Source organism: Protopterus annectens, chromosome 1.part0, assembly GCF_019279795.1.
Source record: "Protopterus annectens isolate FY-2018-M chromosome 1.part0, PAN1.0, whole genome shotgun sequence".
Taxonomy (NCBI): domain Eukaryota; kingdom Metazoa; phylum Chordata; order Ceratodontiformes; family Protopteridae; genus Protopterus; species Protopterus annectens.
This window is the reverse complement of record NC_056725.1, coordinates 418,275,286-418,347,374: the sequence shown is the minus strand read 5'-3', so window position 1 is coordinate 418,347,374 and position 72,089 is coordinate 418,275,286. Positions and strand designations below refer to the sequence as shown.

Here is a 72,089-nt window from a genome sequence, read left to right as displayed (position 1 = left end):
GGACTCCGACAGCAGACGGAGTCTTTCTGTCTTGTTCACTCCTGGTAAGCGTTTCTTTCACTTTGGGTCCAAAAAGAGATGAGCCATCGAAAGTGGTGTTGATAAAGGAGGACTTAAAGGGCTCCGCAGATGGACATAAGCCCATCCAGGAATGTCTCCTAAGAGTAATGCCTGAAGCCACTGCTCTATTCCCTCCATCAGCTGTGCATGAGATCAGATGCATGGAAGAGTTTACTGTGGAAATAAGGGTAGAGATATGGGAAGATACTTTATCTGAGACCCCCGCAGCTACTGAACCCTGAAGAGTGTCTCCTAGCTCTTTAATGAGATCTCTTAGTAGCCTAGTGAAGTACATAAGATAACTCAGTGACCTAATGGCAAAAGTCGCTGAAGTAAACATGCATTTCCCATATCTGTCCATGACCCTAGAATCTTTATTCAAGGGGTGGACAGATGTCAAAGTTTCAGATAACTCCTTCTTGGTGGCCACTGCCACCACCATGGCATCAACAGGAACTCCTTTAGTAAGAAATTCTTTGTCCTGTGGAGAAGTAATAAACTTGTTGGGCCTCCTAGGGACATGTTCCACTGTAACTGGAGACTCACACGCCTTTCGACAAACTAGGTGCATAAGTTCATCGAAAGGTGGTGTCACCCAAGTGGCAGAGGGCTGAAACCCAAAAGCCTTCAGGTAGACTGATTCATCATCAGTAGGGGTGATGGGCTGCCAGCCACCTCTCTGTTTACGGATCTCCAAGATATCTGCAAAAGAGATATCTTCAAAGGGTGACTGTGCAGACCCTTCGGACTCATGTAAATCAGTGTCTGAAGTGAAGGATTCCTGAGGGGGGGGGGTCCAGATGCTTCCTCTTACATAATTTCTTCCTAGGTACCTCCTCAGTGGGAACTTCTGGTGAGGTCTCGGAAGAGCAGGGCTCACCCAATGGGGCTTCCTGAGGCTCTGGGTCTCTACACTTCAGTGGAATCTGTGACGCAGAAGTAAACACTGTTGCTTTAGGGGAGGAAGTTGCCAGATCTAATGAACTGGATGTCTGCAGGGACAATACTCTCCTCATGGCATCAAAGGCACCACAGTCCCGATGCAAAGAAACCCCTGGATCTGAAGACACAGTGGATTCCCTTGGCACCAAAACTGTAGGCTCCTAGCCAGAGGTAGGCACCAAACTCACCTGTGCCAAAGCTCCAAGAGGTAAAGTCAGACCCGAAATATCAGTTCGACTATCCTTCCGGGACCCGACTGTAAAGTGTCAGCTCCTAATCTCCTCAGTCAGCACCGAAGTAGTCCAAGATATCAGATCCAAAAGTCCTGGAGCAGGCATCAGTACCAATGACTCCACTCTCATCAGCTCTGAGCACTCCAGCTCTGAAACTTCAAGTCAGATCGGAAGAAGAACAGAAGTAGCAGGGGGATTTTAAGTCAGTTCCGAGGTTCGAGGGGTCAGAACTGACAAAAGTTTGGCTAACCCCGGTGTCTGAAGTAGCTTCTGCACCACAAAATCCACATCCATGTCAGACAAGCTCCTTGAGGACCGAGAGGATGGGGCTGATGAAGCTACAGATTGTAGCATTGGTGATTTCAATATTGGAGTTACCGGTTCCAGTACTGGGGACCAGCTCCTTACAATGACAACTGTCGGATCCGAAGTCAGTGGCACCAAAGTTGTTTGTTTGTCAGGTTTAGATGAACTGGTAGATTTTGCTGACTCTGAAGATCCAGTAGTAGAAGACTTTTTTGAGGACTTGGAATGACTGGACTGATCTTCATCCAATTGTTCCTGAAAGAAAGACTTTATTAAACCTCTAACCACTAGTTTGTTCCTCCTCTCATGCAAAACACATGAACTAAATGAGTGGCAGATGTAACAAGTCTCCTGAAGGTGTAATGCACCCACATAATACACACACTCCACGTGCCCATCTGTAATGGACATTTGCTGTCCACATTTAGGACAGTTCTTAAATCCTGACTTGGATTGCTTAGCCTCTGTCACACACATTTTAGTAAAGTAAGAATTTTCACACGAGGTTATCACACTAACTAGCTAAGGAATAGGGAGATTTACAAGGCCTAAATAGAAAAATGGCCACAAGGAAGACAGAAGAAAGATAGCTAAGAATATATATATATACTAACGGTAGCACTAATTTACAATAACAAGAAAACAAAAACCTTAATATAGTATATATAAGCTAAATACTAGAAAAATTCAAATTCACTGGCCCAAGCTGGTGAATCACTCCCGATTGGTTGCAGCAGCAAATGAGATCTGAGGGAAGCACCAGTGCATCATGGGATAGGGAATAGGCCTTGAGCTTTTGCATTAGACTGAGTCAGAGCCAAGGACTGGCTCCGAACCCATCAGTAAGAATGAAAGGTGAGACAGAACAACTTCACATCTCATGTTTCGCACTTATTATTTGTATTTTCATATTTATGTTCATAGTTTCATAACTGAGAAACCTATATGCTATTGATGTGTATGATGAGAAATACCGTGGTGCTAGACAAGAAAATTCATTGTTAATGCACATTTATATCACACTATTCTGGAGCCACTGCTATTTGTTTTTTGTAATCATGAAAATAAGCAGTATTTCCATAAGTACGGTGGTGGTGCTGCGGTAGCGTTGTCGCCTCACAGTTAGACGTTGCCCATTCGATTCTCAGTTAGAGCGTCTTCTGTGTGGTGACATGCATGAATGGGCATTCCTTCATTGAAGGTTGTGCGTTAGGCCCAGCAAGCCAGTACGTAAAAATCTACTGCCAATCATTAGCGGACTGGAGTTCCACTGTGGTGACCCCTAACCAGGAAAAGCCGAAAGACACAAACAAACCTAATACTTCAAAATCAAGTGACTTAAAACTATCACATGGCATCAGGTGAAACCTTAAGTGTTGTTAAAGAAAACCATCTTTGATATTTGTATTGTAATCTGCATATCTTATTTATTTGTTTGTTTGTTTGTTGATCTTGTGAGCTATTCAGTTCTATTTATACTGCTAATTATACAGTGAAGCAAAAGATTTCATATTTCTGTAATATCTCTATAAACATGTATTCAGGCAGTAACTACTCGCGGTTATGTGAAAGATTATGTCTGGTTAACAAAAGTTTTCTAACGATATATGTCTAGGTTGTACAGTTTCCTAGATATAACAATTTGAAAGTTTAGCAAAAATACAATTCTGTGTTTGTGTGAATTAGTAATATATTACAGTATTTATGGAAAGACTATGAATGGCTATTATCACTATAAATATTAGTTCTTAATGATAACATTGCTATATGTACAGTTTTAATATATTTTATTGTTCACAAATGTTTTACATTTCTTTACTTTCATAGATTCATAGAATGTTACTAGGCTAATGACCCAAGGGTCTTTTCTAAGCCTAGCCAAGTTTTCCCAAAATAATAATGATAGCCTGCATCCAAATAGGACATTGAGGGCCAGGCTAGCTACCTCTGTTCATAAGGGACATAGGTGCCAGGTTGGTGTAAATTTTTTATTCCCCATCCACTTGTCTAGGTTGTGCTTAAACTGGGTAATAGATGACTGCAGCTTCACATGGATGGGAAGCCTGTTCTATAGGAGGGGCAATCTCTGGGCTACATATCTATCTCTCCAGCATGCTCTGTTTATGTCACTGGCAAAATCCAGGTCCTAGATTTTGTATTTCTGGTACCCTTTGACTTACAAACATGTAGGAGATTCATAAGTGTGGAGTCTGAAGATGCCTTGTAAGCCAGACATAGATCAGCCCTCAGCAATCTATAGGAGACTGAGTAGACAGAAAGAGCTTTAAAGTGCTCTGCATAACGCAGGTTTGTTACGTCTTGTATTCTTTTTGTAAGGAATCTTTGAGGTTGCTCTAGTTGCTGCATATGCCTGGCTAGGTACATACCAAAGGGAGCATTGTCCTCTACCATACCCTTACTTATAAGTTGCACAACATAAAAAGATTTCATCAGCACTGTGGCAACATGGTTGATGAAGGTAAGACTACTGTCTACGTGAGTACCCATATCCCTGACCAATGAGTTAACTCTTAGGTGTGTATTATCAACATTTGACATGCATGTTTCACTCTTTTTATAACCTTATCAGCAGAGCATAAGTGGACTGTATGACTTACTTTAGAAACACGGGGTCTTTACATCCAGCTGATTTCCATAACCATTAAGGTGTCTGCAAAATATCCCAACTAACACCCAAACTAAAGAGTAAAAAGGTCACACAGACAAACCAATTAGTAAAAACTACAAGAAAAACTTAGCCAAGCTAGAGTTTTCACTGTATGATACCTTAAACCTCTTGCAAGAGAGGCCCATGGGTTATATGCAAATGACTCATTAAGGATATCAAGTATTTCAGCTATATGGCTTCTGAATGTCCATGACTTTTACTTTTTTAAGTTTTTGTGGATACATTTAGGACAATAAAGCCACACCCCACTTTGTGCCTTTTAAGTATAGTTTTCAGAAAATGCTCAGAAATGCAAGGATGTGTGTAGGCTGCCAGAAGTGTGACATTCCACACCACGGAAGTTTTAATGAATTGGAAAACAATTGTTGTTTTAAAGTATTATACTTTACTGCTGGCACAATTCACAAACCAGTGCATACTCATGAATTCCAGAAGCTTGTGTGTGTGTGTGTGTGTGTGTGTATATATATATATATATATATATATATATATATATATATATATAAATATGTAGGGGAACATATACCACAGCCAGCATCACATGCAGTCTAACAGATAGAGGAGTAATGGGAAGAGCTGTTTCAGAGACTAACAGGTGCCTATAGTCAGAAATGCAGTTTGAAGTATGAGAACACAATTTACAAAGTATATATGCTGCTAAGACATGCATATCTCAATCACTGGTAATGCGCTAAGTAAATGAATATCTGTTTCATACAGGAAAAGTCCTCCAGACTACTACTGATTACCTTATACATTATGGCTCACTTAATGCTGCAGTGGTACCGCTTACTCCTTTCTCCTTCTGTTTTTTTTTTCTGCTTCAGTTTAGGTTCAGGTAATTGTAAAACTCCTTGTTTTATGGTGAGAATCAACTTATTCCACTTAAATCTTGTCTTCTTCCACTCACAAATGAATTTCTAAAATTCTTTATTATTTATTTATTTATCCGGTTGCCTTTGTTTACTTGGAAAGTTCAACTGAGCACTGAGTTTCTTTTCAGGAAGGCCAATGGAGAGAAGTCCCAGAGTTAGACTAAAACCTGAAACAAAATCATAAAAACAAAAACATAAAATAATACATGAAACAGAATCATAAAACAAGTACATAAATCTGTGGCATAGGATCATAGGAGGTTTCTAGGCTATTGGCCTTGAGGCCCTTATAAGCCTAGCCAAGTTTTTAGCCCATGTTTAGACAAACCAGGACCCAATGCCCCTGTCCAGCAGGGACACAGGTGGAATCCCAGGGCTATAATTTCTGTTTCCCATCCAGTTATCCAGGTTGCACTTAAAAAGGGGTAAAGAGGCACTCTGCTTGATGTGGAGGGGGAGTCTATTCCATAGATGGGGGAGTCTCTGGGACACAAATCTGTCCCGTCAGCAAGTCTTGTGGATATCACAGACTAGGTTGAGGCCGAGTGTGCGGGTTACTCTAGTGGAGCTTGACTTGCGGATATGCAGCAGTCAAGGTGAGGTCCGTGATCACCTTGTATGCCAGACAGAGGTCACCTCTGAGGAGTCTCTATGAAACTGAATAGAAGGATAGGGCTTTTAGCCTATCTGTGTATGGTAGATGTTTGAGGACCTGGATTCTCCTGGTGAGGAACCTCTGTGGTCTCTCTAGCTGCTGCATGTGCTTTGCAAGGTACATGCCAAAATGGGCTTTGTACTCAATAATGGGCCTTGTAAGGGAAGAATACAGGGATGTTATGACCTCCTTGTCCCTGGATGAGATACCTTTACTTATGAGGTGGGCCACATAGAAGGCTTTCCATACAACGGAAGCAGCATGGTGTTCAAAAGTCAGGTTGCTATCAACCTGGGTGCCCAAATCCCTCACGACTGATTGATGGCTTAGGAGATTGTTATTAATGTGATAATTTGTGGGGATGTCACTCTCTCGAAAGGAGATGACGATGCATTTTTTGGTATTCAGCTTGAGGCCAAGTTTCTGGCACCAGTCATTTGTCTGAGTGAGACCCTCTTGGAGGATGTTCACATCACTAGAAGAACTGATGACAGTACCAGCTTGCAGTCAACTACAATCTTGGCCAGCCATAGCCGACTTGTTTTGGCCTGCACCTCAGAAAACTATATCCCAAAGAGCAGAGGCCCCAAGACCGAACCCTGGGGTACACGACTTGTTACGGGTCTCTACTGCTTGAGGTGGTTTCCCCTATTTTGACAACGTGGGTTCTATCAGTGACCCAGTTTGCTACCCATCTGGTAACATGTGGATTAAGGCCTAGTTGAGAGAGTTTATCTATTATGCCCGAGTGGGGAATAGTGTCAAAGGCTTTGGCCAGGTCTAGGTAGGCAGTGTGCAGTGTCTTCCTCTCGTCCATGGCTTTGGTGAGTGTCTCAAAGAAGTCGACCAACTTTAGCAGACATGACCTCCCCTTGATGAAGGGAAACTGTGTGGGATCAAGTGTTGGGAGTTTGCTAATGTCCTTGTTAATAAGCTCCGTGATAGTCCATTCCATGGCCTTGCAAATCAGACTAGTTAGGCTGATGGGTCTATAATTTCCCAGATCGGTGGATGCTCCACCTTTGCGTAAAGGGATGACAGTGGTTTGGTTGAATATGGTTCAAGATAATTTCTTCACTATTTGTTTATCTACAACCTCTCTTCTGGATGATAAAAATATGCCTGGCCTGTATATAAAACTAAAGGGACAGAAAACATGTTCACTGGTTGTATTGTATCCATAACTGCTTCCAGCTTTCTTTTGTTAAGTCTTTTCCATCATATCCTTAACTGTCATTAAAGAATCCTTTTTAATCCATAAACTACATTTTTTAACATATGTTCCCATAAATATGGGTACTGCAGATCAAATCTGTGTATGGTTACATAGTATGATCATCAATCATCACATTGATCACTGCTGCAGTAGCCTTAGCTATATGGTTTATATCCTGACAAGGATATAACAGCTAGTCAGCTTTCAAAGCTTCAGGGCACCTTGCACATGCCCAACCTGTCAAGCAGCTCAAGCTGAGCTAACTAAAAGACAAGTCTGGGTGCAAAGCTCTTCAGAGTTTTAATGCCACCGAAGTGTAAATATTCCACACAGCATAGATGTTAATGAGTTAAGTATTCAAGATATAAGGCATATATATATATATATATATATATATATATATATATATATATATATATATATATATATATATATATATATATATAAGGGATTAGACATGGTGAACAGTGTACCTGAAGAACTATGAACAGAAGTGTGAGATATTATCCAGGAAGTAGAAAATATAATTCCAAACAGAAAGAATATTAAGAAGGCAACTGACTATCTGTGAAGGTTTTAGAAGTGGCAGAGGAAAAGTAAGAGCTCCAAAGACAATGGAGACGAGGTACAATAGGTAAACCTTAATGCAGAGTTTCACAGATAATAGCAAGAGTAGATGAGGAGGATATATAAATAAGTAGTGCAAAGTAGTGGAAGCAATCAATAGACTTTGAAAGACAAGACATCTGTTCAAGAAGATGAGTGACATTACAGGAAACTTCCAGGTAAAAATGGACATAACAAAAATAAAAAAACGGGAACACCTGACAGAAACAGAAGATAGAAAGAAAAGAATCAGAGAAGTCAGTCAAAGTAGTACCATGACTGAAGTCAGCTGCTCCACAAACAGCATATAAAGTTGAAAAGAAGGGCATCAATACCACTCACAGGTACAATTACGTGTTCTCTGAAATATAGCCAAACATCTTCAAACATGAAGTTGAATGGATCCTTGCTAATAAGGATGTAACACCACCTGAATTCTTTAAAATCCTGCTAAATGATGATGTAACACTGCTGCATAGAATTTGCCAACAACTGTAGAAAGCAGAACTAGTAGCCATTGGATTTTAAAATAGTTTGGATTTTATTTTAATACCAAAAAGGCAAAGTGCTAGAGATCACTGCAATTATGAAGCAATTGCATTTGTAGAAAGTAGCTTATTCCCAAAATCAGAAAAAACATTTCCCCATAGCTGAAGCTGGGGTGACTGCAAATCAAGCTGAGTGCAAGTTAGGCATGGTAGACATTCACTGTCAAGGAAGCTATGTATTGAGTGAGAAAAGTATTCCAAATCTAAATAAGTATGAACTGGACAACACTGAAGTTACAGAAAAGTAACTTCTCAATGGACTTTGACTTGAGAAAGAAGGCACCCAACCAACACTGGCATTTATAATCTGCTGGACACACACATATACAAACACACACACACACAATGACATGTTGAAAGGAAAGAAAAGGTATAGTATGACTTTTTTGTTATTAAAAGTTTTCTAACAGAAAGTGAATTGTGATTAAAATCAGTGAAAGAACAGTGAACTGTCCAAAAAACATTTTGGTCTGTTGAGAAGCTTTTTGAGTTCAGTAATTTGGTACATCAATTAAATTAAGTATTTGCTGATTTATCCAAACCTGCATACCTGTGGTTTATGTCTGATGTTTCATAACAATAAAGTAGATTTTGGCTTACAGCCCTATCTAAAATGCTACGGTGGTTACAATAGTTTTTATACATTGCACATGATTAAACTGAATATTTGCTTTTGGGGATTGTTTCATAGCTTATACTTCCTTAATTGTTGCTTTACTTAATTGAACTTCACTGTTTCTATATAAATTATTATTTACTTACAAAAAAATACTTAAATTTACTACTGTACTTGTTGTGGCTAATTAACACCTTCAGTAGGACATTTTGCTAAGCTCTAACAACACATATGCCAGCTATGCCATGGAAGGGACTTTGGCATGGCCAAACTATCTTCTCTTCCAGGCATGCCTTTGAAAAACTGGTACTGTCTGTAAATTTGATGTGCGCTGGACAGGAATTACCTGCTTCCATTACCACAGCCACAGCACAATCATGTGCAACTGAATATACATTTCTGTCTTTTCAGACATGATGTGTGAGCATTTTAAGGGGATCTTTCCACATCCTTAAAAACAGTGTTCCACTTTCCCACCCCACCCCCGCCCCAGTAGTCAGCTTACCAGACTGCACTCCTACATCTTTGCAGATTCCTGAATCTACCACTGAGTGTATAAGTAAGCAGTAACAAAAGCCAGTCACGTTTTGAACAGTAGTCTGCATACAAAAACTATCATGATGCACTGCCTGTCTTTTAAGTGTAGGTATAATATAATAGTTTTCAGAGCAGAGCTTCATATAATAAGCATGATTTTTTGTTGTGCAGTCATTTATGTGTGTGTGTGTGTGTGTGTGTGTGTGTGTGTGTGTGTGTGTGTGTGTGTGTGTGTGTGTGTGTGTGTGTGTGTGTGTGTGTGTGAGGTGGGGACTTCAAGCATGCATTAAGCATATTTACATCCCCTGTTAGCCAAACAGCTTGCTTGGTTTTCTACTGTTATACTTGCATGCAGACATCTGAATACTAGGGAGGATGAATCCAGCATTCAATGACAGTGCGTGTTGATGAAGTGAGTGGCAATCTTGTATGAATCTAGCTCAGTTTCAGGAATCAGCATAATATATGTTTGAACATGTTTCTTTTTGGCTATATCATTATTTCATAATAAACATTTTTTCAGTATTACATCTGAATGTTTAAATCTTATTTTTATGATGTTCATTTTGCATGCACTGGCAGCTGTTTGGTACCTAAGGACTTGGGTGTGTTTCTCATGTATGTACATTACTTGGGTGTGTTTTTATGTGTATGTACATATGTATGTTCCTGTCTGCATGTCTTATAGGTTCATAGGTGTTCATATATGTATATTAGGCTAATTGACCATAGTGATCTTTTTTTGCCTAGCTATGCATCCCAAATATATCCGGCAAGTTTAGGGATCTTAAGATTATTCAAAGGCGGATATGTAAGCTAGGGTTTGGATAGCTGAGCATTTTCAGGCTGCCACTGTCCACTGGGGACATAGGTGCCAGACTAGGGGTGAATTTCCAGTTTTCCATCCACTGGTACAAATTAAGCTTGAATTGGTTTAGGAAAGAAATCTGCTTTGCATGGAAGAGAAGCCTATTGCACAGAAGGGGTATTCTCTGAGACACATACCAGTCCCACCAACATGTTCTATTTATGCCTTCATCTCCAGTCTCCCAACTCCCACCATTCTCCCTAAAACCCATTCCTACTTCTACCATAAGAAAACTCCTGCAAAAGCTAAAACCATGCACCAGTGCCCCTGATAACATTCCCTCATCCTTCTCCTTCCCCATCAGCATCCTAATCAATCGCTCTATCCAAGAAGGTCTTGTACCCAAACTCTGGAAAAGGGCATTCATCATTCCCCTGCACAAAGGAGGCAATAATAACAATATTACTAACTTTCATCCCATTGCCATCCTTTCTCCTTTATCAAAACTTCTAGAGAAATGTATCCATCTTCAACTCCTTCCCTATCTCTTAGATAATAACTTACTAACTCCCACACAACACAGATTCAGACCCGGCCACAACACCATCACTGCCCTCCTTTCCTTCCTTGAAACTGTAAATAAAGCCAGAGATTCTGGCTCTACTGTATCTACCCTCTTTCTTGATCTCTCTAAGGCCTTTGATACTATCTCTCACAACCTTCTCCTAACTAAACTATCTAACCTAAACCTATCCCATTCCTCTCTCAATTGGTTCACTAGCTATCTCTCCAACAGGCAACAAGCTGTCAAGTGGAAAAAAGCCATCTCCTCTTTCCTTAACACACCCACTGGTGTCCCCCAAGGTTCCATTTTGGGTCCTCTCCTCTTCAATATATTCATAAATGATTTCTTCCACTCAATACCTCATGCTAAACTTATTCAATATGCAGATGATTCTACAATTATCTGTGCAGCCACATCCATCCCCGCTCTCTTAAAACTGACTCAAGACGCCTTCTCTACCACAGAACAGTGGATGATGGACAATCATCTAGCACTCAATGCATCAAAAACCAAACTTATGGTATTTACCCCCTCAAAAACCAACACCATTGATAGAAAACTATTCTCCATCACTAGCCAGAATAACACACCTCTTGAACTGGTGTCTGAAACCAAACTACTAGGAGTCCAGATTGATGACCAGCTTAAATTCAATAGCCACCTACAACTAAACATAAAAAAAAACACCAAAAACTTGGCATGCTCTACCGACACAGTCGATTCCTCACTACATCTACTAAGCTCACTCTTGCTACTACATTCCTCATCCCTTCCCTCTTTAATGGTGCCCCTCTCCTAACAAACCTACAATCCTCTCTCAAAACAAAACTGTCCTCTTGTTATAATAAAATTGCCAAATTTGCCACTAGCCACAAATCATCTACCCATCACTGTGCATCTCTCCGCAAACGTAACTGGCTAGAGCTTCCCAACTATCTCTCCTATACTCAGCTCACTTTTGCTCATAAACTAATTTTTCATCCCTCCCTCTGTCCCTCTCTCAGCTCTACCTTTAAAATGCACCTGCCACAAAGACTCCTAAGATCTAATAACCAAAACCTAATAGAACTGTACAAACCCCTTCACTCTCCAGGACAAAACCTCCTGTCCTTTGCCCTGGCACGCCTATGGAACTCCCTTCCTCCCTCCATCCGTATCACCACCAACCTCCCTGCTTTTAAAAAAATCACTGCACTCACATCTAACATCCTCATGGGAATGCTCCTGCTCCCACCCCTCCTAGCCTATTCTTCACTTCCTATAGGCAACTTTACCATATATTACCAGACACCAAATAATAAGCCAACTGTAATGACACCTTATAATTCTCTTATCCTACTATTCCACTCAAGAAACTATATATTTACTGCAGCAATGCTTTGTTTTTCTACAAAATTTAACCTAAACATTTTTATTATACCTGCTTAAATCTTAGTTTTCTACAAAATGAAACCTAAAAAATTGCATTGTAAATGCTTAATCTTTGTTTTGTCTTGAACCCACAAATGACTGCAATTGTAAACTGCTGTAATCTTTTTGTTACCACTGTTTTAAAGCTTTGTCTTTAACCTACAAATGATTGAAATTGTAAACTGCTGTAATCTTTTTTGTAACCTTTGTTTTGGAGCTTTTCTCCCCAGGACTCCATTGAAAATGGGTTCTTATTGGCCCAATGGACTAGCCTGGTAAACCAACTGCAAATAAATAAATAAAATAAATAAATGTCGTAAGTAAGGTTTAAGTTCTTAGATCAGGTATCTCTGATGCCATTTGTTTTGTAGATATACAGAAGGGCCATCAGACCGAGATCCAAGAATGCCTTGTATGCCAGGCACAGATCATCCATCCACATTCTGTAGGAGACCAAGAACAGGAATAGGGCTTTGAGGTGATCCATATAGGATATGTTGTTTATGCCCTGTAGCCTTTGTGTGCGGAACCTCTGTGAACATTCCAGTTGTTGCATGTGCCTGGTCATGTACATACCAAAGGGGACATTGCACTCAATGACTGGTCTGATGAAGGCCAAATACACTAGAGCAATGACTTTCTTGGACCTATTGTTATACCATTGATTATAAATTGTGCAACGTAAAATGATTCCCTTATTACCATAGACACATGATGGTTAAAGGCCAGGTTACTGTCTACATGCATCCCCAAATCCCACAATACTGGATCTACATTTAGAGGTTTCCTACCAGTGAAGAACTTGCACATCACATGTACATTAGTTATTTTATGTCAGGCTTAGATTTTAAAATGTTAGGAGATTCATCAGCACTGCAGCTACTTCCAATATTATTATTTTTGCTAATGTGTCTTTTTGTTGTCTGATGCATATTTTCCTTCAGAGCTTTGTATGTTGTGTTGTAGCACTATGCTAATACTTCACAGTTTGTCTTTGTTACTGGGCCTCCACTGTTTATTTTTCAACCTTTACTGCTTTTCCTCCCATGGGTTGGCACATGTCAGTGCTACATTTCTTATCTGAGTTTCATGTCTTTGTCTGTCACATTTCTATGAAACTAGAGTGCACTAACATTATGCAATTCCTTTCACTGAATATGTATGTAAACAATGCAAATGTCTGTACTCTGGTTTGTAGCATCTAATTTGATTGTTGCACTAACTTACAGTAAATTAAGTTCACATACAAAGAAGATCTTGACATTTTTTTTCTATAGCTCTTTTACTACTTGAGGAATGTTCACTTCTTTACACCTGTTGGAGAAGAAATCCTCTTTAATAATGAAGGATATACACCCACACCATACATATTGTATAGCTGGAAAGTAAGTTCAACTAGATATGCAAGTATAATTGAGGCTGGCAAATACAACCCAATGAAACCTCTAGGCCAGAGCCTGAATTTTACAAATAAAGATCTTATATTCAATGGCCACCAGAAACAGGTCAGTGCTTAACATAAACATGCATTTTCTTTAGTCAGCATACATAGAAATGTCTACCAAGCTGTTAGGATTGTAGAATTGTGTAGTAATTTTTATTACTGTTCTGATTTTGATCACAATGGATACATCCCAAACATATCCTCTCAAAAATAATGTAAGGTACCATGACCAATATTTATAGCCCAAATGGACAGCTTTCCTTCAAAACCACCTACATTATGAATTTGGCAGAGAGTGCAGTTGTGCATTTTATGTGGGTCAGATTGCCAACTGATTATAAAAAAAGGGCATATGTTAGCTAGACATGCCTTATTCAGCAACCATTTTAAGAAGTTTGTCTTAAACATATTAGAAAAGGTTCAATTTGGTCCTAAAGGGGTGAGACTTAAATTTTATTGGACTGTTATGAATCTGACTAGTAGGCCTTATTAGAATCCAGAAGAAATCTTGAAAAACAGGCTGCCAAACAGTTTGTTACTTGGGTGTTACCAATCATGTTTAGCGTTTTGGTTTTACACAATGCATATATTTTGTTCTATATATTTTAGTCAGACATTCTCATGTGTTTCTTTTATTGTATGTTACCTTTACATGACTGATTTCTTGATATATATGTGACTTCATTTATTTATTTTATTAATACTTTCCATCTGTGTATTAACCACTCTGAAGACATTCCTTTTGAGAATTAGAAACCAAGGCACTAACTGGTTGTGTTTATCTTTGTTTATCACTTTCAGAAGTGGTCTTTGTTTAGTTTTAAGTTCTGTCATTAATATTTAACTTAGGAATGTTTATTCTTACTTAAATGGACCAGCTTTTAAAAATAAGATGACAACTGTCTTACAGTGTCTTCCAAAGATCTTCAATTACTATACAGCTCAGTGACTGTTTAAAAACATCTTTCATTTTATTTTTTCTCTACCTGCCAGTGAAGGCTGTACAGTGCTGAGTACTGGACAGAATTTTGGAATAAAAACACAAAAAACATATTATTGTTGGAATCCTGTCTAAAAATCGTACCACACAACTAATAGAATTTGCGGCCATACTTTATTGGCAACACCACAGATCCCCAGTAAATGTGCTGTTCAACTATCTTTATATGTATTTACATCTTTATTTATATTACTGTTTAATTATTTACATATTTATTTATATTCCTTTATAGTTATCTCCATAAATATTTACATCTTAATTTATATAAACACAACACTCTTTAAACTCTGTTCTATATTATATTTTCATGTTCTCATGCCAAAATTAAATTTTACCTTATTGTCCAACTACATTTAGAGGATTAACATTTTTTGACTGTCAGGAGCACGAAGCCATCCAGTTTTATTAGCAGGAATCCACACTTTGCTCAATTTAGAATACCATCAACTAGCCCTAACCTTACCAATTTAAATGTGCCTAATCAGTAGAACTGCTTCAGGGAAGCTTGCCTATGCCTTTTCACATCACATACCACTGGAGAGCCACTGCCCTCACCAAATTCACTTTCCATATACCATAAACAGAATCCATCCATCCACCCATCCATCCATCCATCTTATCTGAAGGCATATCATCCCACATGAACCTTACCATGTTATTCTTTTTAAGGTGAGGTTTAGCCATCTGTGGAAAAACCTTCTTTCTGCCATACCATAGACAGCATTAGTTAGCTCATCACTACATGGATCCATAAAGGTTTTATTCAGAGCCATAAATAGGTCGGGGTCTATATTAGATCACCAAACACTTAAAAAAATTGAACGGTGATTAATCGACCCTATGTAAGTGAGAGCTTACAATGTTGAAGTGTCAGAAATTGCTGTTCCAAAAAAAAAAAAAAAAAAAAAAAAACAATTTCAAACATTACATTAAGTGGGGGGGCTTCACCCTCACCCCCTTACTTAAATATACCAACTCCAAGACTGCACTACAGTGCCGAAAACAGCAAAGTACCGAAGCAACCAAGCAAATTCTTTCCCAGGGAAATAATTTGCTTAACAGCCGCTTCGATATTTTGCATTTTCAGCCTTTTATGTTCGACCAAGACGCATTCAAAAGAATGGGTCTTCGGTCTTGTAATATAGAACCAATAGGTCATCTGATGCCATGTGTATTTCCCCAAACTGGTGTTTCCTTAAGTCAAAGTTAACAGAAGTCAAGGGACAAAAAAAAAAAAAAAACTCTTCTGTGCTTCTGCACCCCTGTAATTGTAGCAAACTGCTAGCTACAGTTACTACAACACACAATGAGTGCTTCTGCTGTGACTGCATATACAATACTAGCATTCACTTCTAATGCTGCAATATCCTTTCAGCTTCATAAATCAATAATGGTACTGTACTCATATACCATCGACACCTGTCAGTCATGCCCAGTAACAGCTTGCAACCACAATAGCCACCACCTCTGACCCCCCCCCCCCACCCATAGTTACATTTCTGATTTTATTTGACATTAGCCCATCAAGAGTGAAACAAATGGGCGGAGCCTAGATGGCAAACAGATAAGTAGCATTTTTTAGAGCTCCACAAAACAGTACTAGAAAACAGGGAAAATTATTTTCATTAACCAGAAATAGAAAAAAAATATTATGGAACTTAAGAACCACAACTCTACCAAATTTCAAGAAATATTATTGAGTTTTCCCTGTCAATATATTCTGGAGAACAACACAGCTGTTTGATAATGGCCAGTTTAAAGAATTCTCACTCAGAAACCACTCTGAAGAAGGAGATACAACTGATGTCTTCCACATTACATGAACTGCTGTTGAAAATGGATAGATTCACTGATAATTTAGAAAGTCTCAAGGAAAACTGCCAAAAGCAAACAGATGCACTAAAACAAATACTGCAGCAACAACAAAGTAAATTACTTGACATGGAGGCATCGCTAAATGGCATAGATGGAAGACTCAAAGAAGAGAAAAATCAGACAGAATTCTTACTTCACCAAAATAACTGGCTACTTAATAAAGTGGATGATTTAGAGAATAGGGAGAGGAGAACTAATATAAGAATATTTGACCTTCCAGAAAAATCTGAGGGAGAAGACATCATCACCTTTTTGAAATCCTAGCTTCTTGAAGTGCTTGATTTAAAAGAGGGATTATCAAATGGAATAGAAAGAGCTCACAGAGCCATAGAAAAATCTATATCCTCTTCACCTAATGCACCAACAAGATCAATTGTGGTAAAGTTCCTGTCCTTCTTGGATAAAGAGCTCATTTTAAAAACAGCCTAGAGAAAAAGTCCCATAACATGGTGCTGCGGTAGCGTTGTCGCCTCACAGTAAGCCGCTGTCCGGTTTGATTCTCAGCTAGAGCATCTTTTGCGTGCAGACATGCGTGAATGGGTGTACCTTTGTTGAAGGTTGTGCATCAGGGCTGGTAAATCGGCACTTAAAAATCAACTACCAATCATTAGCAGACCGGAGTTCCGCTGTGGCGACCCCTAACTGGGAAAAGCTGAAAGATATAACAACAACAACATGTAAACAGAATCAGATCAGATTTGACAATGATTATTCTGCAAAAGTGTTAGAAACAAGGAAAAAAACTTGGCCATTAGTGAAACTTCTCAAATAAAATAAAATAAAAGCGCAGATGATATATCCTGCTAGAATCAGAATTTTCTACTCAAATGACTTGCGAACATTTAACAACATTGAAGAAGCTTCTATCTTCATCAAGAATAATAATATCATCACAATTTCTGAAGAAATGAACTGGACTGTTTCCACCTACTTGGAAAAGATCTCCAGAAAAAAAATACTTGGTCTGATGTAAGGAAAAATAAACAAAGAACTGCTTCTAAAACTACACAGTCTTCCAAATCTCTCAAAGAATCAACAAAGATATAGTCTTCTGGACTTTACCTCAAAATGTATGTATTTTATCTATTATATTGCCTATAATACTCTGAGACATTTATATTTTTCTTAAACTTATACTTTGTGCAACATACTCATCAGAAGTCTAGTGGTTGTGTCTGATAATGTTAAATGGTTTTATAACTTAGAGTTGTTGTTGTTGTTGTGTCTTTCATCTTTTCCCAGTTAGGGGTCGCCACAGCAGAACTCCGGTCCGCTAATGATTGGCAGTTGATTTTTACGTGCTGAGTTGCCGGGCCTAACACACAACCTTCAACGAAGGTACACCCATTCATGCATGTCTCCATGCAGAAGACGCTCTAGCTGAGAGTCGAACCGGACAGCGTCTTACTGTGAGGTGACAGCGCTACCGCAGCACCACCACTGTAGATATGGTTTTATAACTTAGAGTGACTTCTAAAAATATATTTACATCTCATTCATAAGCAGTGAGGAAAATGAGATTCAAATGTTATCTTTCACTTTAGTATAATTAGTTATACGTAAAGGAAGAACAGAGACAACATATACACAAATGTTTTTTCTCATCTCCCTTTTTATTAATAGTATATTTAGTTCACCTCATTGTTGCATAATAGGAACTGAACATTTTTAATCATAGTTTCTGTGGCTTACTGACTTCACTACACTTCAAATTCCCATTTTAAAAGTAACATAAATATCCGTATTTTTAAATGTGGAAAAAAAACAGTTAGTGTCATTATAAACAGAGTTCCGTTACTGGATTCTGACAATGCTGTTATTTGAAACATTCTTATGCACTAGTTAGAGCTTCCCTTGTCTGCTATGAAAGATTTAAGGTGGAAATAGTCAGTTAAGGAATCCCATGAGTCTGTTGTTAAGGTAGCGCTTGTAGTGTGATAGTTGCACAAGCAGTATATTTTAAGCTCATTTAACATGGTCTTTGGATTATTAAAATCTACAAACCCTGACTTCTTCTAAATAAATAAAATGAATAGGTGTGAAATCAGTGACAGTGTAGCTGTTTTTCATGTAGGTAACACAAAAAATAATAATTTACAGTAACATTGAATAACATCCAGTTGAAAAAGTAATAGAAACATTACAGACTACATTGTTACACTTGAAATAAACACAGTCCTTTCTTACTTCTGAATTATTCCTACCTAGGCTATAAGATACACTAAGCTATTGTGATCCAGTAAAATGACATGTCTGATAGTTTTGTAAACATCTGTTACAGCGTAGCAAGTGTAAATAGGAAAATATATGTGTGAGATGCACACATGAGCTGCAGTTGTGACATACTTCTGTGCACATAATAAGTAAAATTAAGACAGGTTTTAGACATATTATACTGAATATTTCATTAACCTGGTAACAGAAATCATCTAAGTTCAGAAGCCACAAAGGGACTTATTACCTTGTACTTATAACTCCTGCTTATTTGAATATAATGTGCACATTGCTTTATTAGATAACATAGTAAACCCTGTACTGTGCAGTGTTGTTATTTTCCTCTGCTCACACTGCCTAGACATGTTCAATTGACTTGATTAAGTAGTAACAAAATAAGTAGTGAATACAGTAGATAGTAAATTACTGATTACTCTCCTCACCCTTTAGTGCTTTCTAATCCTTGGTAAGTGGGGTTCAGTGGCAAAGATGCTGGTAATTAGCCACAATTCTTACACCAACATGCAAGTAGTTGTTTAACTGCACTACTAAATTGTGTGGGCATGTGTACTTATTTTCTATGATGAACAGTTGATTTATTCCCAGCAAAACTTTAAGCCATGGTTCTATAACTTATAAAATTGGCATCTCAGAAAGTCTTGCGAGTGCCTATTGATGTATTGTGGGAGTTGCCTTGATGACGGGGAAGTACTGGGAAACCTATAGTAAAATTGCACATAAATTAGCATAATAAAGTAGTTTAGATGTCATTCATTCTACCAAGAATTGTTTGAATTAGACATTTACAGATATAGGTTCCTAAGAAATGCAAATCCTAAATGATATTCTGTATGCTAAACATCTGGTTAAGGCAGGGATTTATAACATAAACTACCTTTAATCCTTCGGACATTAGTTGTACAGCTGACTATTATGCAGCTGACATTTTTACTGAATATTGACAACTGTTTAAATAATAAGGTTATCAGTTTCTTAGTGAGATGGTTGGAAAAATGAGTTAACCTTGGAATTTCATCTTTATTTCTTTAAAGGGCCCATGAGAAAATGTCTTCATGGTCTGCTTTTGCTACTGCTTCAAGTAGTAAAATAAGACAGATTTGTAAATTGTAATTCTTGATGAGAAATTCAAGTAGAACACTAATTAAATCAATATGAGGGTACTTTTCTGTTAAACCCCTACCACTTCACAGTGCTGTGTTTTGTCGGTATTTACAAGATTTATGTTTGAAATGTAAAACTTGTTCCTATTTTGGGCATTTGCCCCCCCCCCCCCGCTTATTTAATGCTCTGTCCAGATTTCTTGTACTAGGAGGTTGAGAGGTATATGCAGAACGACCTTTATTTGTTACATGCATAAATGAAGTCAAACCCAAACAGAACAGCTCAGAAAGTGTGTTTTAAACACCAGGCTAACATACTTTCTTCCTTTTTTAATGGACTACAAGTTCATGTAATGAATAATGTCCTCTGGATCGATTACTGCAGACCGAATGTAGTTTGGTCTCGCCGCAGCACAGGTATCTGCCATTTGCTGCATACCACTCTCCTTCGTGGTTAAGTATGAGCTCGTATTCGTACTCCAAGCTGTTAGCATTAATGCTGATCATCTCTTTTTCAATGTGAGATTGTTTACTTTTTTCAAGAAGCACACTCCTTCCAGCAAAAATGCCATTCATGCTATCCCCTTTTATTTTTAGCAGTTTGTAAGCTATATCCTGTGTCCCTAGTAAGTGGGATACCTCATGGATGAGGGTGCCTGGTTGGGAATCTTTCTTTAACGTGGGAGGAATATGTCAGAACACCGGACACAGGTACACAGTACTTTCGCCTTCCTTTATATCACTGGCAGTAACATAGGCAAATGCTCTGGGGAGCTCCGGATTAAATTTAAATGTTATTTTCTAAAGCTTCTCCACTAGAGCCTCCAGGAACTCTTTGGTTGTAATTACACAAGCAGGATGGAATACAGCGATCCGCGTGGTAGAGGTTTAACGGAAAAGTGCTGATATGAGATAGAGACATTTCTTAAGGCACTGTTCAGCTTAATAGGTTTTGTATTTTTTAGAGTCATTACTTTTAACAATTTAATAACAAAGAAGGGGGTCTGCCTACTCTTGTATCTTGCTGCATGACACAGTCTTTGATAAACACTCTATTATAAAGGTTCTAAGGAACTGTGGCTGTGCAGAACAGCTTCAGTAATGTTCTGACTTGACTAGCATTTTGTTCTATATTCTGTGATGATATTCTCATAATATGAATTGATATTATAACTATGCATTAGTATTAAGAAGTTTATAAATTGCTCACCCACGTGGCCACCTATCAGGGCAAATTGCTTCTGTTTCATCATCAGTGAGTGATCACTATGGTCTAATGTTGTCTTTCTTCATTTTTTCTTTTAATTTGTCACAACTACATTAATGGGAGGACATAAAATAAACTGAATCTGGTTATGCTTTCATTTATCTCTAATTGAAAGCATGTGAGTGATACATAGAGATTTATGACATGTATTGTTCACTCAAACATATTTACATTATCATCTCTAGTGAATGCAACTCTAAGGGTTCATTCTATAGACTACATAGTTTTTGTAGTATGATTCAAGTGTTTTGAATAGACTTGTCTGTATTTATCTTCACTTATTGATATATTTCTAAATCTACTTCACTCAGTTATAATATATTTTTAGTATGTAGGAGGGTGTTTATCTGACATGATCATTAGTATATTGGTCATATCAGAATATTGAAGACTATATATATATATATATATGTATATATACTACTCTCAGGCTAAAGAGAACTAATGTTAAGCAACATTTACTGTGTTATAAATGAGATTTTACTTTATGAATGTTTAAGTAGTGTATGATAGGATGATTATATTCTGAAAAAGAAGTCTAATCTAATCTAAAATTAAATTGTATTACCAAATCAATACTCATTTCCATACATTATGTTAATTCATTATTAATAGTTATATAGGCAAAATAATAACTAATATTGTTAAATCTCCAAGATAAGAGAAAAGGTGTACTGGAGCTCAAAAGGGGTTAGTTTTTTTTTCTTTCTTTTTTCATGAGGGAAGTTATGGTAGGCAGTCTGTTAGATTTCTTCTCATCTAGTAGATTGGAAGTGTATTTCACTTCATGTACCTTAGAGGGTTTACAAAAATATTTATATACTTGTTGTTATGCAAATAATTTTGGCATTTTTATTTTTTTATTGGCCTGAACTAAACTCTATTTTAAGTTATTTGACCAAAATTAAGATATTGACCACAAGAATTATTAACACAGTAGTTACACATTTTACATTTGGCATTGTACTACAAAATATAATACAAAACAAATATGATGTAAAGTTAAATACTGAGAATGGACTTGACTCTTTTATCCTTAAACACTAACGGTTTAAACAATCCAAGGAAAAGATCTAATTTATTAAGATATATGAAATTAAATAAAGTACAAGTAGTATTTTTTCAAGTGACTCACTTCAAAACAAATTATACCTTTAGCTGGAATCCTAATGAATATATGATCTTATCTCACTCTTCATATAAGAAAAAGACTAGGGGACTTTAATTTTAAGGGAAAAAAATGTCACTATGCCTCAAATCATTTACAAATATGAAGATAAAGAAGGACTCCTAGCCATCGTAATAGTAAAATATAACAACAGACTCTGGACATTAGTAAATATATATTGGTTTCCATGTATTGGGATTGGAACAATAAGAAAACACATGGATCTAATAACTAAAGTATATAAAGGAAATTTGATTTTGGGAGGGGACTTTAATTGTATATTGAATAAATCAGAGCCCACAAGCAAAATAAATGTATGTGTAAGTTCTATAGGGAAGCTACTTAAATGGGAATAAAGTTTAAATCTAATTGATACATTTAGTTATAAGGAGATTAATTCATTATTATTTTCACACTAAGACCACAGATTTGGGACACATACAAGAATTGATAAAATATTCATATCTCAAGACTTAAATTCAAAAATAATAACATTTTCCATAATCCCTTGTCCCCTTTCAGACCATAATTCATTAATTCTCAAAATACATACAGATCATAAGAAATTAATTTTTATGTCAAGAATTCCAGCTTACATTACAAAATTAAAACACTTTAAACCTTGGTTAGATTCAGAAGCACAATTCTTTTGAGATATAAACTACACTACTAAAATAAATGTAATTAATCTTTGGGATACCTTGAAAGCCTATCTAAATGGAAAAATTCTTTCATGGTATAAAAACAAGTTAAAAGAGTGGGAATCAGAATTATGTAACATCCAAAAACAAATTACATATCTCACTATTAATTCATCTATTTACACACAGAATAATCATAAAAAAGCATTGGAAGATTTAAACAAAAGATATAATGAAATCCTAACTCACAAAAGTAATATAGCTGTAAAAACATTAAAACTTAGTTCCTAATGCAGTATCACCCAAACATATGCATAATTAAGCAATAAGATTAAAAAACTGATTGAAAATAATATTACAAGTATTATACATGAAGGAAGGGAAAAAAAAAACAAAAAGGTTTCGGATATAAATGATATACAAGATGCATTTAAACATTATTTCTCTGACCATTATAATGATACTTCACATATAACTAATATATCAAACTTAGACCTGAAATTAGTAAAGGTAAAGGCGACACCAGAAAAGTTAAAGTTAGACGTTCAAAAACAAATATCTCTAAAAGAAATTACTCAAAAAATCAAGGAAAGTAAAAGTAATAAAACACCGGGAATTGCTGGAATAATTAATGAATTGTATAAGATATTTCCATCTTCAGTAATATCATTGTGTTACAAAACTTTGAATGAAATTCTAGCACAAAACACAACTCCAATTTCATGGAGATACTCCTTAATTACACCCATTATAAAAGAAAACAAAGACCCTTTACAGTGTAAATCTTATAGGCCAATATCTTTACTTAACAATGATTATAAAATCTTCATGTCAATATTAGTAGAATTAAAAAAATCATTGACACACATAATAAATGAGGATCAAACAGGATTCATTTATAAAAGACACACACATGACAATATACAAAGAATTCTAACACTCATAGCTTTTCTAAACAGAAACCACCAAAAAGCTCTAATATTAGCTTTGGATATAGAAAAAGCCTTTGATTCATTGAGCTGGGATTTTCTTTCTAAGGCTTTAGAATTGTTTGAATTTCCTACCAATTTTATTACAATAATAAAGAATATTTATAAAAACTATTTGGCTTATGTAAAACTTGGGCCATTTACCTTGAAGGCTACTGAAATAACCAAAGGTACAAAGCAGGGATGTCCGATGTCTCCCATCCTGTTTGCCTTAGGAATTGAATTATTTGCCTCATTAGTATGCCACAACTCTAATATATCAGGCATAGATGTATATGGTCAACTCAATTAAAAAATTATGTTATTTGCTGATGATGTTTTACTCACGTTATCGGTCTTGGAGAAATCAGTACAAAACTAAATGAAACAGTGGAAAGGTTTTATCATATTTCCGGCTTTAGATTTAACAAGGGAAAATCTAATTATATAAATGTGAATAAAAAGAGAGAATTTACCTTAACTACAAATTGTGTGATAGGAAAACAAGTTCCCATAATAAAATATTTAGGAATAACACTATGTGATAATTTGAAATCTACATTAGCCACAAATTATAGCAACATAATTAATAAAATAAAAATGTTAATAGTAAACTGGAATAAAATGTTCTTGAGATATGAAGATAGATTACAAATAATAAAAATGACAATACTTCCAAAAATTAATTACATTGCACAAGCTGTTCCTATAGTACCTAACAAGAAAATCTTGAAATAAATAAATAAAATTCTATTAAACTTTCTTTAGTATCCAAAAAGAAATAGAATAGCCTATACACATCATATCAGATCTTGGGAAATGGGTGGAATTAAACTTCCAGATCTAGTATCATACATAAAAGCATCCATATTAAGAACTATCATTAATTGGATAGATCCTAATTATTCTTCAACATGGAAAACATTGCACACTATTATTTTTCTAAATGAAAATAAAATAATTAAAAATTATATATTAAGTGAATGAAATAATAGAATGTGGCACATATTGACTGTTAATATTCAATATAATATAACAAAACCAAAAAACTTAAATTATATAAATAATATTTACAATTTATTCAGAAGATTTATATATATATATATATACTAACATGGATATTAAGATTTGGCTAGACTTGATAATACCCTTTAGCTCTACAAAGAATTTCTTCAAAAAAATTCATAATGTTATTTTAACTAGATGGGAGGGGAAAAACTTCACTTGTTGACAACATTGTATAGAGAATCAAGTAGTATTAGACATTCAACAAATTCAGAATAAATATGACATTCCATCAGCAGATTGGTTGATACTACAAAGCATATTATCATATGTTAAGGATCTTAATAGTAAAATTATTAATTCTCCTTATAAAACTAGTCCAAATTTGATAAATCTAATATATGAAGTTATTTACGACAATTATAACTGGACAAATCTAATTTCAAAATTATACAAAATATTGATAACATATAAAACTAGCCCTAATGCAAGATATTGGAATTTTATAGCAAAAGGATGTCACACTAATCTATCAATTGAGAGTAAAACAAATATTTTATGTTCTGTTAACTTAACATTTAATTTACAAGTATGGAAAATATTTACATGGAAATGTAGCCACAAGGCATTTATTACACCTGATAAACTAGCAAAATTCAATTCACTTGATAAACCCATTTGTTGGAGATGTTCTTTAAACTGTAAAGCTGAATGGTCTCATATATTTTTTGATTGTATTAATATAAAAAATTCTGGGAAGAAATTACTATTTTTCTCCAAGATATATTCAGAGATACCTTTATTTTAACTAAATCTTTAGTCCTCTTAAATGTTAATGATACTATTGGAATGACTAAAAAAGATCTATACCTACTTTGGTCCATACTAGCTGTGACAAGAAAATGTATAACTAGAACATGGAAATCTTCACAAGAACCTACTCTGGAAGAATTCTTGAGATTGATGGAAGAAACAGCGACATTAGAAATCAAGGTGAAGGAATCAAGAATTTCACCTAAAACATGGACAAACAATCCTTGGGAAAAAATTTTTAACTCTTATTGAGACATTAAAAATGAGCCCTAAATAATTAATGTGTAACTTTATACTTTATTAATTGAATATTATAAATTTTTGTTACTAATTTCATATATTTTATTAATTTTTTCCTCCTCCTTTGTTCAGGTCAATTGTACATAGTGTATATAAAAGTTTATAACTTGTTTATTGATGATTGTATTGTTAAACATTATATTATTTGGAAAATAAAAAAAATATTTGAAAAAAAAAAGAGTGAAACAAATGCCCAAACTCCTTGCCTCTAATCAGGGAGAATTAACCCACACTATCTTCTGTGATACAAGGAAGGAGTAAAGTAGTTTTTCCATACCTACTTACCACATTCCTTCTAACACTATAGCTGCTTATTGGAAGGGGGGGGGTAGGTCTGCTCCTTTACCAAAAAGCAATGTAAAAGTCCAGTTTATCCAGCTGTTATATCACCCTCATATTTGTACATTTGTGGTAGCTATTGCCAGCCAGCTTCCTGACAGCATTTCTCAACACAATATGGAATATATATGTAGATCTTGATCACCATATTTTGACATGGTAGTTCAAGCTGACATAGTCCAGCTTATCACCTACACTTTAATTTTGACTACTCTGTTGCTAGGTAATGATACTGAATGAAGTCCTCAAAATAGGTTAAGATAGATTAAGAAACTGGTTCCTTCATTCAAAATTTCAGCTTCATTTTTATGTTAGGAAAAAAGCACCCCATATTCTTTTAAAGGGGAGCTATGCCACCTGCACCTGCTAGTTATTATTTCTAACATCAAATCTGCGAAACCTCAGAAAAAGGTACAACACATAAAAAAGTTGGCATTTTGTTAAAGTGCAATTTCATCAATTCATCCTGCCCAAACAATTTTCAATGAATCAGCCAGTGAATAAAGGACCTGATAGAGATTCAAGTGACGACAATGGTGGTGGTGATGGTGATGATGATGATGGTGATGACAGGATGATGAGTGAAGCTAAACAAATAGTAAAGAGTGAAGGAAAAAAACATGTACTTATGACAGACCTTAATCTTCTAGTGGTAAGCAGAGATGTAACCACCTCTGTATTAAGGAGGGACCATGAAATGTTAAAAACCTATGAGAAACCTCCAGTAGAAGAGATGATGATGATGATGACACAAAAGAAAGACAAAATAAGTTGTGTTTTATTTGCCACTTCACAGAGTGTGACAAGTATGGAGGTACTGGAGTCACTTAGCAACATAAATCATGCTGCAAAGTGGAGTGGTTCTGGCTTCCACAAGTAACAGTAATAATAACAGTTTGTTTATTAACCAGGGCAATGACTGATGATTGCTCCACATGGACCCAATTCAGTCACCACAGCATGAGAACAATGTCTGATTAACTTGCTTGCTCAGAGTCACACAGTAAATGAATGGAGGCCAAATGAATCATACCCAGCTCCACTGGAAGATTAAGGACCAAACTAATAATAAACATTGGCAATGGTAGAAATGGTAATAAGGACACATGTGTGGGATTACAGAGAACAATTACTCTCCTATCCTAACCAGTTTCAGCTCCTATCAACCATACTAGAACAATGCTACAATAAAGTAGTCAAATTCACAACCAACAATACAGATCACATCACTGCCTCTCTCTATAACACCTAAAACTGGCTCAAACAAAATCATTTTCTGTTGTACTCACAACTAATTACAGCATTCAAATTACTGCACAACCCATAAAAAATTCCATCTCTTCATTCCATCATTCAACCTTATCCTACTAAGAGACCTCTATGTTCAGCTGACAAATCACTACTCTCTATAACTAAACTTAACAGCAATGCAGGACACTCCCTGTATTCACACTGCATTGCTAACAGCTGGAATACTATTCCACTCCACTTAAGAATAGTCTGCAACCCGGAAGATTTTAAATACCAGGTGAAGCAACACCTGATAGATAAATGGCTCTTCACCTGCACCACCCTTGGTTAAACGGGTAGTAATATAGCTGTATGAATTTGTACTATACCTCTCTGCTGCACAAAATTTAATGTACTATTGTCACAACTATACCTTGTCTATCATTTGACCTCATTTATCTTCCTTGTGTTCTCTCCCCTCCTTCCTTTTTTGCACTGTTCTAATTCTTAGTCTTGTCTTCCTAAGTCCTAGATTTATAATAAGTCTTTAAGGTAACAAATATTCTTACATAATCCTTTACCATCTATGCATAATGATGGTACTGTATTGCATGTACCACCCTGTATTTAAAAATAAAAAAAAAAATATATATATATATATATATATATATATATATATATATATATATATATAGACAACGCATGTAACTGTTACTTTTAATCAGAAGTGTTTGGATGGAACTGATGTCAAGGATGTCTGAATAATGGAACTGCAGCTCATAAATGAAACCGATTGTAAATTATGAAACAATGCAAATGACATCCGCAATGTCTGTATAATGGAGCCAAGTCTCCACATAAAGGGGCACAGCTTGGTCAGACTTTCATGATAAACAAATGTCAATAAATAAATAAATACCGATCAGTGTACTATCCTTGTAAGCAAACAAAAATAAATAAATACATGTCATTATTTATGGACTGCAATCTCAAACAGTTTGCTAGAAAACCACACATTTTAAGGAGAACAGGTTAGAAATATGAGACAATAATATGGAAAATTCTGCAAATAAAAAACAGTTGAGAAATATACACATGGCCCCCACACCCAACATAGTACTCTTGCAGATTTCAATGTTTAGTGAAAGAATCCTAAACACAGCCAAAAGATAATGTAGGGCAAAGGCATAAAATCACTTCAGGGACAGATTTTAAACACTGCTCATACCTCTCAACTGTCCAGATTTTTACAGTATATCCATATTTTTTGCCTCTGATTTTTGGTCTATTCCTCAGAAAATTTGTGGTTATCTGGCAAATCACTGAGGATTGAACTCACTAAATAATGACTAGTATTTGAATTTCAGACTTTATCTCTCAGAAAATGCATGCTAAAACAAAACCTGTTATTCTATTAACTTTCTAAGTTTATAAGAGTGATGTTTAAAATCTGTAACTAGTTTTGGGACATTGTCTCCCATTATATGAGGTGCTTTGTCCAGCTTTCTTGTGCTAAGGGGTTAAGAGAAGTGCTTCTCTTCTATTATTAGAAAACAACTAGAATAATAGAATTTGCATTAGTATGCACATTCTGAAGAATATGAGGTCTGAAACTCAAATATCTGTCATTATTTATGATTGTAGTACTCAGTGATTTTCTAGAAAACCACAAACATTATGAGCAGCATGTGAACAATGTAAGAAAAATTATGGTGGGACAGTATAGAGGGATACTGCAGTCTGAATCAACCAACTTTGCTAATAAAAGACCAAAAATATGAGGCAAAATCAAAGACAGTTGCAAAGCTGTCCACTGTTGATATTTTATACTCTTTCCTGCTAGCTTGAGGAGAAAAAATACTTGCCTCAATCTGTGGCAGTTACATCCTCAACCAGCAATGATCCCTTTACTGTGTAATATTCATGGGCTTTCTGTATGAACAAGGTACAGAAAGTCCACAAACTGGTTAAGTGTACTGCCCTCTTAAAGATCAGTGCAGTTAACCAAACACCACCCCCATCCAACATTGGAATTCCAGTTGTGTGCTGAAGGAGATCTGTGGGCTACTTTATCTATTCCATGTTATTTTTTAAATAAAGAAATGTAGGGTTTTTTCACTTGAAAATAAAATAAAATAGAATAAAAGCCTGCAACATTCTAGCTCTCTCTTTCTTTTACCAAGGGGCCCCAGGAGCTGTGGTCTCCAGGTAGACACATGAATTGTCCCATTATAATCTGCCACTACAAGAGGTCAGTGACCATAAACTGTGATCAAAGAACAGATAGGGTTTATCACTTTTATCAAGAGACTCCCTCAGTGTCCACTCATTATAGTCACTCTATGGCTTATATACACCTCATATGTCTGACTGCAATCAACAAGGTCAGCTACAGATGAAATGGAACCCTAGAAAAAGGACTCTATGGTGCACTGATCTCTCTTGCACTTCCCCAGTGGCCCACCTTTATACCATACCCCATTCTGGCTCCACACCATCCATATACATTGCTTCTTTCTTTTTTTTTCTTTTCCTTCTTTTTCTTACAGTTTACCTTACCTTCTTACCTTTTCTTCCATCCTTTTACCACACCCTAATGGGCCAAGAATTTGCTGCAATAAGTGTGGTGAAAGTGATTGAATTAAGCTGGTGGTCTTGGAGATTTTAGGTCCATAGAAATCAAGAAGTTCTAGATATACTGAGGTGCATACTACAGCTCTATTTGTACAAATGTTTGATTTATTGATGACCTGAACAAAATAATAAGTATGGACAAATAAGCTTTTTTCCAAAGACAAGTAAGTTGTTCTTAATGCTTATTGTTCAGTGTTAACAAAATATTAATTTCTAATAAACTAAGATAACAAATGTTTACAAAGATATATAAATCCCTCCACCCCCAAAAAAATTACATTTGCCTTCTGTGTATCCATCTGGTATACACTAGGATAAAAGTAAAAGTATAAATGGCTACAGGCATACATTATAAGGCTTAGGGTCTCTTGGGGAATGAATGCACCTTAATAAAACCCACAGAAAGTACATACGGATTCGACACAAAATGAATCACAGCGAAAAATGCAACCAGACATGGAGGAAATGTAAGATGGCAATGCTATTTGCTGCACCACTGAGATAATGATCAGTTGCTATATTATAAACAAACACACATAGCCCAAACCATCACAGTCACTTACTATGTACAATACTGATGTTTGTGATGAAAAGTGAAACAAAATATCACAAACTTGCGATTTTTGCATACACTAAAATGCCTTCCTCCAATACACATCATTTTCATCACAGACAACCCCACTCCCCATCATTTATATCCCTATTATTACTTGTGTACACTTCAGATGTCTGATTCTGTTTCAAAGAAAAAAGTCACAGTAAGGTATTCCAGCTAGCTTCACACAAATGTACACTAGTTCTGCAAAACCAGAATAATGACCGCTTAACATGAGCAAATGACAGTAGGGTTTGTCATTTGCATTCACCAAAAGCCCATGTACCCAGCAATTAAAGCCAATTGTATTTACTTTGTATGCCTCAGGTATGAGATTGTAATGAAATAAAAACAATAATAACTGGGCACAATAATTTAACTTCTCTACATAAACACACACACACACACACACACACACACACACACACACACACACACACACACACATTTATACATTTAAAATATTTACCTTTGTGGACATGGCCAAGATGGTTAATTAAGAGCAGCAACTGGTGAAAGCTCTGTGGCTACACAGTTTTCTTTGACAGAAAATATAATCAAAAATTAAAATTTGCAGATATCTGTTAGCTAAGTTTATTCACTAAGAGTCAGAGAAACCATTTATTGCTTTGAGTTCTTCAAAATATGTAATTTTCCTGTCAGAATTTCAAATGTTTGGTTAAGAGAGAAGAGACTTCAATATGAGCCACTCAAGAAATGGTACTCAGGATCTTGTGTTAAAAAAGAAATCCAGTCACTAATATCTAGTATGCAGGATGTATTACTTAAAATGAACAAACTGGATACCAGAATAGAAAGTTTCTTAGAAGAGATCAGAAAAAAGATGGAACATTTAGAAATTCTTATGAAACAACAAAGTGCACAAATCAGCAGTATGGAAAAAGCTTTAAATGATCATGAAGGAAGAATAACTGAAGATGAGTCTCAGACTGAATTTCTTTTAAAACAAAATAACTGGTTCATAGATCAAGTTGATGATTTAGAAAATAGACTGAGATGAAATAAATTTAGAATATATGGTATACCTGAAAAGTATGAAGGAGACAATATAATATACTTCTAAACAACCTGGATACATAAAACATTAAATCTAACTGAAACTTTAATTGAAAGGGCACACAGATCCCCGACAGCACCTTCAAAGAAGGAAAACTCACCACCATGTTCAATTATAGTTAAGTTTATGTCAAACTTAGAAAAAGATCAAATATTAAAAACAGCATGGTCCAACCCACTGATTAAAAAAAGATGAACATGTAGTCAGCTTTGACAATAATTATTCCAGTAAAGTAATGAGTAAAAGAAAATCCTACTTACTACTGATAAAGGAACATAAAAAGAACAATATTAAACCCACTTTGGTGTTTCCTGCAAAGATCAAATTATTTCTTTCTAAAAGAACTAAAATATTTGACAGACTGGAGAAGGTATTTACTTTTGTCATCAAAAGTAAAATCCTTCATAATACTGAAGAAATGGATTGCAACAGTATATCCCTAAAGAGACAGAGTGAACTGAATGCCTGGAAACTGCTTCTAAAATTAAAAAGCTTAAAAACAAGTGACTTTTATTCTCTGATTGCAGGACTTATATTTTTTGAAACAATGAGTTTACCCTTTAAGTATAAGATTTGTATTGGACTTTAAGCTTCAAAACATATGTAAGTACGTATTTATATTTTTAGCTAAAACGTTTTTCATGATAAGGAATATAACTGGTTAGTTTTACTATTCTACTATATTTAAGTGAAAGACAATATATTTCATTTAACTAAACTTACAAGCATATTTATAAATGTTAAACAAATGCTTTCTGAAAGAGAACGTCATTAATTATAAGCAATAGAATTGGTAACTTTAAGACTACATAAGTTAAGAATTGTATTTTTTTTAACTTTGCGTAGTATGTGCATTGCTATGTTAACTGAATGCCAGATCTAAGTAATCTGCTAATTAGAAGTGTTGAAGTGCTAGTGGTTTTGTTTTCTTTGTTGTTGTGTAACACATTCCTTTCACAGGTCATTTATGAAGCAAGTAACACTCAAAAAAGCTTTAGAACACAGCAATGCCACAATTGTGTGAGAATGCAGGATTCTTGCTTGACTTGCTTCCTGCCTTGAGCTGTTCTGAAGAAAATGTAAGTCAAAGTGCATCATTGATGTCTGAGAAAACAGAAACTTTCTTTTTTTTCTTTCTTTCACGTATATGTGAAAAATCTACTCAAAATAACATTTTCTTTTTTACAAGTGAAGAATTGATAAAACAAAAGCTATAGTAATATTTTATATTGAGTTGTTGCTGACATATAATTTGCTTACATTTTGCTGAATGTTAATAGCTTATGCTGTAATGCTATTAACCCTAACCATATATATTAATGGAATGAAGTAAAGTTAGATGTTTGTCACTGATTAGAACAGTTTGAAAGAATTAGCAGCTGATGTGTGCTGCGAGTTGTCATGTGCACATGTAGCAATCAAATTCTAATTTCAGGATGCAAAGCTTAGATCAGAACAGCAGTTCACAATGGTTAAAAACACAAATTCAAATTAAACAAGCCACTATTCTTTTTTATATAGTCAAGATTACTTGCAGTATTAGAATTAATAAGAAAAGTAAACATCTTGTGAATAATATACATATGTACAAGGAATAAAATATCTGCAATATGAGAGTAATAAAAAACAGTGTCAGTAAGTTAAGAAATATAGACGCATACTGTAATCTCTAATACAGAGCTGATGATTAAATAGTTATTTGATGGGAAATTTTAGAAATACAAGATATATAGAGTACGGTGGAATATTACTTGCAAATAAGATAGAAAAATATATTTAAATAACAAACTGCTTATAAGAAAGATATGTATTAAATATATCTGAATATGTCAAAAATGTGACTGTATAAGAGCTCATATAACTTACACAGAACATCATATAAAAATATTTGAAAATATCCTGAAGACTGAACTTTGAATCTTGGTCATGTTAACTTTGAGCTTTTTTGTATATTGTGTATTATTAGCTTCACTAATCCTACCTGAAATAACTCATTTCATAAATCAGAGCTGAAATGTGAGTATTATATATTGTTGAATCAGTACATGCATTTTGATGGAAAGTAAAGTAGATTTTTCAATATGTTTGAACCCAAGAAGGAAGAATGGAATATGAATTAAACATTTTGTAACTTCTGAATACAATACAGACTGCAAATGTTTTTTGTTTTTTTTTACTCCAGAGAAATAGCAAGACATTCTCTTTGATCTCAGTAATGTACATATTTTTATGAATTAGTTTAATAAGCTAAAGGATTCTTAAATATTTTGGTATTCATCATATTAAGAGTATTACGACTTCCATGGTGGTGCAGCGGTAGCGTTGTTGCCTCACAGCAAGAGGTACTCCCATTTGATTCTCGGCTTGGGTTGGGAGTGCCTTCTGTGTGGAGTCTGTATGTCCTCCCCACAGTCAAGTGGGCGTTCAAAAGACATGTGTTGAATGGGTGTGCCTTCGTTGAAGGTTGGGCATTGGGCTGGCAACTTGACACCATAAAAACCAACTGCCAATCATTAGCGGACCGGAGTTCCGCTGTGGCGACCCCTAACTGGGAAAAGCCAAAAGACAAACAACAACACACTTTTGTGATAAAGACACTTGTACTTTTAAAATTAATTCAGAGATTTTGTCATTTTGTTAGAGCTAAAAAATGCACATATATTTTAGCAATATGAATATATATATATATATATATATATATATATATATATATATATATATATATACATACACACACACACACACACACACACACACACACACACACGGATGTCGATGTTCTCCATTTTAAGGAGTGCCTCGAGTGAGTGCATTTTGAGGTTTAGACTTCTAGCATTGAGCAGCATTACCCTCAGACTTTGCTTGCTTGTACCTGTTACAGTGGTGAATTTGTCATTTGAACCTTGTCTAAAAAAGGCACTATAGGGGTGGCAAGAGCCTTAGCCAGTATCCAGAATCCCAAAGGTGACAGGTGCAGGCCATCTCTGGCAAACCATCTTATTTAATTTCCAGAATAATTATTGGAATATTAAAAAAAAACTGTATAGAGACTCCAAAGTATATGTTAAAATTGGATGTTACATTTCTCAAGGATTCATTTTAAACAAAGGCACAAAGCAAGGGTCTCCCTTGTCCCCTCTACTATTTGCATTAGTTATGGAACCCTTAGCTAATAGTGTAAAAAGCAATAAAAAATTGATGGATTCTTAATTACCAAGGATTGTCAATCTAAAATGCAGCTTTTGCAGATGATATTTTACTAACTAGAGGAGATTTCAGTTATACAATTAAATAGATAAGGAAACTGAAAAGTTTCAAGAAGTACAGCTGCTGAAATTTAAAAATAAAACTGAAACTTTAGTGTTAAATCAATTACTAGATACTAAGCTTAAATATAAACATAAATACAATTGGGAAGAAAATGAACTAAAATATTTAGGAATAAAAAATCTATCAAGATGTGAGTAAGATGATTAAAAATAACTAATAAAAAAATAATTGAAGAAATGTTACTTCTTACTAAGCAATGGAAATTATTATTTTTTTACTTTCAAAAATAGGGTAGTACTTATTAAAATGATTGTATTACCCAAGATTATATACATATGGCATTCAATAGTATTAATACCTGGCAAAAAAAAAACTTGACTTTTTCAGTCTGTTGGAGATGTAGAAAGATGTAAAAACTGATTGAACACACATTTATGAAATGTGAAAAAAATAAATGTATATTGGGAAGAGATAAATATGTTTTTTTAATGAGTTATGGTTTGATAATTGTTCTTTAACTTGATCAATAATACTAATGAATGTTTCACTTCCTTTATCTGTAAAAGTCAAACAACAAAAACAGTTCTGGAGTCTCCAGGCAGTAGCTAGAAAAGTTATTACAAAAAATTAGAAATCAAATTCAGTTCCTACATTCAAAGAATTTTTAAATGTAACAGCAATACTATGTAAAACTGAAAATTAAGTGATCAGAACAAGATCTATAAATCATACTAAGACTTTTAGAAGTTGGGATAGCCTTGAAATATTGCTATTGCAAAACCAAGACTCTTAATGTGTTAATTGTATAAAACTACCATGACCATCCAATGTATTCCTAACATTGTATAACTGTATGTGATGTTGAATTTCTTTCTTTCTGTGTGTGTGTGTGTATGTGTGTGTATGTGTGTGTGTGTGTGTGTGTGTGTGTGTGTGTGTATATATATATATATATATATATATATATATATATATATATATATATATATATATGTAGTAGATATGTTAAATTAATAAAAACATTTCTTAAAAGAAACAAAATATTTATCTTTCTACACTCTGGATACATGCAGGCATAGGACTAATAAAAACACATATACACTAAAATAAGTGCTGATATCTCCATGGAGATCCATTACTTTTGTCTTTCACTTTCATTCTCAGGCTGCCGCAGTAACTTGAGATAGACTGAACAAATACAGTTGGTTCCTTGATGGTTTATACAGCAGCACAATGAGCTGCTTTTTAAGCAAGTTTTTGCTTTTTTGCAAATGGTATGGAAGATCCTTATTCTAAATTTGGAGTAGACATAATGCTGGGTTGTTCTCAAAACAGCTCAGCTAGTGGAATAAGCTTTATTAATCCTGAGCTCCACAAATGAAACATAGTATTAAATTAAATATATTTTTTGTTCTGTTTTGTTTTTGTCCTCCCCCCTCCCGAGGGGGGGGGGTGCTGCAGACCAGCAGCCATTCTCACGAGCTGGCCCTGATGTATACTAAATCTAAAATGATTGTATTTCAAAGAAAAGAGAAATCCTGAACATGATGCAATCACCATCTTTAAGTGCAAATCCTGGTATTTGTACATCACAGATTGTATAAAATTATATTCTCACACACACACACACACACACACACACACACACACACACACACACACACACACGGTCTATATTGAAATATTAAATTTCACTAATTCAGCATTTTAATATATTAAACCATCTGATCTTAAAAAGAAAACATTGACATTACATTTTTTGAGTATTTTAATGTAAAAGAGCTCCTCAACCTATTTAACTAATAGCTATGCAGCGTTATAACTGATAAACTGAGAGAATTTTGTGTATTTTTGCACTAATACTGCACAATACATCAGCTGAGTTCTGCAGATGAAAGACTCCATATGAGGGGAGTAATGTACCAGCATAACAGTGCTTTATACTGCTTTCCAGGACACAGTTGGAAAAACATTCACGAAATAATCATTTTGGTAGCAATTCCGGGAAGTGAAAGAGAAGTATATGCGAGGAGTATTGCCCCAGTCATTTTTAAGCTGATTTAGCTGATGATATGGTTGTTGTGCTCTAAAATGTCTTCACAAATACTTCCAAGAACTACACACATATATGCAAGCAGCAATGTTCCCACATCCAAATTTTTTACTTTCTTCAGCTGACAATATGTTTGTTACCTTGTTTCAGAGGCATAGTAAGGGTGAGGTGAAGAGAGTAACCACCCCATGCACATTATTAGGGGGCTCAGTTGGCATAAGAATAGATAGCTACACCTCTGACTTATGTATTGGGTTTTGATAATTCTTTTACGTATTTTACTACTATTTTGATATGTGTCTGACAGATTCTTTCTATTGTATTTGGCGCGTGTGTGTGTGTGTGTGTGTGTGTGTGTGTGTGTGTGTGTGTGTGATGGCTTAGAATGGCTGGTTTCACTTGGCATAGTGACTATTTTTGATTCATCTTTTTCACTTTCATCCTCTTCTTAAACTGTTTAATTTTCTCTTTGTGGAGTTTATGGGTGGTATCCAAATTCCTGCACAAGTGTGCAAGGCTAATGTGCAAAAAGTAGTGTTTTGGTTATATTCAAATGTGGTAAGCACAAATAAATGTCACTGATTTTCACACATGTGTAGCCAGTGAATAACCACCCAAACAAAGGGTACAGAGATGTGAATGTGTAAAGCAGGCTAAGAAGTGTGCAGGAATGCTTGCATACAGGTGTAAGTATTGCATATCAGAGGTGTAGCTGGCTTTTTTAGCACCTGGGGCTTATCCTTGTACAGGTTCCCATCCTCCCCAGCTCTTCAGTTGAAGAGCAAAAAAAAATATAACTCGTTGTACTCGCACCAGGTAGACAAGTACATGACCCTCTCCCTCCCTACCTCACCACCAGCCGCAGCTCTTCAACTGAAGAGCAAAAATAAAAAAAATAAAAAAGGTCTGCAATCTGCCTCTCGTCTTACCACAAGAAATTGACAAAACCTGAAATGTGAACAGATTTTAAATATTGCTCTTACAAAATTAGAAAGTTACAATAACTGGATTTGCGTTAGCTAGTATGTACTGGAGGATAAGAAATCTGAAACTCAAATGCAAGTCATTATTTAGTGTCTTCAGCGATAATGATTTGAAGTATCGGTACCTATGAAACATGGAGAATGAATGGTCGAATGAACAAACTTACACATTAGGAATCATAGAAAAACTCTTGAAGCTAGGCATCAACCCCTACATCACTAGGTGGATTGCAATTAAAAGGAAAGGCTGTGATCAGGTATCTGGGGTTCCTGAAATACATAAGCCAATCAGGTCCCATTCCAGTTTCCTGCCCCTCATTTTTCAACAAAAAAAAAAAAGAAAAAAAGAAATCATTTTTCTACAGTATAGACTACACAGGGAACACTACAGCATTCAGGCGTTAATATATACATACACACACACACACACACACACACATATATATATATATAAAGAAAAAGAAACAAATCTTTTTTCCTTTTAAATGTAGTAAGCAGTTGCTACAATTTAGACCACACGTGGAGTGCTACACTGCTCAGGTCTGACCACAAGTGGAGAACTGGCATTTAAAAGCCAATATGCATTAAAGAGTGATTGGAATTAACAGATCATGCATCCAAGGCAGTTGCCCCCTTCACCCCATCCTAGCTACTCTACTGTTTCACTTAAGTGTAACTACTACATATCTTTGTAAGTTTGCAATATACCTTTGAAAGCTTCCACAGTTCACTTTTAAGTGCTACTTTGCACTAATATTGTAGGACTCGATTTCAAAGATTTAAAGATTTCAAAGAAACTTTATTGTCATTTAGGACCACACAAGTGCAGCCTAAATGAAATTACAAATGTTAGCTCACGAGAGAAATGCAGTGCAAGTCATGTAGATACAGCGGTATCAGAATAACATAAGAAAGAAAATAACACGTATGACATGCAAGAGGTAGTTCACATTACATAAACACATTCAATACCCATTATCCAGTGATAAATAGTAAATACCCACTACCAAACCCCTAAACTGTTGAGATAGAGAATAAATAGAGACTAATGAATAGCAGCTGTTTAGTTACCAAATTGCAGTTGTTAATCTTAGACGTGACTCATTATAGCCATCATATTGCATAATAGTAATGCTGGCAGTAATTGCTCAGAGCAGCAGGATTAAATAAAAAAAAGAGGTTTCAATGTATCAGGTATTATGGGTGGTGTCCATATTAATAGGTTTCACAGTTATAGGATACAAACTGTTCCTGAATCTGGTAGTCTTACAGTGGAAGCTGCAGTACCTCCTTCCAGACGCAAGTTGTGAAAACCAGTTGTGGGCCGGATGGGTTGAATCAGCAAGTATTTTGTATGTTCTATTTCTTGGTCTTGTGAAGAAAAGCTCCTGAATAGACGGGGGGTCTGTGCCCAAGATTTTCTCAGCTACCCTCACCACCCTCTGTAGCTTCTTCTTCTTCTTAGCAATTGTGCAGTTGCTGAACCATGCTATGAAGTTGCTAGTGAAGATGCTCTCGATAGCACCCCTGTAGAAAGTGGTAAAAGCAGACAGTGGAAACCTGGCCTTTTTGAGCTTTCTCAGGAGGTGAAGCCTCTGTTGGGCCTTCTTGACTATATGGTTGATATTAGTAGCCCAGGAGAGGTAATCAGAAATGTGAAGTACCAGGAACTTGGTTGTTTTGACTTTCTCTACTACCTCCTCCTTGAAAGTGAGTGGTTGGTGAACTGTTGCCTTTCTCCTGAAGTCCATAATCACTTCTTTGGTCTTATTAACATTCAGGTCCAGATTGTTCCTGTCACACCAGGCAATCAAAGTGTTCACCTCATCCCTGTAGTAATGTTCATTCCCACCACTAATGAGACCCATGACTGTGGTATTATTATTTTATAATATGATTGAACTTATGTTTTGTAGTACAGTCATGGGCGAGGATGGTGAAGAGCAAGGGGCTGAACACACAACCTTGGGGAACACCAGTATTCAGGACTATGCATTGAGAGGTGTTGTTTCCAGCACATGTCCACTGGGGTCTACCAATCAGAAAATCAGGAGTCCCGTTACATAGGTGCTTGTTTATCCCGAGCTTCATGAGCTTATCCACCAGTTGCATCGGTATCACAGTTTTGAACGCAGAACTGAAGTCGATGTACAGCATCCTTATGTAGTTGTCCCTCCCTTCTAGGTGTTTTAATGCAAGGTGTAGTGTGACTGATACAGCATCTGCAGTCAATCTGTTTGCTTGATATGCAAACTGGAGTGGATTGAAGGACTTAGGCAGACTCACAGATAGATGTTTCTTCATAATCCTCTCAAAGCACTTCGTGACTTGAGGTTAAGGTGACCGGTCTGAAGTCAATGAGGCAGGTAGGGTTGGGTTTCTTCAGAAGTGGGACAATACTTATTTCCTTGAAACATGAGGGAACTTTCTCCATAGCAAGGAATAAGTTGAAGATGTCTGTCAGTATCAGACATAACTGATCAGCACATCCCTTCAACACCTCCCCAGGTATGTTGCCTGGTCCAACAGGCTTCTTAGGATTCATCTTCTTAAGCTGAAGTCTCACCTCCTCGGAGTTTAAGGTGAGCACTGTCTCCTCTTTGTCAGTGTTTGTTTTAGAAGATATGGTGATGTTCTCCTCAAATCTGCAAAAGAAGAAGTTAAGTTCATTTAGGAATTCCAAGCTGTCATCACATTGTGGTGATTTGGTCTTATAGTCTGTGAGCTGCTGTATCCCCTGTCTTAGGCTTTTCATGTCCCTCATGTTTTGGAAGCAGATCTGAATTTTCCTTCCATACTCCCTCTTTGCCTCTTTGGTGCCCTTTTTCAGATTTGACCTGGCCACCTTTAACCTTTCCTTGCCATTTGCCTTGAAGGCTGTGTTTCTTTCCCTCAGTAGCTCGTAGACATTCCTGGTGAGCCAACTATTCTGATTAGTTCTTATAGTGATGGCTTTCATGGTAGTTACATCCTCCACGCATTTCTTTATGTAGGCAAGAACTGATTCAGTTTAGATGTTTATGTCTAACTGGAGGTTGTGCATAGCCACTTCTTTAAAGACCTCCCAGCAGATGGTATTGAAACAGTCCTGAAGGCAATCTATGAAATCCTCCTGCCAGACTCTGATCTGTTTATTTATTTTTTGTTTTATTTTATTTTACAGTTCATTTATTTTATTTTACAGTTTGTTTACCAGGATAGTCCATTGGGCTTGGAAAAGCCCGTTTTCAATGGAGTCCCAGGGAGAAAAGCTCCATAAGAACATTAAACAATTTAAACAATTTAAATTTAAGCATCATAACAAATGAGTAATACAGTATAAAGTTTACAGAAGAATAAGGAAAAAATAAACATAACAATAAGTATATACAAAAATCTTAGTTAAAACAGGGTAAAATCTAGATGAAGAGGCGAAGGAGGTTTGCATAGGTATCATTGTAATTCTAGTGGATAGATAGAGGTTAAGTATGAATTGAAGAAGAGGATATAGTGAGAAGAAGTGGTTAAGAGGGGTGAAGAAAGGGTGGGAAGAAAGGGGAAAGGGGAGAGGTAAGTATAATAAGAAAAAGGAGATAAAACTGGAGGAGGAATTGGAAGGAGGGTATAGTGCAGAACAGGGGTTCCCAAAACTGTGCACCGTGGCACCCTGGGGCAACGCAGCTTCCTCACAGGGGTGCTGCAAACCAGCAGAACTGGCATCAAGTATACTAGAGCATGTAAGAGACTACCGGAAGAAAATACAAAGAAAACTCTTCAAGAATGTTATTTCAAAGCCCCAACATAGATTATATATTTAAAAAAAAAAAACGCTTTAAGACTCTCCCACTACTTTGGTAATTGGCTGCTGGACAACAAACGGGTATTGATGTGAATGGAGACTGGCTATAACTAAGGAAGTAGGGGGCGGTACTGTCTTAGAGTCTGCGCACAAAGATGACAGCCGGTGGAGACAGAAAACGCATACCGGCTCATATGTATTTTATACCTTTTCGCTGTGATGATCTAAAGTCAGTTAATGTTCCCCATATAAAACTGCAGTACCAGCACCTTAGTGTATATGTCCAATCTGAATTTTGAAGTATAATGGCTGCCTCTAAGTGTGTAAAGCTTAACAGGGCCCTGACCCAGGAGCTGCTGAAATTTGTGGACAATGTCTTGTTTGACTGTGATGATGTACTATGGCATGAGGGCTCGGCCATCACTGGGCCGTCAGAGATCATTAAACTATTAAGGAAGAAAAACAAGTGGGTATTTTTCATGACAAATAACAGCACTAAGACTCAGGAGTGATATGCATAGAAGTTATGTAAAATGGGGTTTGAGGCCGTGAAGGAGGAGGAGGTGTTTGGCACAGCATACTATACCGCATTGTACCTCAAGTAGGTCACCTGCCTTAATGATGGTAAAGTTTACCTGATCAGTGGAAAAGTACTGAGTGAAGACTTGGCCAAGGTTGGCATGTCATATGTTGGTCCTGGCCCTGACCGTCTCTTTGGTGCAATGAGCGACTGGGCTTCTGTTCCTTTGGATCCAGATGTGAAGGCTGTTGCTGTGGGCTTCGATGAACATTTCAGTTACCTTAAGCTAACCAAAGCCCTGTGTTACCTGAAACAGCAGTCCCCAACCACCGGGCTGTGGACCAGAACCAGGCCGTGGAGCACTTGGAACCAGGCCATCAGGTAAGTGAATGCCTGTATGAGTGTGCGTGTGTCTGTCTGCATGTGTGAGTGAATGTGTGCATGAAAGCAAAAGAGTCTGTATGTGTGAGAGAGATCGGGAGAGTGAGAGCGATGTGTGAGTGAATGCAGGAATGAATGAAGAAGTGGCTGTGTGTGTGTGTGTGTGTGTGTGTGTGTGAGATCGGGAGAGTGACAGCAATGTGTGAATAAATGCAGGGATGAATGAAGAAGTGGCTCTGTGTGTGTGTGTGTGTGTGTGTGTGTGTGTGTGTGTGTGTGTGTGTGTGTGTGTGTGTGTGTGTGTGTGTGTGTGTGTGTGTGTGTGCGTGTGTGTGCGTGTGTGTGCATGTGTGTGTGATGGGGAGAGTGAGAGCAATGTGTGAATGAATGCAGATATGAATGAAGAAGTGGCTGTGTGTGTGTGTGTGTGTGTGTGTGTGTGTGTGTGTGTGTGTGTGTGTGTGTGTGTGTGTGTGTGTGTGTGTGTGTGTGTGTGTGAGATGGGGAGAGTGAGAGCAATGTGTGAATGAATGCAGATATGAATGAGGAAGTGACTGTGTGTGTGTGTGTGTGTGTGTGTGTGTGTGTGTGTGTGTGTGTGTGTGTGTGTGTGTGTGTGATTGGGAGATTAAGAGTGATGTGTGAGTGAATGCAGGTATGAATCACGGACTGACTATGACTGTGTGAGAGAGATCGGAAAAGAGTGAGAGCGATGTGTGTGAGTGAATACGTGCATGAATGCAAAAGAGACTGTATGTGTGTGTGTGCGTGTGTATGTGTGTGTGTGTGTGTGTGTGTGTGTGTGTGTGTGTGTGTGTGTGTGTGTGTGTGTGTGTGTGTGTGTGTGTGTGTGTGTGTGTGTGTGTGTGTGTGTGTGTGTGTGTGTGCGTGTGTGTGTGTGTGCGTGTGTGTGTGTGTGTGTGTGTGTGTGTGTGTGTGTGTGTGTGTGTGTGTGTGTGTGTGTGTGTGTGACAAGGGGAGAGAGTGAAGAGTGAGACTGATTGCTGGAAGCAGCAGCAATGAGGTCTGTGTAAGTCAGGACCATACCAATGGACACATACCGCTCACCCTCTCAAATCAAGAAATCTGGACAAAGCCAAAAATAGTGGGGGTACAAAGGCACAAAACAGGGTCACTTTTAAGTACTGCTCTCACAAACTGAAAGTTGATAGAAATGCAGGTTTTGCATGAGCATGAATTTTCTGAAGGGTATGAAGTATGAAACTCAGCTGTTTGTCATTATTTTCTGACTTCATCCTCAATGATATGCTAGTGATTTGCCAGAAAACAACAACTTTATGAGAAAAAGACCAAAAATATGATGCAAAAATCTGGACATTCTGTAAAAATCTATACAGTTGTGAGGTATGCTGGACACAGCCAAATAGTAGGGACAGATTTTAAATATTGCTCTTATAAACTTAAAGTTAATAAGGTTGCCTTTAGGTTTGCTTACCTCTTAACCATAGTAGATCCATGTCATACTGTTAAATAGAATGTACACTTTTTTTTGGTAATTGTCTTTTTATTGTACTTTTGAGCTTTTCTCTCCAGGTCTCCTAGTCCAGTCAGGCAGCCTCGTTAAAGAAATGTCAAATAAATAAATAAATGAAATATGCACTTTATGCGTGCCGCGGGGGGGGGGGGGCACCTTGGGAAATCCTGGATTCAGCAAGGGAGCCGAGAATTGAAAAAGTTTGGGAACCACTGCCTTGGTACATAGAAAGATCTGCATTTTAGTGTCAATATGTCAACACCTTCGGAGCAGTATGACTGAATCAGCTTACAGCTTACAAAAATGTGTTCACCACCAACTTATGCCTTTCCTAATCCAGAATCACCTCCTAACACCCACCCAACATGGCTTTCACCCTGGCCACAGCACTATAACTGCCTTAATATCCTTCCTAGAAACAATCAATCAAGCTTGAGATTCCGGACTACTAGTATTCACACTACTGCTAGATCTATCTAAAGCTTTCGACACCATCTCCCATAAACACCTTCTCTCTCATCTCGCCAACCTCAATCTCTCCCCTACTTCTCTAGCCTGGTTCTACAGTTACCTATCTGACAGATCCCAAGCCGTCAGATGGAAGAACTCTACCTCCTCCTTCTTGCCAACACCAACCGGCGTTCCCCAGGGATCCATCCTAGGACCCTTACTTTTCAACATCTTTATTAATAACCTCCATGCTGCCATCCCCGATACAACAGTCATCCAATATGTTGATGACTCTACTTTAGTCTGTGCCGCCTCTAACCTATCTGAACTACTAACCAAAACCCAAATCGCATTTTCCACTATAGAGAACTAGATGCAACAAAACCATTTCTCCCTCAACTCTAACAAATCTAAAATACTACTCTTCCCTCCTACTAGGGCTTTCTCCTTTGACAAAAATGATTTCCTAGTCCTAAGCCAAACCAACACTGCTATTGAAGTTGTCCCCTCCGCAAAACCTCTTGGCATTACTATAGACAAAAACCTGAAATTTGACATCCACATACAAAACATAAAGAAAACCCACCAAAAGTTAGGTATGCTCTACCGGAACAAGCGCTTTCTTAACAACTCCTCTAGACATACCCTGGCAACTACCTGCCTTCTACCTACACTACTCTATGGCACCCCTCTCTTAACTAATCTGTCTTCTTCTATTATCTCTAAACCTGAAACTTGCTATAATAAGGTCTCTAAATTTGCCACTAATTCCAAAACCTCAACTCACCACTGCCTTTCCCTACAATCTCTAAACTGGCTAGAACTATCTAACCACCTAGACTATCTCCAACTAACCACAGCTCACAAATTAATATTCTACCCTGAAAAATGCCCAGCCATAACAAACGTCCTTCCTCCATACATCCCAAATAGATCTCTGAGATCCGAACACCAAAACTTCGTCTCCATCTACAAACCAAAATGCCCCGCTGTCCAACTACTTCTCTCCTTCTCACTAGGTAAGAAATGGAACTCTCTTCCCCCTTCTCTCAGGAATATACCCAACATAGAATCATTCAAGACCCAACTATTCCTATACCTATCATCCAAACAGAAATGCTCCTGCTTCCACCCTACACAAATTCTACTGAATGCCCCCATTAACTATTCTACATTGCTTGCGTTTACTTCTACTCTCCTAAAATAGACTCAGCAGTCTTTCTCTGACTAATGAATTTCTTCCTTAACACTACAAACTGTAAATACTGTATATATCAATACCACAATGTAAAAAAAAAAAAAAAAAAAAAATGTTCCTATTCTTACAGATATTTGTGTCATATTGTTTTGAATTGATATTCCAGTAATGGGTGTTCTCTATTATCTATTAGCTGTGTTGTTTGATTTACATCTTATGCATTTGCATTTCTGAATGTATGAATTCTATTCTTGTATTTTACTTTAACATAATGTAACCTTCATTGTATTTGTATTGCTTATGGAGCTTTTCTCCCCGGGCCTCCACTGAAAACGGGCACTTTTAGGCCCAGTGGACTTCCCCGGTAATCAAACTGAAAATAAAATAAAATAAATAAATACAGTCTTTGCACCATCTGTTATTAACATAGATGCATACACCACCATCTTTAGCTTTACATCTATCTGCTCTAAAGAGAGTTAGCCCAACTAGGTTCACAGCATTGTCACTAATGTTACTATGCAGCCAAGTTTCAGAGAAAATGAACCAACAAGTGTCCCTCACCTTATTTTTGTGAGCTCCAGTCTCAGATAATCCATCTTATTATCCAGTGAGCAGACATTTGCATGTAATACTGAAGGCAGTGCAGGCCTGTGCGGGTTTCTCTTCACTTTAGCAGTAGCTCCGCCTCTGCAGCCTTTCTTTCTAGTTCTTTCATATCTTTTTCTTTTATAGCTGCTCTGGGGCACCAGTTTATTAGGTTTATAAATATGGAAAGAGGATGGATAGGAAAGTTGGAAAAAGGCAGGACAATAGACAAGGGTAACACAATAGGATGGCATAAGAGGGCTGTACTGGAGGAGCTTTTTTGGTTAGGGTTAGACCCCTTTTTCTGAAACATATTGGGGAAGGATAAAGGGTAGTAAAAAAGATATATATAATAGGTAGGAAAGAGATAAGTGTGTCGACAATAAACTTATAAACAGACAAAACAGATGGGGGGTGATCATGCAACAGGTTAGGTTCAGAAATGGAAGGGAAGACAGACAAAGAATGGACAAATGGTGTTAGGCAGGAATTGTGGAGATACACTACGAGAGGATATGACACAGTAGGATGTGTACACAGATGATGGGGGTGCAGGAGGACACAAGACCACCACAGCTATCATCCTACTTTAGAGACCCTCATTCATAGCCATGTCCAAATGCCCAGAGATATCTAAGTGTGCAGACCCCAGTGTTCAGAAGGTGGCCTCCAGTGTCTCAATGCTTGGAGCCTGCTGGAACAATGAGTCTTGCAACCACTGCAGGAGACATTTATACAGGCCTCACTTCCTTTTCATAGCCTTCTTGACAGCAACCTCTACCACAGGCTGTAGATGGGACTGCTCCAAGTGGTGTCTGCCATGGTCCAGGCTGCTCACAGGAGAGAAGCCATCACTGCTTCAAGGCAAAGAAGTCCTAAGATGCACTATGAGTGGGGTGAACTTACCCTGACATGAATGGTTGCAGCCAAGGTGTCCCAGGTTCTTCTAGATCTGTAGAGGGGACAAAAAAGGAAAAACAAGAAATAATTAACAAAATGCAATGGTTAATCATATCTAAGCTAAAAAAATAAAAAATAGTGGTTGTTAAACTATTCAATGTGCTTAAATAATGCATTATTCTTGTTATTTCAAGTAATGTCATATAAATGTCATATATGCATTCTTTACATTTTTGCTTAATTTTGCCCACATAAAAAGATGGACAACACTGACAACTAGCTAGGTGTACTATACCTTTAATATTACAGTTAAAATAAAATGTAGCTTTTATCAGGGTGTTGTTAACCCTGACAGTGTTGCTCAAAAAGAGGGAAGAAGGGTTTTACAGATCCTTACTAATAACAGCTGACAGTTTGGGGATTAATGGTAACAACAAAATTTGTTTGTTCATTAATTTAGACCTTTAATGATGACAGTGATAATATAAGGAAGATTATTGAAAAGAATTGGATATTTTTTCTACTAATAAGGAATTTATGCAAATTATTGGTGAATTACTCAAAATAATTCAGTATTTTTCTTTCTAGTAATAAGGAAGTTATGCAAGTTACTGGTGACATACCACATATAGTTTATAAGAAAGGAAAATCTATTAAAACATTACTGGACTTCATTGATAGTAGGAGAATTTGGTGTTGTATAATCAGAAAGGTACTTTCAAATGTGCTTCTGGCTTACAGTATCGACATATATTGGTGAGCGACATGGTGAGCATATACGAACATTTATATGACATTACTCACAGTAACAAGAATAATGCATTGTTTAACCACATTGACCAGTTTAACAACCAAAATGCAATGTTTTTTAAATTATTTTATGTTATTAAAAACTAATTCTTGTGTAGACAAAATATGTACAGATTTGGAGGATCAGCCATGCCAGCCTCCTGTGATAGAGACAGTCATTAAGATCTATATTTTCTTATACTACAAAACATAAAGGAAAATAAAAAGGGTATTATTAGCAGAGTACTGTCAAGCCTGTTATACTGTAAAAAGGGTAGTATTAGCAGAGTACTGTCAAGTCTGTTATACTGTAAAAAGGGTATTAGAGTTCATAAATTCAAATGCCATGGAACAGCTAGTCACTGTTCCCACGAGAGGAGAAAATATACTAGATCTCATTGTCACAAACATGGGGACAAAATGCTCCACACCGGAAGTATATCCCTCATTGGTGAGATCTGATCATAAACTAATCTCACTGGAAATCCACATCCCGCCCCCACCCCAAACAAAAAAAAACATAGTGAAGAACTTCTCTAAAGCAAACTTCACACTACTCAAGACTGGTGTGGTATCCTTCAAGGCCCCTGAGCCAGAGGAAACCACAACCCAAGCTGCGGAAGCCCTTACAAATGCCTTCTATGAACACCTCCAGGACTGCATGGATCAGGCAATCCCAAATAAAACCAAGACTCTTTCCACAAAGGGCAAACGTCCAGTCTGGTGGACCCCAGTCATTAACAAACTTTACAATAAGAGGAGAAAGCTATTACATGATAGAACAAAATCCATAAAAGGGAAGTCACCCCTGATCATTATTAGTAAAAAATTACGAGCACTCATAAAATCAACTAAGGCCAATTTTGAGAGAAAAATTGCCATGGATTCAAAGGACAATCATAAGGCCTTTTTCAGCTATGTTAGGAACCTGGGTGGAAACTCCCAGATATGCTCAGAATTAGTCCAAAATGATACAAAAATCACTGAACCCACAGACATTGCCAACATACTGGCAGACAGGTTCAGTGCAAACTTCACCCCCCTCTCCCCCCCAAAGGAGAGATAACTATCCCAGCTGAGTGTAGCCTCCCGGACATCTCAAATGCGCAGGTGAAAGCTGCTCTCTCTAAAGCTAAAAACACAGCATCAATGGGACCGGATGGTGTCCCCGGCTGTGTGCTACACGAGCTAAATGAGGAATTAACCCCGCACATAAGGCAGCTGTTTAATCTCAGCCTTACCACAGGATACGTGCCCAAGGAGTGGCGTACGGCAACTGTGGTCCCAATCCACAAAGGCGGCGCCTCTACGGACCCTGGTAATTACCGCCCCATAAGCTTAACAAGTCTAGTCTGCAAAGCTATGGAGAGGATCATAATGGAGCTCATAAACAAAGATGTAGGGGACTTGCAGACATTGGACCCGACCCAGTTTGGCTTTGTCAAGGGAAGATCATGCCTTTTGAACTTGGTCGACTTCTTCGAAACAGTCACCAAGGCCATTGATGAGGGAAAGGCAGTCCATACAGCCTACCTTGACCTTGCAAAGGCTTTCGACACAATACCCCACTCGGGTATTGTAGAAAAACTTACCAGCTTAAATGTAAACCCATATGTCACAAGATGGGTTGCAAACTGGCTTAAGGACAGAACCCACAGGGTTAGAGTTGCTGGCGCTGTGTCAGACTCCAAGCCGGTCACAAGTGGTGTCCCACAGGGCTCAGTCCTTGGCCCCCTATTGTTTGGCATATACTTCTCAGAAGTACAGGCCAGCATGGGAGGACTTTGGCTGACAAAGTTTGCAGACGACTGCAAACTGGGTGCCATAGTGGAAAGTGCATCGGACATGGATATCCTTCAGAAGGGACTCATGGAAACAGATAGCTGGTGCCAGAGCCATGGCCTGAAGTTAAACGCCAAAAAATGTATAGTCATACCCTTCGGGAAAAACAAGGTAACCCCAAGCTACCATATAGGTGGCAATCCACTAAGCACAGAAGAGGTTATCAGGGACCTGGGGACCCAGGTTGACAGTGGCCTTTCTTTTGACACTCACATTGCTAAAGTGGTTAGAAAGACCTTCTACATTGCCCACCTGATCATGAAGGGATTCACATCCAGATCTAGTGAGGTCATTGTTCCCCTGTCCTCTTCACTTATCAGACCAATGATCGAGTACAATGCCCCATTCGGGATGTATCTCACCCGACATCTGCAGCAATTGGAGAGACCCCAAAAGTTCCTCACCAAAAGGATAAAGGGACTCCAAAATCTGTCATATGCTGCCAGATTGAAGAAACTCCAGCTCTACTCAGTCGCATACCGTCTGCTCAGAGGTGACATGTGCCTGACATACAAGGCCATGTCCAACCCGGAATTAATGGACATGCTCCACCTCAAAAATCCAAATCCACCAAAACCACTAGAGCAAGCGACTTAAACCTTAGCACGGATATAAATAGGACGTGCTGGAGGGATAGATTTATCACTCAGAGACTCCCTATGCTGTGGAATAAAATCCCGGTCCATGTGAGGCAGAGCACCTCGCTGACTCTGTTCAAGAGAAATCTAGACCTGTGGATGGGAGATCGTAGGTTTACCCCGGGAATCATCTCTGTGTCACTGCTGGACAGAGGCACAACAAACTAATGGGCACAGTATTTTTTCATATAAGGGGTGGCGTAAGCCACAAAAATTTGGGCTAGGCTTATAAATGCCTTAGGGCAGATAGCCTAGTATAAACCTATGAACCTATGAACCTATTAGCAGAGTACTGTCAAGTCTGTTATACTGTAAAAAGGGTATTATTAGCAGAGTACTGTCAAGCCTGTTATACTGTAAAAAGGGTATTATTAGCAGAGTACTGTCAAGTCTGTTATACTGTAAAAAGGGTATTATTAGCAGAGTACTGTCAAGCCTGTTATACTGTAAAAAGGGTATTATTAGCAGAGTACTGTCAAGCCTGTTATACTGTAAAAAGGGTATTATTAGCAGAGTACTGTCAAGCCTGTTATACTGTAAAAAGGGTAGTATTAGCAGAGTACTGTCAAGCCTGTTATACTGTAAAAAGGGTATTATTAGCAAAGTACTGTCAAGTCTGTTATACTGTACAAAGGGTATTAGCAGAGTACTGTCAAGCCTGTTATACTGTAAAAAGGGTATTATTAGCAGAGTACTGTCAAGCCTGTTATACTGTAAAATGGTATTATTAGCAGAGTACTGTCAAGCCTGTTATACTGTAAAAAGTGTATTATTAGCAGAGTACTGTCAAGCCTGTTATACTGTAAAAAGGGTATTATTAGCAGAGTACTGTCAAGTCTGTTATACTGTAAAAAGGGTAGTATTAGCAGAGTACTGTCAAGCTTGTTATACTGTAAAAAGGGTATTATTAGCAGAGTACTGTCAAGCCTGTTATACTGTAAAAAGGGTAGTATTAGCAGAGTACTGTCAAGCCTGTTATACTGTAAAAAGGGTATTATTAGCAGAGTACTGACAAGCCTGTTATACTGTAAAAGGGTATTATTAGCAGAGTACTGTCAAGCCTGTTATACTGTAAAAGGGTATTATTAGCAGAGTACTGTCAAGTCTGTTATACTGTAAAAGGGTATTATTAGCAGAGTACTGTCAAGCCTGTTATACTGTAAAAAGGGTATTATTAGCAGAGTACTGTCAAGCCTGTTATACTGTAAAAAGGGTATTATTAGCAGAGTACTGTCAAGCCTGTTATACTGTAAAAAGGGTAGTATTAGCAGAGTACTGTCAAGCCTGTTATACTGTAAAAAGGGTATTAGAGTTCATAAATTCAAATGCCATGGAACAGCTAGTCACTGTTCCCACGAGAGGAGAAAATATACTAGATCTCATTGTCACAAACATGGGGACAAAATGCTCCAAACCGGAAGTATATCCCTCATTGGTGAGATCTGATCATAAACTAATCTCACTGGAAATCCACATCCCCCCCCCACCCCAAACAAAAAAAACCATAGTGAAGAACTTCTCTAAAGCAAACTTCACACTACTCAAGACTGGTGTGGTATCCTTCAAGGCCCCTGAGCCAGAGGAAACCACAACCCAAGCTGCGGAAGCCCTTACAAATGCCTTCTATGAACACCTCCAGGACTGCATGGATCAGGCAATCCCAAATAAAACCAAGACTCTTTCCACAAAGGGCAAACGTCCAGTCTGGTGGACCCCAGCCATTAACAAACTTTACAATAAGAGGAGAAAGCTATTACATGATAGAACAAAATCCATAAAAGGGAAGTCACCCCTGATCATTATTAGTAAAAAATTACGAGCACTCATAAAATCAACTAAGGCCAATTTTGAGAGAAAAATTGCCATGGATTCAAAGGACAATCATAAGGCCTTTTTCAGCTATGTTAGGAACCTGGGTGGAAACTCCCAGATATGCTCAGAATTAGTCCAAAATGATACAAAATCACTGAACCCACAGACATTGCCAACATACTGGCAGACAGGTTCAGTGCAAACTTCACCCCTCTCCCCTAAAGGAGAGATAACTATCCCAGCCGAGTGTAGCCTCCCGGACATCTCAAATGCGCAGGTGAAAGCTGCTCTCTCTAAAGCTAAAACACAGCATCAATGGGACCGGATGGTGTCCCCGGCTGTGTGCTACACGAGCTAAATGAGGAATTAACCCGCACATAAGGCAGCTGTTTAATCTCAGCCTTACCACAGGATACGTGCCCAAGGAGTGGCGACGGCAACTGTGGTCCCAATCCACAAAGGCGGCCTCACGGACCCTGGTAATTACCCCATAAGCTTAACAAGTCTAGTCTGCAAAGCTATGGAGAGGATCATAATGGAGCTCATAAACAAAGATGTAGGGACTTGCAGACATTGGACCCGACCCAGTTTGGCTTTGTCAAGGGAAGATCATGCCTTTTGAACTTGGTGACTTCTTGAAACAGTCACCAAGGCCATTGATGAGGAAAGGCAGTCCATACAGCCTACCTTGACCTTGCAAGGCTTTCGACACAATACCCCACTCGGGTATTGTAGAAAAACTACCAGCTTAAATGTAAACCCATATGTCACAAGATGGGTTGCAAACTGGCTTAAGGACAGAACCCACAGGGTTAGAGTTGCTGGCGCTGTGTCAGACTCCAAGCCGGTCACAAGTGGTGTCCCACAGGGCTCAGTCCTTGGCCCCCTATTGTTTGGCATCTACTTCTCAGAAGTACAGGCCAGCATGGGAGGACTTTGGCTGACAAAGTTTGCAGACAACTGCAAACTGGGCGCCATAGTGGAAAGTGCATCGGACATGGATATCCTTCAGAAGGGACTCATGGAAACAGATAGCTGGTGCCAGAGCCATGGCCTGAAGTTAAACGCCAAAAAATGTATAGTCATACCCTTCGGGAAAAACAAGGTAACCCCAAGCTACCATATAGGTGGCAATCCACTAAGCACAGAAGAGGTTATCAGGGACCTGGGGACCCAGGTTGACAGTGGCCTTTCTTTTGACACTCACATTGCTAAAGTGGTTAGAAAGACCTTCTACATTGCCCACCTGATCATGAAGGATTCACATCCAGATCTAGTGAGGTCATTGTTCCCTGTACTCTTCACTTATCAGACCAATGATCGAGTACAATGCCCCATTCTGGATGTATCTCACCCGACATCTGCAGCAATTGGAGAGACCCCAAAAGTTCCTCACCAAAAGGATAAAGGGACTCCAAAATCTGTCATATGCTGCCAGATTGAAGAAACTCCAGCTCTACTCAGTCGCATACCGTCTGCTCAGAGGTGACATGTGCCTGACATACAAGGCCATGTCCAACCCGGAATTAATGGACATGCTCCACCTCAAAAATCCAAATCCACCAAAACCACTAGAGCAAGCGACTTAAACCTTAGCACGGATATAAATAGGACGTGCTGGAGGGATAGATTTATCACTCAGAGACTCCCTATGCTGTGGAATAAAATCCCGGTCCATGTGAGGCAGAGCACCTCGCTGACTCTGTTCAAGAGAAATCTAGACCTGTGGATGGGAGATCGTAGGTTTACCCCGGGAATCATCTCTGTGTCACTGCTGGACAGAGGCACAACAAACTAATGGGCACAGTATTTTTTCATATAAGGGGTGGTGTAAGCCACAAAAATTTGGGCTAGGCTTATAAATGCCTTAGGGCAGATAGCCTAGTATAAACCTATGAACCTATGAACCTATTAGCAGAGTACTGTCAAGTCTGTTATACTGTAAAAAGGGTATTATTAGCAGAGTACTGTCAAGCCTGTTATACTGTAAAAAGGGTATTATTAGCAGAGTACTGTCAAGTCTGTTATACTGTAAAAAGGGTATTATTAGCAGAGTACTGTCAAGCCTGTTATACTGTAAAAAAGGGTATTATTAGCAGAGTACTGTCAAGCCTGTTATACTGTAAAAAGGGTATTATTAGCAGAGTACTGTCAAGCCTGTTATACTGTAAAAAGGGTAGTATTAGCAGAGTACTGTCAAGCCTGTTATACTGTAAAAAGGGTATTATTAGCAAAGTACTGTCAAGTCTGTTATACTGTACAAAGGGTATTAGCAGAGTACTGTCAAGCCTGTTATACTGTAAAAAGGGTATTATTAGCAGAGTACTGTCAAGCCTGTTATACTGTAAAATGGTATTATTAGCAGAGTACTGTCAAGCCTGTTATACTGTAAAAAGGGTATTATTAGCAGAGTACTGTCAAGCCTGTTATACTGTAAAAAGGGTATTATTAGCAGAGTACTGTCAAGTCTGTTATACTGTAAAAAGGGTAGTATTAGCAGAGTACTGTCAAGCTTGTTATACTGTAAAAAGGGTATTATTAGCAGAGTACTGTCAAGCCTGTTATACTGTAAAAAGGGTAGTATTAGCAGAGTACTGTCAAGCCTGTTATACTGTAAAAAGGGTATTATTAGCAGAGTACTGACAAGCCTGTTATACTGTAAAAAGGGTATTATTAGCAGAGTACTGTCAAGCCTGTTATACTGTAAAAAGGGTATTATTAGCAGAGTACTGTCAAGCCTGTTATACTGTAAAAAGGGTATTATTAGCAGAGTACTGTCAAGCCTGTTATACTGTAAAAAGGGTAGTATTAGCAGAGTACTGTCAAGCCTGTTATACTGTAAAAAGGGTATTATTAGCAAAGTACTGTCAAGTCTGTTATACTGTACAAAGGGTATTAGCAGAGTACTGTCAAGCCTGTTATACTGTAAAAAGGGTATTATTAGCAGAGTACTGTCAAGCCTGTTATACTGTAAAATGGTATTATTAGCAGAGTACTGTCAAGCCTGTTATACTGTAAAAAGGGTATTATTAGCAGAGTACTGTCAAGCCTGTTATACTGTAAAAAGGGTATTATTAGCAGAGTACTGTCAAGTCTGTTATACTGTAAAAAGGGTAGTATTAGCAGAGTACTGTCAAGCTTGTTATACTGTAAAAAGGGTATTATTAGCAGAGTACTGTCAAGCCTGTTATACTGTAAAAAGGGTAGTATTAGCAGAGTACTGTCAAGCCTGTTATACTGTAAAAAGGGTATTATTAGCAGAGTACTGACAAGCCTGTTATACTGTAAAAAGGGTATTATTAGCAGAGTACTGTCAAGCCTGTTATACTGTAAAAAGGGTATTATTAGCAGAGTACTGTCAAGCCTGTTATACTGTAAAAAAGGGTATTATTAGCAGAGTACTGTCAAGCCTGTTATACTGTAAAAAGGGTATTATTAGCAGAGTACTGACAAGCCTGTTATACTGTAAAAAGGGTATTATTAGCAGAGTACTGTCAAGCCTGTTATACTGTAAAAACGGTAGTATTAGCAGAGTACTGTCAAGCCTGTTATACTGTAAAAAGGGTATTATTAGCAGAGTACTGTCAAGCCTGTTATACTGTAAAAAGGGTATTATTAGCAGAGTACTGACAAGCCTGTTATACTGTAAAAAGGGAAGTATTAGCAGAGTACTGTCAAGCCTGTTATACTGTAAAAAGGGTAGTATTAGCAGAGTACTGTCAAGCCTGTTATACTGTAAAAAGGGTAGTATTAGCAGAGTACTGTCAAGCCTGTTATACTGTAAAAAGGGTATTATTAGCAGAGTACTGTCAAGCCTGTTATACTGTAAAAAGGGTATTATTAGCAGAGTACTGTCAAGCCTGTTATACTGTAAAAAGGGTATTATTAGCAGAGTACTGTCAAGCCTGTTATACTGTAAAAAGGGTATTATTAGCAGAGTACTGTCAAGCCTGTTATACTGTAAACAAGTTTGAGATTAAACAGTCTTATTATATTTGCTGGGACAGCTGCAGTCCTGCAAGGGCACTTATTTATATTAGCTAATACTAAAGAAAGTGTAAAGCATTATAGTATATCCACAGCCTGTTGACTAATTACAGATCTGCAACTGATTCAGTAAGGAATACCAACCTTTTGAAAGGGTCTGTCTACGAGTCTCTCCCAAATTAGTATTCGTTAGTCGGTTATTCGCTGTCTGCTGTACCTTAATAGAATTATCCCATAGATGTTACACAGGTAAACTTGTACAGAGCTAGAAAGTTTTCAGCAAGTTGTTTAAATTAAAACATTTTTTTAATGAATAAATACCTATAAGTACTCCTAAAGGTATTTAAATAAAAATACTTTGGATGCTGATTGCTGCTGTGCACATAGTTTAATCTGCTAAATACTTTAAATGGACAGAGAGAAAAGTAAGCAGTAATTCAGCAGTAATGATCCACAGCTATGGTGTTGTTATAGAATTTTATTACTGCAATGCTAGTGAAAAAATGCTTTTTAAATTACTCTGATCACCACTTGTGTATTTCTTCACCGAGTGGGAAAGTTAGTTATTCTGTCGGTGCTGCGGGTGATCATAACAGTGGTGACACTGCTCACCAGTAAATGGAAGACCACTTAATAATGGTAACTCATCAGCCAATTCTGGCCAGAGTCAAAAATCAAAATGGTGCCTATTGTTTGAAAGTGAGACCCTGAAGGTGCGAACCATGCCTATTGCGACATGACTATAAGCAGCTCAGGTTATATGAGTATTTATGAATTACAGCAAAACTCATAAAGAGTGGAAGAGGCGCTTGTGCATGGATCTGTCATTGTGCATTCACTATCATGTGTACTTGCATGCAGCATTAGCCACAGATGCACATATATATGCAGTAATGCAATTCATGCAGCAGTGCGCCCACAAGCCTTTTTTGCATAAGAACTTTCTAAACTGAATACAGTTTGTTGAAACACTGTAAGTCTTTTCATTCTATGCACCTTTTGTTACCACGTTTCTGTGAATATTGTCAGAATATCGATGTTAAAGAAAATTACAAATGTAAAGTGAAGGATGTAAGACAGAGAATAAAGTCAGATTATAATAATATAGTAAGGATAGTACAGGTGTTTCCAATGAACTTGTAAAAGAGAGTTTTTACTGCATTTGGCTGTTATAAGAAAATAATAAATTCAGTCACCTTCTAAGTTCTTACATTTGTACTGTATGCTGCAGTTAGCACTTTTTCTTGTTTTTTAGAGCTGCTGGCATTTGGCAATAACAAGTCATAGTGTCATTTTGCATAGACAATACTGAATTTCATGAACTAAAGAATTAATCATTGTGTAAGCCATAGATTATCCTGTAACATAAACCATGCATGCATTACAATCAAATGTCTCTTTTAGTCTCTCAAGCATGTCAGCTTACGTGAGAGACTAACGCATTCACACATAAACATGCTTTCACACACAAGAACAGAAAAAAGAGAAACAAATGCACACATTCACTGAAATAATGCAGTTGTATTATTGAATTAGGAACAGATTCACAATTTAATTTTGGCACAAATCATGCAGTAAGGCATACTGCTTCTGTTTCATTTGACTAAGGGTAGGGTTGCACTTAGTAATAACTTTGCTACTACTAGGGTCAACATGTTGCAGCATCAGGGAGCAAAACACAGGAGAGACAACATTTACTCCTGAGGAGAACTATAGCCTCATGGATACAATTAAGACATATGGAAAATGTAAATATGATAAAAGGGGTCCTAGACAGACAGTTCAAGCTAAGGTGCAGGATCAAGTACTGTCAGACATAAATGCCACAGAGGAAGAAATCTTATATTTGCACAGTGTAGGAAGAAAGCTAGCGATATGCAGCCCTGTGCATCAGTAAAGCAAGGCATAATGTAATGGTGGTGGTCCTTCCACTGTCCAAAGTCGGACACCTAATAAGAAGTATTTGCTAGCCCTACAAAGGAATGAATATGCTGGTACTGTCAGTGTGTTGTGGATACCGGCAGCCTAGTATACCATCACCATGTTCACACAAGCGGACAGAGAGATAAGTCAGCAAGCAAAGGAGAGTAGTATTGCTGAAATTGAATTCATCCTCAAGTCTTGATGATTACCTTCACAAGGCAGACCCTGTTTTTCACAAAATCTCACCAGGATGACACTGATATATAGACTGTATTTATATAGCATATATCATGGACAGAATTAGGTCAAAAATTAAAAAAAGATAGCTGGATGCACAAAATCCAGGATAAAAAAGTGTCCAATCCTGGTAGGCACACTGGTGCCAGGACTGGAAAAAAACTAACAGTGTAGAATCTTCAAAATACGGAATCATTCCTACAATGGGGCTGGGCCAGACCTAGGGGGAGGATGACTCCCTGTTGTAGAAGGAAGTAGCAGTCCACAAAAATCACAAAAACTGATAGGCCAAAGCAGAGCTATAAGGTATTATTGATAAGCTCACCAGCCTGGGCATAAACCCTTATGTCATAAGATGGATTACAAACTGGCTCTCAGACAGATCCCATAAAGTAGGAGTAGCGGGATCTATGTCCAAATCCAGACCAGTAACGAGTAGTGTGCCTCAGGGCTCTGTCCTGGGGCCCCTTCCTGTTTGGCATATACTTCTCAAAAGTACAGGCAAGCACGGAAGGGCTGTGGCTGACTAAGTTTGCGGACAACTGCAAACTGTGTGCTATAATAGAGTCTCCGGCCGACATGGAGATCCTCCAGAAGGGCCTAAATGAGACTGATGCATGGTGTCAAAGCCATGGTCTCAAGCTAAATGCAAAAAAATGCATAGTAATCCCCTTTGGAAAAAACAGAGTACCCGCAAACTACAACATAGGAGGTAATCCCCTGAAATCTGAAGAAGAAATAAGGGATCTAGGGACCCAAGTAGATAGTCAGCTTTCCTTTGATAACCATGTTGCCATAGTGGTTAGAAAATCCTTCTATGTGACCCATCTGATCACGAAAGGGTTCGCATCAAGATCTAAGGATGTAATGGTGCCCCTCTACTCTTTCCTCATCAGACCCATTATTGAGTATAGTACACTAATTGGAATGTACCTGGCTAGACATCTCCAGCAGCTGGAGAGACCACAAAGGTACCTAACCAAGAGGATTACTGGCCTCAAACAGTTGCCCTATGCAGCACAATTGAAAAAGCTAAGACTGTTCTCTATTGTATACCACTTTCTCAGAGGCGATCTCTGTCTAATGTACAGAGCCATGTCCAACCCAGAATTGTTGAACATGCTCCATCTTAGCAAAACCAAATCTACTCGAGCTACATGCTCTAGGGATATAAACGTCAACACAACAATAAATAGAACATGCTGGAGGGATAGATTCCCTTCGCAGAGACTTCCCTTACTATGGAACAGGGTCCCGATCTACATAAGACAGAGCCCCTCACTATCACTCTTCAAGAGGGACCTTGATGAGTGGATGGGTAACAGAAAGTTCACACCGGGGATCACACCAACAGCACTACTAGATAGGGGCCAAGGGTATTAGCTGCTAGTACAAGGGTCTAGGGAACTACTAAAGAGGTGGTGAATATCGCACAACGTGGCTGGGCTAATATATGCCTTCGGGCAGATAGCCCAGTACCAACCTATGAACCTATAAAGAAGATAGAGTGGGCTACTGAGGATAAAGAAATTATGAATTGTTACTATTATGCAAAAAGCCCAGAATTTCGAGACACAAGATATACAAAAAGATTAAGAGAAAAATTAGAGGAAAGAAAAATACTGCCACAAGAAAAACTGTCAGACGCCTCAAATAAAAATGTGTGTTCATTAATACAACAGATTTATGAAAAACAGTATATAGACCAAGAAATTTTGACCTGTTTGTAAAAAGAAGTGTCTGAAGAAGTGTAAAAATATAGGCAACAAAACCTAGAGATTTTTGAAAAGTATAAAAAAGAAATATGGACATGGGAAAGAAAGAGAGATTTGATATGGTGCAATATTTATGCAAAGGTAAAAGCCAAATTAATCACTATAAAAAGGCAGCCACAAAGATATTGATAAAGAAATATATGCAAAGGCATCCAGATATGGGAATTTTCACAATAAAGAAAATAATATCACAAAGAGGGAATGTAGAGAAGAACATTTGTAAAGTAGAAGTTAAATAATACAAGTTGAAGTTATGGAGTGCCTGCGAAGTGAAGGACTTGGTGTAGAAGGTCTAACACAGGCTACATCACAGCATGATGGAACAAGTCCCTAACGTAAGAAGAAACAGGAAGCTCGGGAGATATCTGAAGAAATATCGACATGGGAAAGAAAAAGAGATTTAATGTGGTGTAATATTTATGCAAAGGAGAAAGCAAAACTAACCAATACAAAAAGAGTAGCGCCAAAGATATTTAAAGAGAAATACAGGCAAAGTAATCCTGACATGGAAAACTTTACAATACAAAAAATAAGAAGACAAATAGGAAAAGTAGAAAAGGAGATTAGTAATGGAGAAGTTAAAGAACTAGAAACTGAGGTCATGGAGTACCTACGAAGTGAAGGATTCAGTGTAGAAAATCTAATTCAGAAAGTACCACACCAGAATAGAGCAATGGACATCCAAATTAAGGAGAAACCAGTGGAACAGAAAGCAATTGGTCAGGTGCCATATGAAGGTATTTTGGAGCCTTCCACAGGAAACCAGTAAAAGCATTCACTTGAAGCTGGACACCAAGGGACGGAACAGGAAACTGTGGAAACTCTGACACAGTCAATGTTGAGGAGTGATAGACCAGCGAGTTCCTATATGACAGAACAACGGATGACAGGATGAAATTGAAGAGAATGTGCCACAGGAAGATGCTATAGAACTTTTTATAGAATGCCCGCAGGAAATGGAAAACAAGGGATGTGCCCTCAGTTTAGAAGAAAATGAGCTAAGAGAAGAGTTGTTAGATTTAATAGAGATAGATAGACATATTAAGATCAATGAAAGAAATAGACTGCAGAAATTCAATAAAACCCAAAAAGTCAGAAGTTTCAAAAAACAAATGAATGCAGTAACTAGGACTGTCCACCATGTGATATAACAGAAGTAAACAGGATGTATTACTGTGCAGCTAAATTAATAACTGATAAAGTTCTACCACAAGAACACAGGGTAGTGAAGGAAAGGAAGCGGATAAATCAAATACCATCATGGAAGTATCGAATAGAGAAAACTATAAAGCAATTAAGACAAGATGTGTCACTGTTAGAAGAGTATAGCATAGGGAACAGATCAACAAAAATACTTAGAAAGATAGACGTGGTAAAAGCAATGTGCAGTATTAGAACAGATCAATATCTATCAGGTACTATCAGAAATAAACTAAAAATCTCAGCACAGGCAGAAAAACTTAGAAGATACGCTGTTAAATATAAAGGAAAAGTACAAAATAAGCAATTTATTGATGACCCAAAAAAGTTTTATACAGAATTGGGAAACAAGGAAAAAGGAATTGAAAAACCACCCAAAAAAAAAAGAGATTGATACATCTTGGAGAACTATTTATGAATATCCTGTGGAACATAACAAAGATGCTAAATGGATAGAAGTAAAAGAAAGAATAAGAAGTTTAAAGGTACAGGATATAAAATAGGGTTAATTAACAGCCAGAGAGATTGAAACAAAGTTAACAAAAGCCTCTAACTGGAAAACCCTAGGCCCAGATGCAGTACCTAATGCCTGGTTAAAAATATTAACATCTTTGCATAAAGATTTAGCCATGAGTAAGAACTATTTATATACACACCCCAAACAGACACCAACCTGGCTAAAAACAGGAAAAACAATGCACCTACTTAAGAGTGAACCTGTAAGCTATGCTAAAAATTATAGACCAATAACTTGCCTTCTGATGACATATAAGCTATACACTGGAAATGATGCTGACAGAGTTCATAGTCATTTAGAAGAAAAATTAATTATGGCAATAGAACAAAAGGGCAATAAAAGACAGTCATACAGAAAAAAGGATCATTTGTTGTTAAATAAAGTCATAGTGGAGAACTGTAAAAAGGGGAAGAATCTAAGTATGGCATGGATTGACCACAAAAAAGCATTTGATAGTATACCACATTCATGGATAAAAGAGTGTTTAAAAATGTGTAAGATACACCCTACACTGATCAACTACATTACATTGACCATAAAACAGCGGCAGACCACTTTGCAATTAAGCCATGATAAAGGACAAACTATTATCCCAGGGATAAAAATTGAAAGGGAGATATTCCAGGGTGTTCTTTGTCACCGCTGCTATTATGTCTTGCCCTTAGCCCATTAAGCTGTCTACTTAATAGCTTATACCATGGCTATAATTTGGCTCCTAGAAAACAACAAAGCATAAAGACTTCTCATCTTCTCTTTGTTGATGATTTAAAACCTTATAGCTCATCAGATGAGGAACTGAAAGTACAACTGCAAGTTGTCAAAACTTTTTCAAATGATATAAGAATGTCATGTGATCTTGATAAATGTGCAAAAGCAACCTTTAAAGCAGATGTCCTATGCTGACCATCTAAAAATACTCCAGCTATACTCTGTGGCATATCTTCTACTCAGAGGCGATCTCTGCTTAACATAAAAGGCCATGTCAAACCCTGAGCTGTTGAACATGCTCCACTTAAAGAAATCCCAATCCCTCAGAACCACATGCTCTAGGGATCTAAACCTTGTCATCACAATGAACAAAACATGCTGGAGGGATAGGTTCCTAACCCAGAGACTCCCCATATTCTGGAATAGACTGCCCATACATGTCAAGCAGAGCGCCTCCTTGGCCCTCTTCAAAAGGAACCTTGACGATTGGATGGGAGATAGGAAATTCACCCTGGGGATCACGTCAGTCGCCCTGCTAGACAGGGGTCCAGGGAAGTAAATAATGTGGGAAAAAATATCCAGGGAATTTTTATGGTTTGGCTTGTATAGGCCCTTGGGCCGATAGCCTAGTACCAACCTATGAAAAACTGCAGCACCAAGAAAGCATCAGTTTGGGACAAGAATGTGATATAAAAGAACTTGAGCAAGAGGGAGTGTATAAATATTTGGGAATTGATGAAGGATCAACAATAAAACATGAACAAATGTGAATAAAACTTAGTAAGGAATATGTTAGAAGACTTAAATTAATCCTGGAAACAGCACTGACATCTAGGAACAAGATTCAAGCTATAAACCAGTTTGCTCTTCCTGTCCTAAGTTACAGCTTTGGAGGGATTGACTGGCCACAAAATGTGTGGATAGATTAGACAGGAAAGTAAGAAGGATGCTTTGTGCTCACCAAATGATTTATAAAAATCAGTGCATACCAAGATTATATATTCCCCATTCCAGAGGGGGATGGGCCTCGTTGAAACTGATTACATGTATACATCCACAATTGTGGGACTGCACACATATCCACTGATCTCCCAAGACCCAAACATAGTCAAAGTTTTGAAATATGAGGAGAATAAATGTAAGTTGACTTCTCTTCTAAGTCTAGCAGAAGCATATCGGCATCAAGTAGGAATGGAAATCAAACCAGAAGTAGATAAAAAATAGGCAGCACCTGAATGTGCCAAAAAACAAACCAAAAAAAAGAATACAAGGTAAAGGACCAGATGAGAAGGCAAGAAATATGGAAAATGCATAAATATAGTTGCAAGTATAGAAAACTTCTGGAAGAACCTCATGTTGATCAGGATCGAACACAGGAATGGTTAAGGAGAGGCGAATTCAAACCAAGAGATGAAAGGTTAATATTGGTGGCCCAAGACAATGGGCTACGTAGACATTGGTTTACAAAGTCCATTGAGCATGTGGGAGAAACAGACAAGTGTAGGTTTTGTAAAACAAAATTGGAAACAGTTGCACACCCCATTGCTGGTTGTGACTTACTAATGGCAGAAGAACTGTATACTGAAAGGCATAATAAGTAGCAAGACTGTTGCACTGTGGAGTGTGAAAACATTATGGCATTGAAGTGGCTGAAAAACACTGGAAACATGAGCCTCAAAGCATCACAGAAAATGATGAAGTCTACATCACATGGGATCACTCATTACCAACAGTTCAAAAGATAGATGCTAGAAAACCAGGTATAGAGGTCCATGAAAAGAAGACAAAAGTAGCATTGATCACTGAAATCGCCACAACCAGTGACTACAGCATCTTGCGTACAGACAGACACAAAGTCATAAAATGTCAGGATTTGCAGGCAGAAATGAGAGCAATGTGGAGGAAATATACCCAGACAGTTCCAATAGTAGTAAGAGCAATGGGTCTTATAAAAAAGAATCCACAATCGTATTTAGATATGTTACCAATACATGTAACCCCATACGAATTACAGAAGGAATCATTACTTGGCACATTGCAGGGGGCTGCAAAGAGCACTTCTGGCTGACATCAAAGATTGAAACAATACTAATTTCTTGAACTTTATTGTACTTTGACTTAGGAATGTAATCCTTTCCCGTCATGGTACTAGAAACCCAAAAGACCTGGAGACATTACAAAAGTGTTACAGAAGGTCAGTGCTGCCATGCAGCATGTCTTAAAATATGACATTTATTGTTAACAGAATGACAATATACCTGTTTGAAAGGCTTCACCATCAGGGTACTTCAGTACTAACAGTACCACTACAGGCAGATACATTGGATGTTATATTTGGATTTCTTTCATTTCCATCTGTAATAATACTTGAACATGGACATCCTGACAAGTGATTCCTGAGGCATGTAGTATTAAAACATTGACTATTTGTTTATGGGAATGGCATCTCAGGAAACATTAATGACAGACTGTGGTGCACAACAGCAGTATGATGTTGACAGCTGGATGGTTGTCAGTGATGATGATGATGATGATGATGTCATTATTTACATACTCATTACACAGGCTGAAGACAGTGGCATGCAGTCAGAAAGTGTACAGGGCTCTCTCCTTCCAAACAGGTTAATAACTCTGGAATTGATGAGGCAGAGTCACACACAGTGCACCATGAACAAATGTCATTAGCAAAAGGGGTTAAATCCCCTTGCAGCTCAACAACTCTTTCTGATGTATATGCTGAAGTTCTGAAGGAAGGCATGAAAACATCAGAAGTTCCATTAGACATAGTGCAGCATGTCTACAGGGGTGCCATGTGAAGACATTAATCACAATTGGCTCAAGAAACACATGATGTATTGTCTGCAGAGCAGCAAATATGTTGTAAAAATGTACAGGCACAGGCTGCTGCCACTGAGCCAGATAGAGATGGTTAGAGTGCTGCATGGTACTAAAGGAAATTCACCAGTACATGGAAATGGTGGAGGCCAGGGACATTACCAAGGCAACTGTCAAGACTGCTGACATGGCACCCTTGCCAGCATCTATATGCACACTATTGAGGATATATTAGATACAAACTGGTGACAGTGGTGGACCTGTCAGAGTGCAGATCTGTGCAGAATCCACGGATGTGGATTCCTCCATGACTCAGCCATTTGCACATCTTCAGACTTCCACATCACTTGATAGGAGCTCTTAGTCAAAGTCAAGGTCTCACAGCATTAGTCAAGCATTTTCAAGGGCTTCACCATCATAGCAACTCAGTAACAACTTCATATCACAGCACTTGTTGCCAGACTCTAGGAACATCACTAATACTGTCATTTGGACACATTGTGTATGACAAAATACCTATGTGATAGTTACAATTTCAGATTCTCTGACAAATACCTTCCCCAACCCAAACCTCATACACACACACACACACACACACACACACACACACACACGTGCATGCGCATAGAAGAAACTATTCTAATCAAAAACATACCTGAAGCAAACCTAAGCCAATGCATGACATTTGTGAAGAGGAATGAAAATCTTTGCACTTACCTGGATGGAATAAAAAAGAAAAATAAAATAAAAAATTCAATAAATACAGAAAAACAATTGTAAATATATATAATATTATATATGATCATATATTTATATAAAGCATTTTTATATATCTATATATTATTATATAAAATATACTAAACAAAAATGTTACTCAAAAATTATTAGATTGTGATATTACCTTCAGAATAACAATCAGTAATAACTTCATTAGGACAGCATCACATCATTACAAGCTCTTCTTAGGCCTGTATCTACATAAAAGGTTACTGTGTGGTCATATGGCCTGCTTCACAGCCTTGCTCACCTTTTCAAAAACCTTCACCCCCCCCCAACTGGTATGCTTAATACTAGTGCCTCTGTCCACTGGTCACTCTGCAAATTATGGCTTTGGCCATGGCAACTATACATTTTTGCATGGTGTGTGTGATGAATACTTAATGCACAGTATAAGCCAATCATGCCCTACTCAGCACAACCCAAAGGTGACACTGCATACACCAAGTTTTATCCTTGTGACTTTTCAGTGTCACATAGGGAATGTCATGACCCATAGTTGTGCACTATATGCTGCCATGTACCATGTACATGTTTGCGTAAGTGGGTGCCATGCTGCTGGGCACCATTGTTATCATCACTCATACAGAAAATGATTGAAAGAACTGCATTGCTGCAGGGTGTTTCATCAGTTGTTAGTTGTGGCAGTGGCATACTACACCTATTCAAAATCTTATTATGCAGGAAGTAACAAACAGTATGCATTCTGTATGCAGTAGCAGTGTCATACTGAAGGGCTACCCTAGACTTATCCAGACTGCAGAAACAGGCTTTAAACAAGCTGAACACTCCCTTAATGAATGCCAGTGTCTGGGATAGGGTGGTGTTGCACTGCTCTTCTGCAGCTCCCTGCGTGTTACAGACTGGTGTCATTAGCTAGTGTTCAAGTGGATAGTCTACAACACCTGAAAAACATATATAAATGTATAAATATATAAACATATAAATATCAAGTACATGCTAACTTCAGTGCCATTTTGAGAGTGCAGCCAGAGAGTGAGCATGTATGAAAGAGCCAGTCTGTTTATAAGTTTATCTAAGTTAAAGTTATTACCTCATTCCTGATGTGATTGGACATAAAAATAAAGCTGCTTGAACAGAACCCACGAATGCTCATCTGTTACATCCTGACCAGGCAAATGACATGGTGCCAGAACCAGGATAGCAGAGATAGCTTTTCAGCGATACAAGGTGCAGAATTAGCAGGGAAGGCAAAATAAGAGAAACAAGAGCAAAAAAAGGCCAGGAACAAGCTAAAGGTAATGAAAACTTGCACAAATTATTATTTTATTAAAAGAGATAAAACTGAGCATTACAAGGGCACAAAATGCATTATTAAGCAAGCAAATAGCACAGAATAAACATTAAGTAAACAGAAAGCATAAAAAGTTTATTAATTAAATGAAATGTTCAAAATTAAGATATCTGACAGAACGATTATCAGAAAAGCCCATAGGAGGTTCAGAGTCACCTCGGAATTCCAAAACGAGCAGGGTTAGAGTAAACAAGCACAAGAAAAGAGATTAAATTGGCAAACTGAATATAATAAAGGGCAGAAAGGGCATATATTAAGCTTAAATAAAGCAAGGCAACTACATGCTTCTTGACAAATTACAGTGTTTTAGCATAAACTACTATTTCGCATTATCTAAGGCCTGAATAGCATAACTAGAGTTATTCGAAGCATCGCAAAGTGTGTAAAAGTGCTTACAGTGTGTGTTTATTACTTTGGATTTATTCCGAAGAGTTTATTGTGTGCAAAGTACAACTATTTCGTGACGTGCAGTCAAAATTCAAAATTCACACTTCACTCCTACTCACACATACAGATATTAAAATTGATACCAGCCAACTCACACATCCTGTACCTATCCATCTATTAGCTGCATACTGCTTGCATCACACAGAGTCAGCCCTGAAATACAGTCTTGTCAAGTGCTGCACTTGCATAGTAATTCCATAATGTACACAGTATTATAGTGGATTGTTATGTTAGATCATCATAGCTATGGACCAGGTACCATATATAGACTACTATACTGGCCTATTTGGACAGACAGTGCACCCACATTTATTTATTTTATTTATTTATTTAACATTTGTTAACTGGGGAAGTCTGACCGGGTAAGTCTGCCCATTTTCAGCGGAAGCCCAGGGAGAAAAGCTCCACATAATAACAACATAACAGTCAGTATTTTAAAGAATTGTGAAACAATCAGAGAAATGATAGTAATAAATCACATCGTAACACATTATCACAGTTCAAGTTAGTAATAAAGTTAACAGGATCACTTAGTCTAGAATATGTATGTGTGTTGTACCTTTAAGAAGCATTTCCAAAGTCGACACAGGCATATAAATATCAAGTACATGCTAACTTCAGTGCCATTTTGATAGTGCAGCCAGAGAGTGAGCATGTATGAAAGAGCCAGTCTGTTTATAAGTTTATCTAAGTTAAAGTTATTACCTCATTCCTGATGTGATTGGACATAAAAATAAAGCTGCTTGAACAGAACCCACGAATGCTCATCTGTTACATCCTGACCAGGCAAACGACATGGTGCCAGAACCAGGATAGCAGAGACAGCTTTTCAGCGATACAAGGTGCAGAATTAGCAGGGAAGGCAAAATAAGAGAAACAAGAGCAAAAAAAGGCCAGGAACAAGCTAAAGGTAATGAAAACTTGCACAAATTATTATTTTATTAAAAGAGATAAAACTGAGCATTACAAGGGCACAAAATGCATTATTAAGCAAGCAAATAGCACAGAATAAACATTAAGTAAACAGAAAGCATAAAAAGTTTATTAATTAAATGAAATGTTCAAAATTAAGATATCTGACAGAACGATTATCAGAAAAGCCCATAGGAGGTTCAGAGTCACCTCGGAATTCCAAAACGAGCAGGGTTAGAGTAAACAAGCACAAGAAAAGAGATTAAATTGGCAAAATGAATATAATAAAGGGCAGAAAGGGCATATATTAAGCTTAAATAAAGCAACTATTTCGTGACATGCAGTCAAAATATTGCCATTTTGAAAAGTTTCTTGTGATGGGTGTGTCTACTCTTGAGGTGCTGCCATTACAGAGTGTTTCTTGCACTGTAAAGAGCTATATAGCAAAGTACAGCCATTTTGGAAGTGTTTCAGTGTGCTGTGTTCTGTTTATTCACACTGTGCAGTTACTTCAAAATGTTTCTTACTCTGAGCTTCTTCTGCTGCTCACTTTATTCACACAGTGCAGTTACTTTGAAATGTTTCAAACAATAATGATAAATGATTTTTATAGTACAATAATTTCAAGAGTATTACAGTGCCTGGAAAATTTACTTTGCAAAGTATTTCGCAGAGTTCAATTACTCAGAGGCTTATTGTGCTACTGTATTGGGATACATTTCTGGCATATATATGTATGTGTGTGTGTGCTCGGGCATACTTGCAAAAGTCTTCACTGAAGGCATTTCTTAGACCAGGTCCACTTCTAGTTGATCAGAATATTGCAGAGAATTAGAGAATATTTGAGCAAGAGTACGATATTTTCATACAAGCAGCTTATTCAGATCAGCACACATCAGGGCATTCACTTTGCTAAACCTAGCTGGGTCAGAGGCCATTGATAAGAGAGCGTTCATTTGTGTATGCAGCAGCAGTGCATAAAGGAGAAGGAGAAAACCATCATTTTGTTGTTCAGGCTGAATCAAGAGAAGATCCTGAGTGTCTCAAGTGTAAATTCAGAGAAATGTGCAACCCCCAGACCAATGTTACATCAGAGAGACATTAGTTTTACACAAGAGATCAAAGGCCAGGAGAAACATTTGCAGCTTACATTACTGACTTGAGAAACAAAGCTAAAACTTGCATGTTTGGTGATTTGAAAGATGAGTTGATAAAGGACAGGCTTGTGTGCGGTATCAATAGTGCTGCTGTGAGAAAGATTTTGCTTCGTGACAGAGGCTTAATGTTGAGTAAAACCACTGAGATTTGTCAGATCCACGAAGTTACAGAAAGGCACACAAGTATGCTGGCTAGTGATTAGAGTATAGTTTCAGCAGGCTCCAGAGCAAATGTAGACAGCATGCAACATGTGGCAAGCAGAAACTGGCCTACGCATGTGGCAGTTGCAGCCCCTGTGGGTTTGACAGGGAAATCCAGTACTTTTCCAGTAAGTTCCAAGACTAGTTCAGTTAAAAAAGCATGCTTAGTACAGCACAAATGTTCAGTACAGCACAAGGGTAAATCAGCAAAACCCAAGTCGAGCTTCATTGTTAACTGTCGTAATTGTGCTGCCAACCATGAGTCCAAAACAGAAGTGTTTAGCATTTGGTCAGCAATGTCACAAGTGTGAAAAAATGAATCATTTTCAAAAGTTTTGCAAGTCAAGTAAACCTCATTCAGTTGCAAAGAAGAGTCACTTAAAAAAGCAAGTTGATCATGTAGGCTTGTAGTCTACTTTCTACGTAGATGGTGTATCAGTGATTGGTGAAAAGGTTAATGCATAGATATATTAGCAAAGGGCGAAGTGTTTTTGTACTGTCCTGATCCGTGGTAAACCCACTGAGCTCAAGGTAGACACTGGCTCAAAGTGTAATGTTACGTCAGCAGAAGCATTTGCCAAAGTAAGGGCTGATGAACAACTTAATGTGGCTAGTTGTGAGAAACTTGTTGCTTATGGAGGTGAAGAAATTCAAACCGAAGGCTCAGTAGTGCTTTCATGTTATATGGCTGGGAACAGTTACAATTTGTTGTTTTACATAGTCCGAAGACCTGTGCAGTCATTATTGGGTCACAGAGACAGTTTGAGAATGGACTTGCTTTCCTTTACTAAAGAAGATCATCGTATAAGCACATGTCCCAGTTCCGGTTATGCTATTTTCTCAGAATATGCTGATGTTTTCGATGACAAGCTAGGCAAGCTTGAAAGCTTCCAGTTGTGTATTCTATGAAGTCAGACCCAGAGATCATTCCAGTGGTCAAGCTGGCAAGAAAAATTCCAATAGCCATGCAGAGCAGAGTTAAAGCTCAGTTGGATAAAATGGTACAACAAGGTGTAATTTGCCCAGTTACAGAACCAACTGAATGGGTGTCGTCTATGACAGCAACTCATAAAAAAGGCTCAGACAAAATCAGAATATGCATCAACTCATGAGATTTGAATAAGGCATTAAAGAGACCTCATCAACTTATGTGAACAGGTGAAGAAGTTGCAGCTTTAATACCGAATGCCATTGTATTTTATGTCTTGGATGCAAAGAGTTAATTTTGGCAAGTAATGCTTGATCGTAAATCTTCACTACTGACTACATCCAGTACCCCATTTGAAAGATATAGATTTCTCAGGATGCCATTTTGAATAAATGAAGTCTTCCAGTGTGCAATGGAGCAGGTCTTTTCAGGTTATCCCTGTGCCATAATAGTAGATGATTTGTTGGTTGGAGGCAATGGTAAAGTGGAGCATGACAGAAACCTCAAGAAAGTTTTAATCAGAGCATGTGAAGTAAATGTAAAGCTCAATCCTCTGAAGTGCAAATTCAGATTACCAGAAGTCACATATGTAGGTCATTTATTTACCAGACCCGTCTAAGCAAACAGCTATTCTTGAGGTGCAAGTACCACATAATGTTCAAGCTCTACAGTGTTTTCTTGGTATGGTTAACTATTTGAGCAAGTTCATACCAGA

General features: G+C 37.5%; 1 pseudogene; it reads left to right on the top strand.

Moving 5' to 3' along the window:
• Window positions 1–42,147: 42,147 nt before the first annotated feature.
• Window positions 42,148–67,941, top strand: LOC122814084 (annotated as a pseudogene).
• The last annotated feature ends 4,148 nt before the right edge of the window (window positions 67,942–72,089 follow it).